Source organism: Hibiscus syriacus, unplaced genomic scaffold (assembly GCF_006381635.1).
Source record: "Hibiscus syriacus cultivar Baekdansim isolate YM2019G1 unplaced genomic scaffold, ASM638163v2 tig00110339_pilon, whole genome shotgun sequence".
Lineage (NCBI taxonomy): Eukaryota > Viridiplantae > Streptophyta > Magnoliopsida > Malvales > Malvaceae > Hibiscus > Hibiscus syriacus.
Window position 1 is genome coordinate 1587397 of NW_024062692.1, and position 60948 is coordinate 1648344.

At 34.6% G+C, this 60948-nt stretch overlaps 1 protein-coding gene and 1 pseudogene across 1 annotated transcript; both read left to right on the forward strand.

The window, feature by feature from the left end:
- Nucleotides 1-43784: 43784 nt before the first annotated feature.
- Nucleotides 43785-44885, forward strand: LOC120120557. The gene has a single exon (XM_039140173.1). It carries the CDS (start codon nucleotides 43785-43787, stop codon nucleotides 44883-44885), a length of 1101 nt encoding a protein of 366 aa, XP_038996104.1.
- Nucleotides 44886-56543: 11658 nt separating this feature from the next.
- Nucleotides 56544-59025, forward strand: LOC120120558 (annotated as a pseudogene).
- The last annotated feature ends 1923 nt before the right edge of the window (nucleotides 59026-60948 follow it).

The window sequence follows — 60948 nt, forward strand, 5'->3', positions numbered from 1 at the left end:
ATAATTTATTTGCCGAAACAAATTAATTTGCTAGGGCCAGTGGAACATAGAAAACGAAGACAATGAGGAACAAATTTTCCTTTCCAAGGCAAGATTTATCTTGCAAGTCTGACGTGGATATGACGAACTGCTGAAATCACCTGCCAGCTGTCTGATTGACCTTATGTGCAAGAAAGCCCCCAAGATTCTAACAACAACTAGCTACCTTTCCATTTATAGCTTGGACAAGAAAATATGGTTATTTAGGGAATATTTAATGATGTGAAACCCTAGGAAAATTACCTCAATAAATACCCAGTTACAACTGTCAAAAAGAGGAGGCAAAGGGGAGAATCATACGCAGAAAATACCCTAGGTTTGGAAAAAGGTGGTTGTGGTATCCTTTTACCACTGACTCCACTCATCCGTCCTTTGTGCCCTCCATAGCCAGGCTTCACCGGGGTGACGACCAGGCCCTCGAGAGAGGCTGGTGCGCTGGAGCAGTAATGGTGGTGGTATGATGTCACGACAGAGTTATGTTTTGGGAGTTTTTATTCCTCTTGTTCTTCATGTTTTATTTTTCTAAGGGCATGTACTTAACGAATATTTTTGGGATGATGTTTACCATACCATAAACTATTTTATTTGGTGTTGGGAATGTTTGGATTATAATTTATTTTACCATCAATGAATGATTAAGTATGTTTTTGTTAAGTGTTTTTTTGTTCACTGTTTTAACCTTTTTCCTTGACACTATAAGAGCTTCGAGAGATTGTCTGGTGCCTAGGCGAAATATTTCTAGACCTTGTAAGAGCTTTCGAGAGATTGTCATTTTTCTAGAAATTGATTCTTAGATTCGAGAGAATTAAGATAGATCTACGTGAGCAATGGAATAGATCGGGGATGGTGATGTTCTAACATGCCTACCTTAGAGATTAGGAGAGGGCTTCAATCGACTAAAAGGGATAGATGCTTGAGTATGATAGACAATGACTATAGTTCAAGCTAAGGGGTATTGCTACAACAATAGTCTGACAAACCAAGGGTTGTAGTTAACGCTGAGTAGTATTGCCATAGCAACCGTCTAAGAATACTCAGTAATCATGTCGGGAAGCCTAAGCATAGCATACCAAATCATTCTTAGCATGAAATAATTTCTCGCCATAGCAAAACTAACCCAAGTGCCCCATTAGAAGTCTGATTGTGTGAGGTTTCCAGTTTATTTATAGAGTTCTGATAACTTTAGCCTTGAAAACATTTATTTGTTTACCTTTGCATATTTTTCTTGTCTCGACGAAACTTATCTGTTCACTTCACATTACAATTTTTCTTACTTTGGCCATACTTTTTTCCATATCTTCATACCATTTACCATTGCATATTTTCTTGTTTATAACATTAGACTTTGATATTTAGGATTAGTTAGTGACACCCATTCCTAGTTGTAACAATCTTTTAAAGGCCCTCCAATCCCTGTGGAGACGATAACTCACTCACTACTATATTACTTTCATTGATTGTGTATACTTGCACAGATTTGCTTGCCTTAGTATATGCATTTACAAGCGATCAGTACTCAAGCTTGTAAAGTGAGATGGGGTGGTAAAACAGTTAACCAAAGAAAAGGAGAGAATCTAAGAAACTTCTGATGCCTTGGATCAAGATTTCAGAGACTTGGAAAAGAATATGAAGGTTAAAGGTCTACATCATATAATTAAGGCTTTGAAAGTGAAGTTAGATAAAGTAGAAAGAAGTACGAGAAGAAGAAAGGAAGAAAAGAAGTGAGCTATGCAAGATGCCCAGAGATTAAGGGAACAAAGGGATGAGGCTAATCAAGAGTTAGAACAACGGCGAGCGCAAATTGAGCAACTTGAATTACAACTTATTAGTTTAGAAGAGGCTTTTTCAGAATCCCTACAACAACAATGGCATTTTCCTTCGAAGAGAGAATTAGGCCTTGAAGGAAAAAAATAGCTTACTTTGAAGGAGTTGAGCTAATTTACTCATCAGCTCTATAAATGACTAGGAAAGAAAATAAAGCTTTGAAGAGTAATATTGTTGAGTTGGAGGCTACAGTGCAAAGATGCAATGAATTTATCCAACAACTCGAAGAAAGCTGACCTTTATCTAATTAATAGCTTAGGACTGCACTACGCCAAGCTAATGATACCATTCAGGTATAACATGAAGAGATGGAGAAGGTAGTGGATCAAGCTAGCAAGGGTGCTCAACAAGTCTTTGAGTTGTCTGAAGAAGTTGTTGCCTTGAGAGTTTTTGTGGTTCATGAATCTAAAGAAGAGCGACGCATTATTGAGATCATGGTAGAGCTCGAGAAGTTAGGAGATATGGCTAGATATTATATGTAGTTCTCTATTAGTGTATTTGCTTTCTGTAAGTGCTTAGGCATTATGTGTTGTTGAGAACTTTTGAATGATCTACTTATTCTAGAATCAATATATTTTGCATTAGTATTTCATGTTTTTCCAATATTTAAGTCTTAATGCATTGCATTTTAATATTCATTCATTGATTTAATGAAACACCAAAGTAACACAGTAAGATTTACAAATGCAGTTACCCTGGCCCTCAATAGTGGTAAAGACACCACACACCCCTATGATACTCATAAGTTAACCAAGAAAATAGAAGAGAGATTAGCCCGAATCAAGCAAGATCAATGAGACATATAAAAAGAAATAAGAGAGAGGCTGAGTAAAATTGAAGCATATATGGAAAGTTCACAGCTTGACTTACTGAAAAAGATAGAGGACATATTTGAGAAGTACTCAACCGCTAGTAAAGCTCCTTAACATGTGGCATCCGCCTAAGACCCCTTACACCCTCTAGGGTTCAGTCCAGAGCCATCACGTCCACCATGATTCACTCTAGACCCATAGAATCCTCTAGGCTTTACACCCATACATGTTTTCGTTCACTCTCCAGCTCCACATGAGACTCGACTTGGAGTCTATTTGGCTAACTAACAACACTACACAGAGCCTTCATTCCCAATGAACTATCCACCTGCGGCCAGAGAAAGACTTCTCGAATTAGGCGTAGAAGAGTTACCACCTGACTTTAATAAATTAGCCGTAAAAAAGAAAGTAAATAGTGAGCTCACACAACAGCTTGGAATCTAGATGAAAGGGTAAAGTCGGTAGACGTAATTGAGTCATTTTATAGAATGAACACTAGGGACCTAAGCTTAGTCCCTGACCTTATCCTCACGTCGAAGTTCATGGTACCAGACTTTGAAAAGTATGATGGGACTACCTATCCATCTGCCCACCTCACCATGTATTGTAGGAGGATGGCTGGCTATACCAAAAATGAGAAGCTGTTGATACATTATTTCCAGGATAGCTTATCTGGACCTGTTGCGAAGTGGTACATCCAACTAACAAAATCCTACATCAAATCATGGAGATATTTAGCCAAAGCTTTTTTAGAGTAGTACCACCATGTCACTTATTTGTTCCTGACCAGTGGACTATACAAAATATAGAAAAGCGACATAATGAAACTTTTAGGCAGTACACCTGAAGATGGCATGATATAGCCGGCCAGGTACAACCCTTACTACTAGAGAAGGAAGCCACTGTTATCTTCTTGAATACCTTGAAAGCTCGATATCGCGGACATATGTTATAAAATGCCACCAAGAATTTTGATGATCTGGCCATTTCGGATGAAATAATTGAAAATGCCATAAATAGTGGTAAGATCGAGGGTAGAAAAAGGTCTAAGAAGCCCTATTATAAGAAGAAAGAGAATAAAGTGAACCATACAAACATTTACCTAAAAAATGTCGCATCTAGTGTTACAATCACCCTACTTAGTGCAGAGAATATGAATACCAATGAGAATAGAGGGACAAGGAAAGAGGCTACGAGGATGACCTTTTCACCTGTGCCAATATTATATTTTGGAATATATACCTCGCTGTTGAAAGCAGAAGTGGTATGCCCTTATAAGTTGACTCCACTCCAGCTGCCTAACCCTCGTTGGTATGAAGACAATGCTCACTGCAAGTATCACTTAAAGATTGTCGGACATGATATTGAGAACTACATGACGTTCAAGAAGATTATGCAAAATATGATCAACACATGAGACTTATAATTCAAAACACCATCTGCAAGCACTCATCCCATGCCTAATCACGGGGGACAAAAAGTAAATATTATTGGCGAAGAGGACAATAGGAGGTTGAAGAAAGATATATCAGAAATCAACTCTCCTCTTAGTTGGGTGTTCAAACGACTGTGTAAAGCATGGATGATCAAGGTTAATCTCGAGCTGAGGCCTATTGGGTGTAAAGTTTATTGTGATTATCACCAAGAAGAGGGCAATGAAATTCAATGTTGCCATGAATTTTTAGAATTAATTCAGGAGATGATGAACAATGGTGAAATAGAATTCTTTGATACAGAGGAGTGTAAAAGAAAGATAGATATTTGCACGACATATGGCTCTAATAAGACGTAAGGAATAAGAAAACCCCTGATCATCACAGTCCAACCTATAAATGAGAACTCATCATCAATGACTCCTAAAGTTGTGATTACAACTCTGTCTCCTTTCCCATTTATAGACACACGACAAGTTCATTGGAATTATACTACAAATGTGTCCTTGTCAGGAGGGTTGAGACCCTCTGAGAGAATAGAGGATGAGAAGAAACCAATCACTGAATAGGTGAGTAAAAAATATTAAATTCAACGTTGTAGGGCAGCTTCACAAGTTGTATGCCAAAATCTCGATATTCGATTTGCTAATGAATTCAGAGGTACATCAGAATGCCTTGTTGAAAGTGTTAAACATGACATTTATCCCTGAGAATATATCGCCAGATAAGCTAGACCGAATCGTGTGACATATAACTGCAGACAATTACATCACATTTACTGACAAGATCCCAAAATATGGGATGAGATCCGTCAAAGCTTTAAATATCACTACTCACTGCCACGACCATGTTCTGCCAGGAGTTGTAACAGATAATGGGTCCATACTAAACGTGATGCTTTTGACTACGCTGCAGAGGTTGTGCGCAGATAGCTCACACATGAGAGCATACCACAATGTTGTTAGGGCATTTGATGGAACCTAAAAAGATGTTATGGGAAAAATAGAGATACCCTTGCTGATTGGACCTACTATCTATAACATTGACTTTGTTGTAATAGACATCCACCCAAACAAAAAATTCTTATTGCGTAGACCCTAGATCCATTCTACAGGAGCAGTCCCTTCGTCTCTACACCAGAAGGTGAAATTTGTGATTGATGGAAAGCTGGTCAGCATCGAGGCTGAAGAAGAAATCATCGCTTCAGTAACGACTGATACCCCATGCTATCTGATTGTACCAAGATGGCGGTGAGGCAAATTTTGAGAAGAGAGGTAAATATCAAAAAATGACTAGGTAGGAATCTACAAGGAGTAGTACGACCCGTAGCCACTGAATAGAAGAGAGATCATTTCAGACTCAGATTCAAGCCCACGCTCTAACAACGTGGTCAGGAACTGAGAATGAGGGTCGAAGCAAGAAAGGGCATAATGAAAGGTGAAGATATCCCTTGGGAACATATGTTTTTCCCTCATATAGAGAGTTCTTTCAAATTAGGAGTGGTTTATGATATGGAGAAACAACTGACTGATGCTATCAAGATAGGGAACTGATGAAAGAGCATAATATGTTGTGTGAGGCTTTAGAAGAATTATCTGTCGACATGATTACAAGGGACAATCAGCCTGGAAAGTTTTATATGGAATCCGTCTTTACTTCCCTAGCGAAGAACTCAACAACTGGACTGCAGAGGAACTCCTTGTTGTTTTTAGGTATAATCCAAGATAATGCTCAAGGATAACTTTTGTTCATACTTAAAGCATCACAAAAAACTTTTTATAGGAATCAATGTTACCATAACTGATTAATTAAAAATGTTTTTCTTATTTCTCAAATGAAAATCATTTTCATTCTTTGCATTTTTGCATTGTGTTCTTTGCACCATACTATTTATTCCATATTCTTTACATTCATATTCTAATACATATTAGACAAATTTTATATAGATGTCAAATGATATTAGCATGCATATTCCTAAATTCAGTCACAAGATAAATTTTGAGCGACCTTTGTGTCTGTAAGAAATCAATGAGTGCAAAGATGAGGCAGATTGTGATGTCCCTAATGAGTTATTAAGACTGGTGGAAAAGGAAGAGAAACAAATTATACCCCACAAGGAAGAAACAAAGTTGGTAAATTTGGGAACAATAGAAAAATGAGAGATAAAAATTGGCACTACTTTGTCTGCATGAATAAGGAAAGAATTGATAAGGTTTCTCCAAGAGTTCAGGGACCTCTTTTCTTGGTCATCCCAGGATATGCCTGGGTTAAGCACTGATATAGTAGTCCATAATCTACTAATTAGACCATAATACAAGCCAATTTAACAGAAACTTAGGAGAATAAGGCCAGAGATGTTATTAAAGATCAAAGAGGAAGTGAAGAAACAGATTGACGAGGGTTTCCTTCAAGAGAAAAAGTATCTTGAATGGGTAGCCAATATCGTCACTGTATCTAAGAAAAATGGGAAGGTTCGTATGTGCGTGGATTATCGAGACCTCAATACGGCTAACCCAAAAGATAATTTTTCTCTACCTCATATAGATACTCTGGTGGACAATACTACTGGGCATTCATGGTTTTCTTTTATAGATGGCTTCTTGGGATATAATTAGATCAAAATGAATCTGGAAGACATGGAGAAAACAATATTTGTAACCATTTGAGGCACTTTCCGCTATAAAGTGATGTTGTTCGGGTTTAAAAATGTTGGGGTAACCTATCAAAGAACCATGTTGATTCTTTTCGATGATATGATGCATAAAGAAATCGAAGTATACATGGATGATATGATTGCCAAAGCTCGAACAAAAGAATAACATATACAGAACCTAAGAACTCTTCCAAAGGATGAGAAAGTATCAATTAAAGATCAATTCAACCAAATACACATTTGGGGTAAAATTAGGGGAATTACTAGGCTTCATGGTGAGTCAGAAAGGAATCGAGATCGATCCAAAAAAAGTCAAAGCAATTCAAGATCTTTCAACACCTCGTACGTAGAAAGAAGTTTGAGAGTTCCTTGGAAGACTATACTATATATCTTGGTCCATTTCCTAACTGACCGATAAGTGTGATCTAGTGTTCAGATTGCTCAAGAAGAATAACCTTGAGGTTTTGAATGACGAATGCTAAGAGACTTTGGAGATTATCAAGAAATACATGTCCAATGCTCCAATCTTAGTAGCACCAGTGCCTGGTAGGCCGTTCATTATTTACTTAATAGTTTTTGAGAATTCAATGGAGTGTGTGTTGGGGTAACATGACGAGTCAGAAAGAAAGGAGAGATCCATTTATTACATGAGCAAGAAATTCACCGATTGCGAGACTCGATACCCACCGATTCAAAAGTTGTGTTGTGCTTTAGTTTGGCCAACCTGAAGGCTCAGGCAGTATATTTTATATCATACCATATTGATAATATCGAGGATGGATCCACTATAATTCCTTATGGAATCTCCTGCCTTGACTGGCAGACTGGCTATGTGGCAGATGTTGTTATTTGAGTTTGATATTATGTTTGTGAGCCAAAAGGAAATAAAATGGGGTGTCATAGCCGACTTTCTTACGAGTCATGCTTCGGAAGACTATAAGTTTCTGAACTTAAATTTCCTAGACAAGGATTTAATGTGCATCTCAACTGAAGAAGAAAGTACCATGGAAGACAAATCCTGGAAAATGTACTTTGATGGAGCTTCTAACGCTTTGGGGAAAGAAATTGGGGCAGTGTTGATTTCCCCAGAAAAAATCTATTATCCTTTCACAAGTAGATTGAATTTCTTTTCACTAACAACATAGCAGAATACGAAGGATGTGTTATGGGGTTAAAAGCATCCATTGAGAGAAAAGTCAAAACATTTAAAGTATATAGAGATTCCTCATTATTAGTGTACAAATTAAGGGGAGAATGGAGAGAAAAGGTCCAAAATTAATTGAAGATCAAAATTTGGTCATCAAACTATTAAAAGAATTTGAATATGTTACACTCAGCTATCTTTCATGATAGGATAATCAAATAGTTGATGCTCTGGCTACGTTGGCTGCGATGTTTAAGGAAAATAGGAAAGAAGACATGATACCAATCAAGATGCAAGTGTATGAAACCCCGGTATATTGCTATCTCCTAGAAGAAGAAGAATTGCAGTTGGATACTTCCTCGATGGAGATATCTTATACAGAAGGGGTGGTGATCAAGTTTTGTTAAGGTGCATGACCGCCAAAAAAGCAAAGAGCATTATGGAAGAGGTGCATGGTGGAACATGTGGAACACATGCAAATGATTTATCTATGGCAAGGAAAATCATGAGATATGGGTATTATTGAGCCACGATGCATACAGATTATGTCGATTATGTAAGAATATTCCATAAATTCCAGATATATGCAAATAAAATTCAGGCATCGCCTTCGACTCTACATGATATTATCTCACTTTAGCCATTTTCTATGTGGGGTATGGACGTCATTGGGGCAATCACAACAAAGGCTTCAAATGAGCATCACTTCATCTTAGTGGTAATTTTTATTTCACTAAGTAGGTAGAGGATTCTTCCTATTCTAGTATCACGAGATCAACAGTTTGCAATTTCATAAAGAGAGAGATAATCCGTCTATATGGGTTGCTAGAAAGGATCTTCACAGATAATGCTACCAATTTGAATAACAAGATGATTTATGAACTTTATGCGCAGTTTAAGATAAAACATGCCAACTTTGTAACCTACCACCCGAAAATGAATGGGGCAGTGTAAAAGGCAAACAAAAACATCAAAATGATCATTATGAAGACTTATGAAACCTACATAGATTGGAATGGGAAATTACTCTTTACCCCATATGGATATCGGACGACAATGCGAACATCGATAGGGGTAGACCCTTTCTCTTTGGTCTATTGAATAGAGGTAGTCGTACTTATTGAGGTTGAAATTTCATCACTTTGAGTTTTGAAAGAAGTAGAGTTAGATGAAGCAGAATGGGTTCAATCTCGGGTTGATCAACTGAATCTTACTGAAGAAAAGAGATTCAAAAATGTATATCATGGACAAATATACCATAAAAGGATGATGCAAGCAAATGATAAGAAAGTTCGCCCAAGAGAATTTCGAGACGGTGATCTAGTGCTTAAAAAGATATTGTCTATTCATAAAGATATTTGTGGGAAATGAGTGTCTACTTGGGAAGGGCCATAAGTTCTCAAAAATGGCTTTTTCGGAGGAACATTGATTTTAGCAGAGATGGACAAAAAAGTGTTGAGGAACCCATTAAATTTAGACTCTGTCAAGAAATAATACGCTTAGAAAAATAAGAGAGGGAAAAAAATGAAAATGAAAATAAGGGTTCAAGATGAAAATCTGTAAAGGGCATCTTGAAACCAAATAAAAGATTTGAGTTGAAAACCTGAAAGGGTGACTCAAATGCATTTTGATATTGGGGCATCTGACTAATAAACCCTCTCAAAATTCTAGTAGTTTGTGAGAGACTTCACATCTGCAGACAACTTTGCGACATTGAGATCTTCTAGACAGAGGATCATCTCGAGGTGTCAAATTAACTAATTCATGAACACTTGTGCTAGAATTCATTGGGACATATGCCTTTTGTTTCTAGAGTCTCTACTCAATTCTTTTGATGGCCATGACATTGTGTAAAAACTTACATTTTATCAATAAATTTCATGATTCATGTCTTCAAGCTTCAAACTAACATAACCCAATTTCTTCAGATCATTCATTTCTTCATGTCACAAACAGACTAACATAACCCAATTTCAAACGAACCCAATTTCAAACGAACCCAATCACTTCAAGCTTCAGATCATTCATTTCTTCATGTCACAAACAAACTAACATAACCCAATTTCAAATGAGTAATTTCTTGGTATTACTTTGAATTAAGCTAAAAAGTGTAGGGAATGCAAGGCAAGCCACCATGTCAATATTCACACTCATTGAAGCAAATGGTTGACAGAAGATGACGTGAGAGGTTTCAATATCCCAAATGACAAAATGATTAATGAAATGGCTATAGAACAGTTCGTTCCAAGGCATATCTCTGACCGCTCATTGGAAGAAACACACATAGAATGTTAAGAGATCAGTCTTGATTTTATAAGTGAAGAAAGCCAGGATCACGGATCAAGCAAAGACTAGGCAAAGACAAGGACTCGACAAAGATAGAAAAACAAAGATTTACAAGACCATAAAGCTCAAAACACGAAAATTATATCATGCATACATATTTATACATTTGCAAAAGTATGAGAATACACAGACATTTGAATATCTGACAAGAATTCAAAGAGTCAACAAATGTTTCATTTCAGTATTTTTTGTAAAATATGAGAAGAACTTAACCTCATCTATCACATAAGAAATTGGATCATCATCAACATTTCGTTGGATTCTATTACTTTCCGCGAATTATGACTACTATATATGATCACAAAAATATGTACAAGTATATACAATCGAACAAGTAATACATTGATGAGTTAGTATGGTATCTACAGGGATTGGAGGAAATTTATAAGCCTAATCACAACAATTTACTATTTCACTTAAGTATAGTTAGTGATGTTATTTACAAATTAGAATTTTGTGGCAAGATGCAATGGATGTTTTGGAAATGAAATAATGGTAATATGGTAGCAAGTGGAGATGTTGTTGCAAAGTGGATGGAGATGTCGTGGCAAATTATATTTTGTTCAGTGTAATCAAATGAGAATGGAAAGGCAAAACAAAATGTAAACACTAGACTTGAATAAAATGACTTGACAATCTTCACACAACAAACTAATATGGGAAAGAATTATAGGAGTCACTAAGGAAATTTAAGTCTACTTCTCAGGATGATCTTACTTCTATGCCTTATCTGCCTGACAGAGTTTACTAAAGGTTCCCTATGTTATCTCTAGTCAAGGGACTCGACAGGTTTCAAATGCCATGGCAAACCTATCAGCGTTAGCAAATACAGGGATCCTATATGTCCAGATAACAGGATATGTCACGACAATACCTTTTAGCAGCAACAGTAGCATCTAACCTCTCAATCAAGCACTACTTTTTTTAGTCGACTAAAATCCTAGCCTTATCTCTAAGGTTGGATTAGGCCTAGTTACTACCTATAACCCCTTGCTTATGTGGATCTTCCCTAGTTTCTCTCGAACACTAAGGATATGCTACTTAGTCATTCTCTCGAACACTAAGCAATCTCCTAAGGAATGGATACTCTCATAGCTCCTACAATCTTAAGGCATTAAACATCATAAACAAAACAAATAAAAACATACAAAAACAACCATCCATTAAACTAAAACTTAAATATCCATAAGGAACTCTCACCAAATAAGACTAGTTCATGGTGGGGTTTGAATATTCCAAGCAACAAGGCATGAAATTAATCCGTTCCATACAACCCAACTAAGATAAATGAATGTAAACAATAAAGGGATGGAGGAAAAGCCTTCAATGCGTGCTGCCAGAGCTCCCCTCGACCACCACGAACTGCCCTAGCTTGCAACTCCCTCGAGCTTGCTAATGGAGGAATGCCACGACAAAAACGATTGATGGAAAAATGAGAAACCTTTTTCTTCCAGCCACATCCTCACTCTTTTCTTCAAATTCAAGTCCCATAATTTGGTGGCTTCATCTCATATTTATAGTGAGGAATAAACCTAGGGTTTTGTGTTAAAATTACCATAGTACCCTAAAGTTCATTCTTTTTATATGAGAGAGGGTATAGAGGTGGTAGTAGCCACCTCTTATGTGGCTGACAGTAGAAATCACATGTAGACAATGACAGTTGGCTCTTAATAAAAATATTTTTTTTTATCTTTTCTGCCCAGAAATATCGTCTGAGTTGTCGCAGCATTTACATTTTGTTCAACAGTCTCATCATGTTATGACAATTCCTTTTTGCTTATCCTTTCTCCCAAATCCAATACATCATCAAACAAAACACATTCCCCATAACGCAGCACCGTTTACAAAATAAAATGTCGCGACAAAACATATTTCCACCACATACAACTATATGCAACTATATGCATCTATATGATCCTATATGAGCCCTTAGACAGTCAATAACTTAAGTGAAAATGCCCTAAATATGGACTTTTTACGGAGTTATCAATTACATAAGGGGTTGAATCAACACCAATACCATACTTCATTCTATCACGTAAGGAGTTGGATCAGCATCACCTTAGGTCATCCATCACAGAAGGAGTTGGATCGATATTCCTGATAAGAGAAGTTTGTAATAAGAAGAACTTGCTCAATAATTGCTTGATTTCATCACATAAGGAGTTGGAACAACACCCACCTTGGCTCACCTATCACATCAGGAGTTGGATCAGCGTCACCTTAAATCATCCATCACAAAAGGAGTTAGATTGATATTCCCGATAGGAGAAGTTCGTAATGAAAAAAATTGCTCAACATTTGCTTGATTTCATCCTATAAAGAGTTGGAACAACACCGACCTTAGCTTATCCATCACAAAAAAAGTTGGATCAACGACACCATATGTTACATATCACATAAGGAGTTGGGCTAACATTTTTTAGAGAATAAATTCCTAATGAGAAGAACACGTTCAATCGTGTCTTATCCATCACAGAAGGAGGTGGATTGACATCTCCAGCAAAGATTATGTAACGAGAAGAACTCGCAGCTCGACAAGCAATGATCATGTTGAAAAACGATTCTTTGTGTTTTTACTCTATTCCAGTTCCACTGCAATGAGCAAATAGGGCAACTATAATCACCATTTTTCAACCGTTATATTATTATTATTATTATTGTTATTGTTTATTATTATTATTATTATTATTATTATTATTATTTATTATTATTATTATTATGCAACACCCTCAACCCATATATGACCCGGATACGAATCTGAGGTGTCACATTAACTTTTCAAATCATTGACTATCAAAAAGTAGTTGAAAACTTAAACATTTATTTTTTTAAATGGTGGAACCCGGATTAAAAAAGGAAATATAGAAAATTCAAATTCAAATTAAAAATAAAATTTACTAATTTACATAAATATAATAAAGTAAGTTTGCAAAATATGATCATAGCATATACAATTTAAACCTTTAATTACATGCCAACAACATTTAATACAACAAAATCACATACTGTTTAAATCGACTCTGATCGAATCTTCAGTAGAGATATGATGTCTTGACCTGACCTAGCTTTGCACTTCTGTCTTCTTTAAATCTACGTGTGAAAACACTCACACGCTAAGTCTTTGACTTAGTGAGACATACAATTTATAAATAAAACATTAAAACAATTAAGCTTACTCTTACCTTTTATAAAATAAAATCATAGAGTAAAGAAACTATATCACATTTCATTAACAGAAACATATATTATCATGCAATGTTCATTCATATTATTTCTTTTAATAGCCCATGGTACATCATTGAGAATTTAAGGTATTTGAGTGCATTGAGGTTGTGTACTAATACAGTCACCATTGCTCATATAAATTACACCGAAGTGTTGATTAAAATATGCACCAAAGTGCCACGTAGAAATTGTCCCGAATGACCACATAGATATGTCCCGAAGGACCGCGTAGAAAAGTCCCGAATGACCACGTAGAATTGTTCCAAAGGACAACGTAGAACCCTCAACTTTTGGCATGCCAATTATACCTTTAGCTCTCATATCACATACTTTTGGGCTTTACCGTTTATTCATTTCACATAGCTTATGTCACATATTCATATCATCACATAGATCAATATCACGTAATATGGAATATAAACAATGCATGTTCATGTATTAACAGAATCAAAACTATGCTTACATTCATATAAACATGTATTCATAACATTTATGAACTTTCAAAACATTGGAAATAGACTCATCGCAAGTCTTCTTTCCATAAAACAATATATATATTAGCATGCACTCACCTTAGCCTCACTTAGTCAAAGCAAAACCCTTATCACTCTTAGTCGATCTTATAATGTTGAATCATCCAGAACTTGCCTTCGTTCGATATCTACAAAATAATACGATCGAGATGAATATTGGAGTTCATATTACTTTTAATCAATTCACAATAATTTAAACTAAACAAAACACTTAATTCATAATTTCAATTTGAATAGTATCGGTACCCTAGGCCTAGTACCGATACTTCCTTACTAGTATCAATACTATACTTCAGTATTGATACCCATTCTACATTCTAGAATTCGACTTCTAAAAATGGTACTGATACTTGTCCATTAGTCTCGATACCCTTGGTATCGATGCTACTCTTTCGGTATCGATATTGTTTTAAGGATTCATAAAATTTTTTCCTTATGGAATCGATATTGTTCTTCCAGTATCGATACCCAAACTCATATTTCACTCATATTTGCTTTGAAGTATCGGTACTATTCATCTAGTATCGATATTCTTGCCCAGAAATTACCCATTTCAACTCGAAAATTTACCAAAACTCTTCTAAACCCCACTTTTTTAACTTCTTTCATTTCATTAAACTCAACTACATTTATCAAGACTAACTTATATCACTTTAACCTACTTAAACATCCAAAATCCCTCATAATCACTAGAAACTAAAAATCATACCAATTTATCAGCATGCCCCAAATCCTATTCCAATACCCTAGTTTTCTTTTTTCAGCTCATAACAAGTCAAATTTCACTTCAAAATCTATTTACTAACTTTTTCTCATCAATTCACTCAAAAACCCTTTTTATTCAATCACCCATAACTTGTAAATCTTTTAGTTTCTACTTCTCTTTAAGATTTCTCAAGTTTTCCTAATACCCCAAGCATCAAAACCAAATCAAAATTACAAGAAATGATGAAGAAAGAGAGAATTATAGACTTCTCATATAACTCTTTCTTATTTCCACGTGTATTTAATACATCCATAATGAATTTTTAATTCATTTCCTTGCCTAAAGACCAATATGTCCTTCCATCTTTCAATCTTTGCTAATTAACCTACACCAATAATTTATAATTAACTCCCTGAACTTTTGATTTATCAAAATTGATCACAAAGTTTTAAAATCTTACACTTCGGTCAATAACTCGATTTTTCGGATGTTAGAAATCTCCCCTTAAGAAAATTAGTCATCGAATTTTCACTGCACAAAGAGATGGTGAAATTGTCTACGCATATCTTCTTCATATTCCCATGTTGCTTCTTTTACTTTGTGATTCCTCCACAAAACTTTGACTGATGGGATCGCCTTATTCCTTAATTGTTTAACTTCATATGCCAAGATCTGCACCGGTTTTTCCTTGTAAGTCAAGTCAGGTTGAACATCTATCTCTTCCAGCGCAATGATATGAGATGGATCATATCGATATCTTCTAAGCATGGAAAACATCATAAATTTTCTCCATTTCTGGTGGCAAAGCTAACTGATATGCTACTGGTCCCACTCTCTTAACAACCTCGTAAGGGCCAATAAATATGGGGCTAAACTTTCCTTTCCATCCAAAACATAATACTTTCTTCTAAGGAGAAACTTTCAAAAATACTTTATCTCTAACGTCGAACTCAATCTCTTTTCTCTTTAAATCTACATATGGCTTCTATCTATCGGCTTCCACTTTAAGATTATATTGAATGACTTGAACTTTCTCTTCTACTTCTTTAATCAAATCAAGACCAAGAACTTCCCGATCCTTGAGCTCGTACCACTTCAATGGTGTACGACATTTTCTCCCATTTAAAGCTTCATAGGGAGTCATCTTAATGATTGACTGGTAACTATTATTATAAGAAAATTCAGCAAGAGAAAAATACTTCTCCCAAGATCCTTTGAACTCGATAACACATGCCCTTAACATATCTTTCAGGATTTGGATAGTTCGCTCAGACTGTCAATCCGTCTGAGGGTGAAAATTGTATTATATGTAACACCCGCAACCCGTACCCGACCCGGATACGAGTCTGAGGTGTCACATTGACTTCTCAAAACATTTACTTTTACTAAATACCCAAGATTCAATTTGATATTTCTAATAAAACCATTTACTTTCTATGATATAAAACATAAGGTTTTACAAAACTGATTAGAGCGTATCTAATACAAATCTTTTAACTACATGCCAACTAGATTCTATATAACAAAATACATGTTATTCATTTATGTTCTGATCTGACCTTCAGTAAGGAGAAACTAACCTGTCTTGCTCCTCTTAGCTTCTCTTCCTACTTTCCTGAACCTACGTGTGAAACACTCACACGTTAAGTCATAGACTTAGTGAGACATATAAATAAATATGTAAATTATCAAATGCATGTACATATCATGTAATACAACATCATACTTGTATACATACTTTTTCAGGTAACAATTACATACACACATGCATGTCATCATTTATATTTTCTCATACTCTTATATGATTATCCTTTCTATCTCTTATCTCTTGTTCATATGATCTATTATTTTCATATTCTATATCTTATAACATGTTCTTACATCATCATATGAGTCATTGATATTCATTCATATATATATATATATATTAACATATATTCATGTACATCACATAACAAATGCTATAACCCATAGCACACATTCTTTCATGTAACACATACACACATTCACATATATCCTCATATAAAACATGTAACACATTTCTCATTACAGCTCACATTTTATTGTTGTCCTTTTTGGTTAGCCCATACACACTACTGAGAACTTAATGTATGTGAATACATAGAGGTTGTGCATTATGCTGTCACCACAACTCGTATAATTCCCACTAGGGGCGCGTAGAATTTGTCCCAAAGGACCAAATAGATGTCCCGAAGGACCACATATAATACATATGTCCCGAAGAACCACTATGTCCCGAAGGCCACATATAACACATATGTCCCGAAAGACCACTATGTCCCGAAGGATCGCGTAGACCCTCGACTCTTGGCATGCCAACTATACCTATAGCTCTCATAACACATGGCATGGGCATTATCTTTTACCTCATTACACATTCACATATTCATATCACATAGTTCTTTCATATAGCTCTCTATCACATTTCATATGATCACATAGTCACGTAGTTTACTTTCACGTAGCATTTTCCATGAAATTCACATTATTCATCCTTTTCATACATGGTCACATCACATATTTCTCTATCCCATTTCATATAGTTCACATATACCTTTTTCTCATATGCATATAACATATTATTTCTTATCTTTTAACTTATATTACATATGCATGAAATCTTATGACTTATTATCAATATATCATAGATCACTATCATACAACACATATCTCATAACATGTAATGCAACAAGGCATATTCACCTAGATCACAAACATAGAGATGCAATTACATTTAAAAATATGCATAGACTCGAATTTCTCTGATCATCATATCACTACATTCTCACATCTGGGTACTTATATTACCTAATATCAGAATTAGACTTCTCGCAAGTCATAATTCCTTAACATAACTACACTTCATATCATGTACTGACCTGATCACCAATAACACTACCAAGCTCTTTCTCTTTCTTGCGTATCTTACTCTTACGACCTATCCGAATTTTGCTTTCGATCGATGTCTACACAATCATGTATTAATACTTATCAGTATCCAATTGATATACTATAATCTATCATTTCTTCGACTTAAATAAAGATTTATTCCATTTCCCATTGAAGTGCATCGGTACATTCCACAGTGTATCGATGCATCCCTTAACATGTGCATCGATGCACTACCCCATGCATCGATACACAATTTACATTCGATGTTTGTATTTTAATGGGGTGCATCGATGCACTTCTTATGCATCGATGAACTAATTGCATTCGATGTTAATTTGTTTGAGAGTGCATCGATACACATTGAAGATGCATCGATGCACACTACCCAAAAATTATATCTTGAGCACGAAATTCACTCTCTTTTCAGCTCAAATCTTCATCTTTCGCCTCATTTAATATTCCTAACTTTCATACACATACTTGCACTCATTTCTACTCAATAATCACTTCTTTAACCTCCATATCCTCTCCTCCTTATGAAATTCAAGAATCATACCCAAATTTTAACATGTTACAAATTCAATTCTAACACTTCATACATGTTAATTAGATTGATGACAATTCAAATTCACTCTTAAACCTCATTAAAGAACCCTCTTTCAAGATTTCACTTATTCCTCTCTTTTCTTTAATTCTCTCTATTCTCTTCATCTTATTGTTTCAAAACAATTTCAGCTCTCCTTAAGCTTAATTATCACTTAATAATCAAAACTCAACCTTAAATTTAACCAGAAACTCAAAAATCAGAAAACTCACCTTTAGCTCTTGGTTTTCACGCGTGAAGGAAGAAGAAAGATGAAGAGAACTCTAGAAACCACTTTGTTTCCTCTTCTCTTTCACGTGTTTAATATATAACCATCTTTAATTATTTTCCTTGCAAATGACCCTTTTCCCTTCAATTCATCTAATAATTACTAACGTCTTTCAAGTAATATTTCCAAATAATCATTGAACTATTCCATTCTTCTACTTTAGTCACCAAATTCTGAAACTTTATGATTTAGTCACTAACCCATAGTTTAGGATGTTACACTAAAGTTCAATTGAGTCCCTAAAGCTCCATGTAAATATTTCTAAAATCTTGAAGTGAATCGATGATCTCGATCAAAAACTATCGAAACAGGCACACCATGCAGTCGAATAATTTCATTGATATACAATTCAGCATATTTGTCTATGTAGAATTCAACTCGGATAGGAATGAAATGTGCTGACTTGGTTAATCGATCAACTATCACCCAAATTGAATCTTTTTTATTAGAAGTAAAGGTAACCCCATTACGAAATCCATCGTAATATTATCTTATTTCCACTGAGGAATAGATATTATTTGCAGTAATCTATAAGGAACTTGATGCTCAGCTTTGACTTGCAACATATCAAACACTTAGACACAAATTTCGTGATATTTCTTTTTATTCCTGACCACCAATAACGACTTTTAAGATCCATATACATCTTGTTTCCGCCTGGGTGCATAGTCAATAGACTACAATGAGCTTTTGACAACAAATCATTCTTTAACTTCTTATCGTCTGGAATAACAAGCCTCCCTCGACAATACAAATTACCATTGACTTAACTTCAAAATCTTTACTCCATTCATTTTTCACTTGCTCCATTCGTTTCAAGCATTTATCATCTTTACCTTGTAAATCTTTAATTCAATCCATTAACATCGGTTTAAGCTTTAACTCTACACACAATGCACCATCTCCATTTAATGACAATCTCGCATCTACAGCTCGCAAAGCTGAAAACATATTTCGGCTCAAAGCATCAGTTACCATATTTGCTTTCCTGAGATGAAAATCAATTATCATATCATAATCTTTAAGAAGCTCAATCCATCTTCGCTGTCTCAAGTTTAACTATTTTTGAGTCATCAGATACTTCAAATTCTTATGATCTGTCTCAAGCTCAATCCATATCTTTATAGCGAACACTACTACAGCCAACTCCAAATCATGTATCGGATAGTTCACCTTGTGCGGTTTCAATTTCCTCAATGCATATACCACCACTTTATCTTCTTACATTAACACACATCCCAAGCCATTATGGGACGTGTGACTATAAACCATAAATCCTTTCTAGATTCTGGTTGGACCAATACAGGAGTTTCAACACTTTAAAACTCTTTTGACATTCAGGGGTCCAAAAAAAATATACATCTTTCCTGATACATCTTTCCTTCAAAACTTAGTCAAAGGCAAAGATAACATCGAAAAGTTCTTGACGAACCTTCGATAATAACCTGCAAGTCCAAGGAAACTCTGAAATTCTGACACATTCTTTGGAATTTCTCAATCTAAAATAGCTTTTATCTTCTAAGGATCTACCCGAATACCCTCTGTCGATACTACATGTCCAAGGAATGTCACTTCAGTTAGCCAAAATTCACACTTAGATAATTTAGCATAAAATTTCTTATCTCGTAGAGTTTGTAGAAATAATCTAAGTTGTGCATCATGCTCCTCATTGGACTTTGAATACACCAGGATATCGTCAATGAAGACAACCATAAACCAATCAAGATAAGGCTGAAACACTCTATTCATGAGGTCAATAAATGCAGTAGGTGCATTAGTCAACCAAACAACATAACAATGAATTTAAAATGACCATATCTCGTCTAAAACTCATATTTGGAATGTCTCTTTCTTGAATCTTCAATTGATGATACCCAGAACGCAAATCAATCTTAGAGAATACCAAAGCTCCCTTTAACTGATCAAATAAATCATCGATTCTTGGGAGAGGATAATTATTCTTGATTGTTACAATGTTGAGTTATCGATAATCAATGCAGAGACACATCAAGCCATCATTCTTCTTTAGAAATAACACTGAAGCTCCCCAAGGTGACACACTAGGTCTGATGAATCCTTTGTCCAATAGTTCCTTCGGGGCCATTCGGTAAGGAGCTATTGTATTTGGGGCTATTACAGGCATTACCTTAATTTGAAACTCAATTTCTCTATCAGGAGGCAATCCTGAAAAATCAGTTAGAAAAACATCAGGAAATTCTCGAACCGTCGGAATATCCTCTAGTTCTCTCTCCTTGACTCGAGTGTCAATTACATTGGAAATAAAAGCTTGGCATCCGTGTAACAATAACTTCTTAGCCGACATCACCGAAATAACATTAGCTAATGAGTTACATCTTTAACTAACCACAATCACTTCCGATCCATCAGGACTTATAAAACTTACTATCTTCAGTCTACATTCGACATTGGCATGATAATGATACAGCTATTCCATTCCCAAAATTACTTCAAACTCATCAAATGGTAATTCCATCAGATTAGCAGGGCATTCAATTCCCTGAATCCTTATAGGACACCCTCGATACAACTGATTAACCCGAGCACATACCCTAATGGGTTAGTCACTATCATATCGTTACTTATTGCTTCTAATTGGATTTTCAATTCTTTCACCAATATTCTACTAATATATGAATTGGTTGATCTCGGATCTATCAAAACCAAAACTAATTTACCAAATAATTGAAAAGTACCTGCAATGATCTCTGGATCATCGTGATCTTCATTAGTCTTTATGTTGTAAAATTGGGTAGTTGAACGTATCTCATGTTGAGTGGACTCAGATTGATTTCTTCCTCTATCTCTTCCTCTACTTCTCTGAGGCACCGTAGCAGATTGCTCGGTTTGTGAAGCCTCTCCAGTCATCAACGGACAATCTCGAATAAAATTTTCAGTGTCCCTACATCTAAATCAGACTCCGAAAACCACTCGACATACTCTGAAATGATTCTTCCCACAATGTTGAAACTACCTCGATTGACCTTGATTTGATCTTCCAGCTCCATATCCTACTGATTGAGTCTGTCTGGCTCTCATCGTATTTGATCCTCTAGCAGAAGATGCAGCTGATTCAGATCTAGTCTGAGGTTAAAAATCGGAACCTTTGCCTCTCTTTGATAGGTCTGAACTCGAAGAAGCGTCAGTTCTCTTAGTTATCTGAACTTTTTGTTCCCTACACCTCTCATTTAAAGCCCTCTTTGGAGCTTTAGTATGATTGCCCACTTCTTGAAACGAGGATAAATTTAAAACTATTAACATCTCTTTCAGTCTATGACGCAAGCCTTCAACAAATAAATAGCATGCATCCTTTTCATTTGGATCTAACTCAGTAGCAAATCTGATCAGCTTATTGAACTCGCACTCATACTCATACACGGTGTGATTTCCTTGCTTCAAGCTCATGAATTCTTGCTTCATTTGCCTAATAAATTGATCACCAATGTACTTGTTTTTAAACTCTTCTAGAAACAACGACCACGTCACTTTGTCACTTGTTGTCCACCACACCATAGCTTGCCCGCATAGCAACGAAACTGCTCCATCTAACCTCTCTACTTCATAGCAGTGGAGACTGTTGGGATCGTCGGTGTACCCCATGGCGCAGCATAAACAAAACTCGACGGTCTCACCAGTGATCCAAGTACGAAAAACTGAAATCGGGAGGAAGAGATATGAATACTTACATCGGGTTCCTTGAAAAACAACAAGGATAACAATGAATACTGGTGGTGTAGATCGGTTCGAATCTTAAGCCTCCACGAAATCACATCTCAGCCTCTACTCAGTTCACCCAATTGAGAGCAATCTTTGTTTTCCCCAAAACTCTTTTGAGAGAAAACGGCTGAAAGTTTTTAAGTGTGTGTTGTTCAATGGCTGCTAGACCTAACACACTCTTTTATAGCCAAGTTACCCTAATCATATTAGGGTTTTATTATTTCAAATTAATTAAATCTATATTTAATTCATTGGAATTTAATAATCCTCTTATATCTAAGTTACCCTAATCATATTAGGGATTTTATTATTTCAAATTAATTAAATCTATATTTAATTAATTGAAATTAAATATTCGGGATTATTAAAACACATATTTTATTAACTCTAGATATATATTTTAGTAACGTACAACAATTGTACATCTTTGCTCGTTTCAATCCTAGGGTGTGACCTTGTAGGTTCTTGTAACGTTAGCAGTAATTATTAAAACAATTCTAATATTACATACAATGAGTGACATCTAGCAATATATCATTGTCACCTAAGTTACAAGAAAATATGATTCGACATATCATCTTGGTGATTACTCTTTTATGTATTACATCCTTATGTCCTTTATATCTAGAATAGGCACAAGTCTTAGAATAGTCACACTTGTATAGCCCATCTATTATTTCTTGATATCTAGAGTAGACTTTAATTAACAAATAGTTTATGATATCTCATATCAACTTATTCGAGCATGGCCATGTGTTTCTAGTCTTACTCAATCAAGTGGCCTGTGATATATTTCCTATTATGTAGGAAGGACAAATCATATCTTAATCATACACACCCACTACATATATTGAGATATATTCAATAACAGTCTTTATAGAGCAACCAATTACGGAGCTTGTTTAGCTGCATCAAAACATACAACAATATATGTTGGGATAGTATTGATCTCAAGTCTGAGGATCATACATATAGTCATCACCATGAGCAATGTTATGACTGTCACATAATAATCCAAGTCATATGCTCATGGTCGGTCAATCCAATACATTGTTCTCTAACAATATAATCATGTATCAATTCTGACATCTCTATGTCAATGACAACTCATTGTCATCAATCAATAACATGTTAGTCTTAAGTGTATTATTATTGTTCATGCCCATAATAAAACTTGACTAGGGATCTTTTAATAATAACAATTATTTCATTATATGGACTTTATTATCTTTCAGTTTATGTTAAACACATATATATATAAATGAAAATAATAGCGGCAATGCCTTTATTCAATAAAATCAGTAAATAAAAGTATTATTACAATCATCATATGATTGGTCTTTGGGCATACTCTAACAATCTTCCACTAGCACTAAGACCAATCACCCACATATCTAATATCGAGTGACTCAATGTGACGATCATGCCTCTGCTGTGTAAGAGGCTTCGTCAAGGTATCAGTAATATTGTCATCCATGTGTACTCTACATATTTTCACATTTCCTCGATCAATGATCTCTCGAATGAGATGAAAGCGCCTAAGAATATGTTTGGATCATTGATGAGATCTTGGTTCCTTTGCTTGTGCAATGGCTCCATTATTGTCACAATGGAGTTCTACAGCATCTGATATGCTGGGAACAACCCCTAATTCCGATATGAACTTCTTGATCCAAACAGCCTCTTTTGCTACTTCACTGGCTGCAATGTATTCAGCCTCTGTTATAGAATCAGCTACTGTGTCTTGCTTCGAACTTTTCCATCTCACAGCACCTCCATTAAGACAAAACACAAAACTCGATTGTGATCGTGAGTCATCCTTGTCAGTTTGGAAGCTGGCATCAGTATAACCTTTTATACTAAGCTCTTCCTCCCCTCCATAGACAAGAAATTTATTCTTAGTTCTTCTTAAGTACTTAAGGATATTTTTAACCGTAACCCAGTGATTTTCACCAGGTTTACTTGATACCGACTCATCATGCTTAGAGAATATGATACATATGGTCGAGTACATATCATGACATACATTATAGAACCAATAGCCGAAGCATATGGAATCTAATTCATCCGTTCTCTTTCTAGTGGAGTTGAAGGACACATTTCCTTAGAAAGAGAAATGTCATGTCTCATAGGCAAAAATCCTTTCTTGGATTCTTCTATACTGAACCTTTTCAACACTTTGTCTATATATGTACTTTGACTCAGACCTAGAAGTCGTCTTGATCTATCTCTATAGATCTTAACTCCTAAGATATACACTGCCTCATCCAAATCTTTCATAGAAAAACAACTACTTAACCAAGTCTTAACAGACTGTAAAGTGGGTATATCATTTCCTATGATGAGTATGTCGTCTACATACAAGATTAGGAAAGAAACAATGCTCCCACTAGACTTCTTATAAACACAAGGCTCATCTTCATTTCTGATAAAACCAAACTCTTTGATTGCATCATTGAAACGAAGATTCCAGCTTCGAGAAGCTTGCTTTAGTCCATAAATAGACTTCTATAGCTTATAAACATTTTCAGTATTTCCTGGAAAGACAAAACCTTCTGGTTGTGTCATATACACATCCTCTTCAAGTTTTCCATTAAGGAAGGCAGTTTTGACGTCCATTTTCCAGATTTCATAATCATGGAATGCAGCTATTGCGAGCAGGATCCGGATGGACTTAAACATAGCTAGAGGGGAGAATGTTTCATCATAGTCTACACCATGAACTTGTCAAAAACCTTTAGCGACTAATCACCCGTTGTATGTTTGTACATTACCATCTATGTCAATTTTCTTCTTGAAAACCCATTTACACCCTATAGGTTTGAGCCCTTCAGGTAGTTCAACCAAAGTCCATACTTGGTTTACTGACATGAAATACATCTCAGATCTCATGGCTTCAAGCCATTTCTCAGATTCTGGGCTAGGCACTGCCTCTTGATAAGTCCTGGGCTCATTTTGATCCATAAGAAGAACATCTCCAAGTGGCGTAACGAGAAATCCAAATCTCTCAGGTGCACGATGTTCTCTTGTGGATCTACGCAGTGATTGTGTTTCTAAATCTGTTAAATGCTCCTCAACAACTTGTGAAACATGCTCAACTTCAGGTTCATTTATTTGTTGTTCTTGAACTTCTCCAAGTTCAATATTTCTACCCTTCCCTTTCTTTGAGAGAAATTCTCTTTCGAGAAAAACTCCTGTTCGAGCAACAAACACTTTGTTCTCGTTAGGGTTGATGAAATAGTATCCCTTAGTTTCTTTAGGATATCCAACAAATATACACTTATGAGATTTAGGTTCGAGCTTTGCAGACATCTGTTGTTTTATATAAGCTTCACAACCCTAAATCTTTATAAAAGGCATACTAGGACATTTCCCATTCCATATCTCATATGGTGTCTTTTGAACCGATTTAGATGGAACACGATTTAGTGTGAAAGCGGTTGTTTCAAGTGCATGTCCCCAAAAAGAAGTTGTAAGGTCACTATGACTCATCATCGATCGAACCATGTCTAACAGTGTTCGATTCCTTCTTTCAAAAACTACATTCCACTGTGATGTACTAGGTGGTGTAAGCTGTGAGACAATCCCACATACTTTTAGGAGTTCATCAAACTCTATGCTTAAGTATTCTCCACATTGATCTGATCGAAGTGCATTAATACTCTTTCCTAGTTGATTTTGTACTTCATTTTTAAATTCCTTAAACTTTTCAAGGGCTTCAGATTTATGGCGCATAAGATAAATATACCCATACCGACTGAAGTCATCATTAAAAGTAATGAAGTAATGGAATCAACCTCTGGCTTGTGTATTCATTGGTCCACATACATCACTATATGTTAACCCCAATAAATCACTTTCTCGCTCACCTTTACTATTAAAAGGAGCTTTAGTCATTTTTCCTAACAAGCAAGATTCACATACATCATATTGTTCGAAAACAAATGAATCTAAGAATCCATCTTTATGGTGTTTTGATATGTGTTTCTCACTTATATGGCCTAAACGACAATGCCAAAGATAAGTTTGATTCGAGTCATTTGTTTTTGATCTCTTAGTATTTATGTTATAAATGGTGTTATCTTGATCCAAAATATAGAGACCATTAACCAATTGTGTCGAACCATAAAAAAAACTATCGAGATAAAAAGAACAACAATTATTCTTAATAATAATCTCAAAGCAAATCTTGTCTAAACAAGAAATAGAAATAATGTTCTTAGTCAAACTAGGCACATAATAACAATCCTCTAAATTTAAATCAAGTCCACTAGGCAAAGATAAAACATATGTCCCTATAGATAATGCAGCAACTCTTGCTCCATTTCCCACTCGTAGGTCCATGTCTCCTTTAGCCAGATTCCTTCTTTTTTGCAGTCCCTGTACAGAAATACAAATATGAGAACCACAACCGGTATCTAATACCCAAGAAGTAGATGTTGAAAAGTTAACATCAATAACATAAATACCTGAAACAAACATTCTGTTTGCTTTTGCCTTCTTGACCTCTTCAAGGTAAACAGTGCAGTTTCTCTTCCAGTGTCCGGTCTTATCGCAATGGAAACATTTTCCTTCTTTGCTAACTCCCCATTTGGGTTTCAATGCATTTTTCCCTTTTGTTTTGGTCTTACCATTTCCCTTAGACTTTGCCACTACCTTTTTCTTTCCCTTTCCTTTGTCCTTGTAGACCATCAGAATGGGCTTAAGTCCAACCTTTTTCATGTTACTTTCAGCAGTTCATAACATGCCAAGTAACTGTGGCAAAGTTTTGTTAATTTCATTCATGTTGAAATTAAGGAAAAATTGGCTAAAGCTATCTGGCAACGATTGCAGGATAACATCGGTAGCCAATTCATTTTTGAGAGGAAATCCCAGCTTTTCCAACGTTTGGATGTAGCCCATCATCTTGATGACATGAGCTCCTACAGGAGTTCCCTATGCCATTTTGTATTGAAATAGAGTTTTAGAGGTCTCATATCTCTCTTGACGTGCTTGCCCTTCATATATTTCTTTGAGTTTTGAATCATCTCATATGCAACCATGTCCTCATGTTGCTTCTAAAGCTCAGGAGTCATGGTGGCAAGCATTAGACATCCAACATCTAACATATCATCCATATGTTTCTTGAATTTGTATTTGTTAACTTTTGAAGCATTAGCTACCGGTTCATCAGGAACAGGTTCCTCAATGACATATTCCTTCCTTTTCTGTTTGAGAACAATTCTCAAATTATGAAACCAGTCAAGGAAGTTTATGTCATTAAGTTTATCCTTCTCAAGGAGTGATCGCAATGATAAAGTGTTGTTTTCCATTAAATCTACAACAATAGAAATATTAAAGTAAGTAAATTTACCGAATTTAAAATTTATAAATATGACTTTATTTACAAATTACTCCCACTATTTTATTCAAAATTAAAAACCCTCTTTGTTTTAATTTCAGAAAAATTCAACGAAAATTTTTCTAGTGGGTGAGGATCCATAATAAATCAATTTCCTGAATCAGCTTTGGCTTTTCTTTTAGGATAGTGATTATTTAGGTAAGTAACACTTGACTAGCTACATCTAATGTAACTCCTCATTTTGGTGAACAACTTTTGTTCAAGTCATCTCATGACTTATCCAAATATTTAACCTCTAGGTTTCTAATCCTATTAGAATAACCTAGCTAAGTTATTACCAATATTTCAACCGGTGAATATCACTTGCTTATTCTTCGCGTTTAACCAAGATAGATTTATGTTCCAATGCTTTGGCAAATCCCACACAATATCGATCAAAGCCTTAACGAGGGTAAATATTAGACGGTTAAGTTAACTTAGATTATAAAGAGGGATTTGTGTAATTATCTCATCGTTGTTCGTTTTAATATTAGGCCCTTATTGATCTCATCAATATATATTCTTATTATATCATTTGATGCATTGCATACATAACAAATATAGCAATAAATAAGATGCAATGGTTATAGCCCAAACCAATGACTAAGGTAGCCCATCCCAAGCTAATGATAGAACCGAGAACCCTAAAGCCTAAGATTACTCTCTAGGCATCTCGCCATTCTTCTGCTCCTTATGAATCTTCATAGATTTACAATTTTAAAAGAAACTCGTTTTACATACGAGGGAGTAAGATGAGAAGAGAAATACAATAGAGATATAAAAAGGCACGGCTCGCAGACCGTATTTCAAAATAAACCATTGTGAATTGAACAAGGGCTATAACCATGCATATCAAACACCGTGCAAAACAAACATATCATATATATATATACATGTTGTTAGCCTTTTTTAAAAATATTAATATGGGCCTTCAATTTGTACTGTTGATAAGGGGTCAAGGGGCGAAGCCCCTTGCGGGGTCTAGGAGCGGAGCCCCTAGCGCGCTTAGGCCGTACCGCGACGGCCGGTAGGATTTTTTGAAAAACAGTACTTATGTTTCCATGGAAAAACTTCACGATTTGATAGCAATTATCAACAGAATCGTTCTTTTGGGATTTTCAATCCCAAAGGTTTTCTGCATTGGAACAACCATTGTTCCACTGCTAAACGCGATCTGCTATCGCACTCCCATAGATCATCCAGCAACAAATCGATTGAAAAACATATTAACAAATTAACATATTAATCGTTGTAGGTATCGATTCGATCAATGATATCAACATATTTACCGAAATCGATAAAACTAGAACATGCATCTCATACATATCGCATCAACCAAAAATTTAACCCAAAATCAGATTGTACAAGTGGCTCTGATGCCACTGTTGGGACCGTCGGTGCACCCCATGGTGCAGCGGAAACAAAACTCGACAGTCTCACCAGCGATCCAAGTACGAAAAACTGAAATTGGGAGAAAAAGATGCGAATACTTACAGTGGGTTCCTTGAAAAACAGCAAGGACAACAGTGAATACTGGTGGTGTAGATCGGTTCGAATCTTAAGCCTCCACGAAATCACGTCTCGGCCTCTACTCAGTTCACCCGATTGAGAGCAATCTTTGTTTTCCCCAAAACTCTTTTGAGAGAAAACGGCTGAAAGTTTTTAAGTGTGTGTTGTTCAATAGCTGCTAGACCTAACACACTCTTTTATAGCCAAGTTACCCTAATCATATTAGGGTTTTATTATTTCAAATTAATTAAATCTATATTTAATTAATTGAAATTTAATAATCCTCTTATATCCAAGTTACCCTAATCATATTAGGGATTTTATTATTTCAAATTAATTAAATCTATATTTAATTAATTGAAATTAAATATTTGGGATTATTAAAACATATATTTAATTAACTCTAGATATATATTTTAGTAACGTACAACAATTGTACATCTTTGCTCGTTTCAATCCTAGGGTGTGACCTTGTAGGTTCTTGTAATGTTAGCAGTAATTATTAGAACAATTCTAATATTACATACAATGAGTGACATCTAGCAATATATCATTTTCACCTAAGTTACAAGAAAATATGATTCGACATATCATCTTGGTGATTACTCTTTTATGTATTACATCCTTATGTCTTTTATATCTAGAATATGCACAAGTCTTGGAATAGTCACACTTGTATAGACCATCTATTATTTCTTGATATCTAGCGTAGACTTTAATTAACAAATAGTTTATGATATCTCATATCAACTTATTCGAGCATGGCCATGCGTTTCTAGTCTTACTCAATCAAGTGGCCTGTGATATATTTCCTATTATGTAGGAAGGACAAATCCTATCTTAATCATACACACCCACTACATATATTGAGATATATTCAATAACAGTCTCTATAGAGCAACCAGTTACGGAGCTTGTTTAGCTGCATCAAAACATACAACAATATATGTTGGGATAGTATTGATCTCAAGTCTGAGGATCATACATATAGTCATCACCATGAGCAATGTTATGACTGTCACATAATAATCCAAGACATATGCGCATGGTCGGTCAATCCAATACATTGTTCTCTAACAATATAATCATGTATCAATTCTGACATCTCTATTTCAGTGAAAACTCATTGTCATCAATCAATAACATGTTAGTCTTAAGCGTATTATTATTGTCCATGCCCTTAATAATACTTGAATAGGGATCTTTTAATAATAACAATTATGTCATTATATGGACTTTATTATCTTTCAGTTTATGTTCAACACATATATAAATGAAAATAATAGCGGTAATGCCTTTATTCAATAAAATCAGTAAATAAAAGTATTATTACAATCATCATATGATTGGTCTTTGGGCATACTCTAACAGAGACCTTCTAACATAACCTTTATGTCATTAAGCCAAAGGTTCACAACAACAGGACCTTCCCTAGCTTCACTCTTGAACTCGGGGGCTCCTAACCCTTTCAATTTTTTGCTACATTCATTCTAGGAGTTGAAGGAGCAGGCGGTTAGAAACGCATCAAAATAGCGTCCAACGTCTTGAAAAACACTCCCTGATCTTGTACAGGCACTCCATGAGGTGTCTGCTCTTCACCTTGCCTGGCCAGGGTATATGAATTGTTACTATCATCATGTCCTTCATCTCCCGCTTCACTGTGAGAACCCTCATGATCAGACATCTAATAAGATAATAATATTTAAATCTATTAGCTAAGACAACATATTCAGTACATTATCATATCATAAATTTTCACTTTTTTGTTGGCATGTATACATTTTAGAACACACTTGACTTCAGTTTAAGCCTAGAATCGGCTAAATCATAGCTCTGATACCATTAAATGTAAGACCCCTAACCCATATCTGACCCGGATACAAATCCGAGGTGTCACATTGACTTTTCAAATCATTAACTATCAAAAAGTAGTTGAAAACTTAAACATTTGTTTTTAAAAATGATGGAACACGGATTTAAAAAGGAAATATAGAAAATTCAAATTCAAATTTAAAATAAAAAAATTACTAATTTACATAAATACAATAAAGTAAGTTTACAAAATCTGATCAGAGCATATTCGATTTAAATCTTTAATTATATGTCAACAACATTTAATACAACAAAATAATATAATGTTTAAATCGATTCTGATCTGATCTTCAGTAGAGATATGATGTCTTGACCTTACCTAGCTTTTTTTCGTCTTCTTTGAACCTACGTGTGAAGACACACACACGTTAAGTCTTTGACTTAGTGAGACATACAATTAATAAATAAAACATTAAAACAATTAAACTTACTCTTAGCTTTTATAAAATAAAATCATAGAGTAAAGAAACTATATAACATTTCATTAACAGAAACATATATTATCATGCACTGTTCATTCATATTATTATTTTTAATAGCCCATGGTACATCATTGAGAACTTAAGGTATGTGAGAGCATTAAGTTTGTGCACTAATGCAGTCACCACTGCTCATATAAATTGCACCAAAGTGCTGATTATAATATACACCGAAGCGCCACGAAGAAATTGTCCCGAATAAACACATAAATATGTCCCAAAGAACCACGTAGAAAAGTCCCAAAGGACCACGTATTATTGTCCCGAATGACCACGTAGAACCCTCGACTCTTGGCATGCCAATTATACCTTTAGCTCTCATATCACATACTTTTAGGTTTTACCATTTATTCATCTCACATAGCTTATGTCACATATTCATATCATCACATAGATCAATATCACGTAATATGGAATATAAACAGTGCATGTTCATGTATTAGCAGAATCAAAACTATGCTTACATTCATATAAACATGTATTTATAACATTTAAGAACTTTTGAAACATTGTTTAAATCAAAACATTGGAAATAGACTCATCGCAAGTCTTCTTTCCATAAAACAATAAATATATTAGTATGCACTCACCTTAGCCTCACTTAGTCAAAGAAAAACCCTTATCACTCTTAGTCGATCTTATAATGTTGAATCATCCGGAACTTGCCTTCGTTCGATATCTACACAATAATACGATCGAGATGAATATTGGAGTTCATATTACTTTTAATCAATCCACAATAATTTAAACTAAACAAAACACTTAATTCACAATTTCAATTTGAATAGTATCGGTACCCTAGGCTTAGTACTGATACTTCCTTACTAGTATCGATACTATACTTCAGTATTGATACCCATTCTACATTCTAGAATTCGACTTCTAAAAATGGCACCGATACTTGTCCATTAGTCTCGATACCCTTGGTATTGATCCTACTCTTTCGATATCGATACTGTTTTAAAGATTCATACAATTTTTACCTTATGGTATTGATACTGTTCTTCCAGTATCGATACTCAAACTCATATTTCACTCATATTTGCTTTGAAGTATCGATACTGTTCATCTAGTACCGATATCCTTGCCCATAAATTACCCATTTCAACTCGAAAATTTACCAAAACTCATTTAAACTCCACTTTTTTAACTTCTTTCATTCCATTAAAGTCAACTACATTTATCAAGACTAACTTATAACACTTTAACCTACTTAAACATCTAAAATTCCACATAATAACTTGAAACTAAAAATCAAATCAATTTATCAACATGCCCCAAATCTTATTCCAACACCATATATTTTTTATTTCAGCTCATAACAAGTCAAATTTCACTTCAAAATCCATTTACTAACTCTTTCTCATCAATTCACTCAAAAACCCTTTTTATTCAATCACTCATAACTTGTAAATCTTTTAGTTTCTACTTCTCTTTAAGCTTTCTCAAGCTTTCCTAATACCCCAAGCATCAAAACCAAATCAAAATTACAAGAAATAGCTGAATGAAAGATTTCTTACCTTAGTCAAGCAATCATGGTGGAGAGGAGGAAGAAAGGATGAAGAAAGAGAGAATTCTAGACTTCTCATTTAACTTTTTTCTTTTTTCCATGTGTATTTAATACATCCATAATGAATTTTTAATTCATTTTCTTGCGTAAAGACCAATATGCCCTTCCATATTTCAATCTTTGTTAATCAACCTACACCAATAATTTCCAATTAACTCCCTAAACTTTTCAATTTATCAAATTGATCACAAAGTTTAAAATCTTACACTATGGTCACTAACCCAGTTTTTAGGATGTTACATATTATTATTATTATTATTATTATTATTATTATTATTATTATTATTATTATTATTATTATTATTATTATTATTATTATTATTATTATTATTATTTATTACAAACCTGGACCTAGGCACAAACTAAATTTGAAACCCTAACCCAATACCTAAACTAACCTAATCTAAACCTAACCCTAATATACCTTTTCATCTTGAGCCATCGCTAAATCTGATTTCCATCGTCGTCGATCGAGTTCGTCTCACGTCCAACCGCGCCGATTATCACTACCGTCAAGCCTACTTGAACCAGATACGGGGTATTCAAAATGCAATCCACCACATGCAGAGGGAAACAGTAAATATCAAAGTAGCAAGTAGAGATTAAGATTTGTTTTTTATTTGTATCTCTGTAAAATCTTGGGTATAAAACCTGAAAATCAACATGTAAAAAGGGGATTTCTTCTTCCTTGATTTTTGGAATGCAATGCAAAAGCAAAAAAAAACTCAATGTAAAAAACACCCTTTTTTTCCAGCAAGTTTTCAATACAAGAAAATATATAAGAAAGGAAGTCGAAGAATTTACCTGAGAGGGGTAGTCAAAACTGAAGAGTCGATTCGTTATCACGGTGGTCAGAGTAGGGAAACCGAGGTGTTGAGGTTTTTTTAGAGCGTTTAGGGGTTATTTTTGTTGTTATAGGTTTTGATTTTTGTTTAGATGAGTTGATGGGGGTGTCTAGGGTGTTTTGGGTTCGGTTGGTGGTCATCCGACCACCATTGAGGGCGGCCAACAGCGTCAATAGTCTTTAAACTATTCGGTGTGTTTCAGTTTAGTCCTTAATTGATTTTTTGTTAAATTAACCATAATATTATTTGGTAATTTGTAAATAGGTAGTTAATCTTTAATATTAATTTTGTATAGTTTTAGTTTTTTAATACATGTTTTTTTATGTTTTTAGGGATTAATATCTTAGTTCAAGTTCTTTAGTTTAGTTAATAATTAGGGTCTTAACCTTAGCCTTTTCACACTTTGGTCCTTGAACTTTTAATTATTAATTGATCATAACTAATTAGGATTTTTAATAAGAGCCTCTATTTTAGGTAGAACTACACTTAGCCTTTAAATTAGGAAATAATCTAAATTGGCTTCCGCATTTAAGATGCTCGCATGACCATTTCGATTATTTGACTAAATAATTGGTAAAAATAATTAGGGTTAATATTATAGACTATATTTTTAGGTCTAAACCTTTAGGCTCTCTAAGCTTCATAATTTGGCACTTTAGGTTAGAGGAAGCCTCAATTAATTACCTAGTATAATTAGGTTGATAGAATTGATTATTTGATTGCATTCCGATTTCACAACTAAGAAAATGTTGAATTACCAAGGAATCAATGGTATATCTCCCATAAGTATGCTCAGGGGGTGACTACTAGTGATTTCCAAAGTAGATCGACACTCTTTTCAAGACCGTATCATGATTTCTTAAAATCATGGTAATAATTGGTTATTAGGCACAATAATCGATCTCCCGCATTCATGCTAGGGGCAAACACTATTGGCTTAAATAAACGAACATCCTTTTCAACTGTCCATCCATAGTGAATTCTAAATTAAATAAACCTTTGAACTCAAAATTTCCAATTTTAAATATAGGGTAATCAACTAGGTACCGATTTTGGGTCGTTGTGGGGGTGTTAATCCTTCCCCACGAGTAACTGATTCATGAACCTGTTTTTGGTTTTCGTAGATTCTAAACTTGGTATTTTGATATAAAAAAATTGTTTTATTAAAAGTACCCTTTTTATGGTGTTCCGATCGCACCTTAAAATGATTGGTGGCAACTCCCAACATTTCACAAATCTTTTCAAAGAAAAACCCCAAGTCGTACTTGTTTTTTTCCACCCAGGCCAAAAATGGTGACGAAACAAAAGTTATAATTTTAAGAGTCTCGACCGTAACAGATGTTAAAAATGTTTGATAAGTGATACATATCGCATTCATGTAATCTTGAAAATTTTATTTAAAAAAAACTTTAAAATATTATTATATTTGAAAAATATTAATTTCTCTAAAATTACAAAAAAATATCCCTAAAATACTTAACTCTAACCTTACTATCTCTCTTGTCGCCAACGACCACTGTTGTGTTCGTTGCCCTTAGCATCTTCCTTGTCATCTGTCATCTCCTTGGTCGTCAGGCTGCCTGGGTGTTCTGATTTTTTAAAGTTTGGTTCATCGGGTTCTTCAGAGATATCAAGTTTCTGGGTTTTAGATCGTCTCAATTCATCTTGTTGTTTGGTGGAGGTTCGATTTACAATAAATGCAGTCGGGGTGGGCATAAGGATTGGAATTAATATTTTTAAAGTTTTGATGTTTCTCTAAGATTTGAGAAAATTTTGGATTTTTTATTAAAAATATAGTTTTTTTTATTTTTTATTATAAATACAATTTTCAAAATGATATAAATGTGATATGTTTCACTAGAATAAATGTGGTAAATGATTAGTCTTATTAAAGAGCTCAATAATCAGAATAAGTATAGTAAACAATCAAATTAGACATTATACAAATCAAAGAGACAAAGGGTTGAATAGGGGTTGGTTCAAGTGATAAGTCGCTTGATATCACTTAAGCAAAGTCTCGAGTTCGGGTCCTTGTGTATGCATAAAATTCCTGCTGGGAGACTTATCCTCCAAAGTCAGATGTGCGACATGGATCGGTCTCGATTAATCAAAGAAAAGCCTTGGAACAAGAGACCAAAAAAATTAAACATGATACAAAAATTATTAAAAAGTTGACATTATACACTATGAGATTAAAAGGTTGAGATTTAAGATAAAATCCAAATATCTATTAACACAAAAATTAATTATCTAAATAAACTGATAATTTTTAATAAAAGCTTGTTTTGTTAAAAAAATATTTTTAATAAAACATTTTAATTTATTAATGTAAAACAAAAATATGTTTTAATAATTATGTTTCTGCTTTATATATCAACATTTAATTGCTATTTTGGTAAGTAATTTGTCACACTTTAATTTAGGGACTAAAATTTTCTTAAAATTAATTTTGGAGACTAAATTTAAATTTTAATTAAATCCAGGGATTAAAATGAAATTTTGATTAAATTCGAATCCAAATTCAAAAAATAACTAAAATTGAAGGACCACTTATGCAATTATACCATTTTTCCTAAATGTGGGTTTAAAAGCCCAAAACCAGAAACTTTATATTTCTGGAAAGTGTAAATCGTTCTTCTCTCTCTTCAACCTTTCCTCTTTTAATAGGAAATCTTTAATCAACGTTTCGTCGCCGACTGTTGCTCCATTTTTTACACCTCCCACACCATCGTGTTCCTTGTTTCATCCCGAGTCCACCAGTGTCCGCCTTGTCTCCGTTGTCGTCGATGTGTGAAGGGGTGAGGAAAGTCAGGTTTCTAACGTTGCGAAATCAAGCTCTCCATTGTTCACCGCTATGAACCGAGCTTGATAAGTGTCTTAAAACCCCTTAAAATGCATATAGGAATTTTTACAAAAACTTTTCCAAGCCTCATAAGACTAGCACGTGCCCCCACGCACCGCCGTTGCAAGTGGGGAAGGTTCACGCCTGGTCGGCTTCTAGAAACGGGATGAACCGACCCGCTTGCCCGACCTGTCTGCCCGATCCGACCCGCCTGACTCGCTCAGCTCAACCCGTCTAACCCAAGCCCAAGCAGGTCGAACTGAATCGGCCCAGTCCAAACTGGGTTAACAGTTGATCGATCGTTGATCGTTGACTGATGATCTCTGTTGACTTTTTTTGAAAACCTCTATCTTGATATTTTTAGACGTCTTGAGTCCACTTTTGCGGTCCGTTTTGCCAAATCGAGCCCGTTAATCCGAAAATGTTTAGTATTTTTAGCATTTTTGCTTATTTATTTCCTATTTGGTTATGGAATTGATCCGAGTATATATTTTTATGAATGTACTCGTGTTTCCCCCAATCGATGGTCGATTAGATCCGGTGTTTCTCGTCCGTTAGACCCTCACGATCTGTGTTCTTCGAGAGTTACTCGTAGGTTTCAGTAAATTGTTTAAATAGAGATTATTATTATTCATATTAGGATTCTGATATAAATTTTTCGATTCGTAGGATCTAGCGCTATCGCTGATCGTGATCGGCGTACCCAATAATAGGCTTCCTTATTATACTACTCAGACCGATGCATGTGTATTTCCTAATGGTGTTACATTACTGTTTTAAACTACATATATGAAATGTTTTAGATTTCTGATGATATTGAATATTTTTACGACATGATACATGATTTTCTAAATCTTGTTTATCTAATATCTGATTTATTGTATATTTCTAATATGGTATCTGGTTACTGTATTTCTGTATCTAATTTCTGAATATGGAATGTTTTCATGTTTTAATGGATTAAACTATCGTTTTCACTCGAATATATACATGTTTATTACTTTCATTGGGGTTATTATTGGAGGAAGTATCTCAGGCCTTGTCTATGACTTGTAAGACCTTACCGCATGCTCCTCTGGTTTGTGCACAGGGTAAGTCCTTACCGCATGTCCTTATGCTATATGTATAAGGCCCTTACCGGGTGTGCAGGTGGGTGTATGGTTCTGAGGAACCTACACATTCTGATGATCAAATGGGGTAGTGTTCATATGTTTAAAACATGTTTGATGAACTGATCTTTTACTGAAGTATTTTATATGTATGTTTTTATACACCGCAAGGAGCACACTGGTTGTTTTAGCTCATTATGTAAATTTTAACTTTTTCAGATAGTAGCAGACAGTAGACTAGCAGACTTGGCATCAATAGGATCGATTACTTCTCATTTTTATACCATTGTATATCCCTATATACCCTTTTTGCTATACTTTGGTAACACGTGTTTTTGCTATTATTTTTTATATATAAGTATTACCAGTATTTTGTTTTGTATATGTTTTATACGGTTTTTCTGATATATGTGTATATATGTTTATTGTATGAATATCACTGATGTTAGTTTCATATTATACTAACATATAAATTTAAACGTTATTTTAAATATGAAAAGAGCTTTAAAATATGATGTGACTGTTTAGATTTGATTATAATGTCCCGTTCGATTATAAGACTTACATAATTGATTTAAGAGAATGGATTGCATAAATAACTTTTGAAATGATGTTATGTGTTTGAAAAATATAGAAGACGGCATTGAAGAGATTCATGCAGTCATTGCATATGAAGTCGTTGGACCCCACAAACTGACTTAAGTTACTAGCAAATTGCATGGTACGGAATAAAAAAATACACACACACATGCAAGGCCATATCCAATAACCTAAGGAAACCAAGATGACTCAGAGGAAACGTGGAAGCACCCTACGAGACTGTCAGATATGGGAACGTACCACCATAGGTCAAGATAGTGGGAGGACAATGAATAAAGATAAACAGAGGTAGAGGTGTAAATGAAAATAATATTTGGTAAATTGTTTGTATAATTTCTGTAAAATTTTTTTTTTGTTAAGTTAAATAAATGAGTATAAATAAAGTTTTTTTTGTTTATTTAATAAAAGAAAGAACACAAATAAATATGTATTCGATTCATTTATGTTCACGAACAAGTTCGTTTATAAGATCGTTTATAAACTTGTTTATGAGCTCCTTTATCGACTTGTTCATTTATGTTTATAAACAAACTTGTTTATCTTGTTCTCATTTTATTTTTTACATTTTAAATATTGGTGAAGGTAGAGACTAAAATGTACATATAGTAAAAGCATAATTTTAATATTTTTCTTTAGCTTGCAAATAAAATGATAAAACTAAAAATTGAACATATAAAAGAAAAATAAATTGACTTTAAACAAATATGTCCGTAAATGCTAAATAAACATGTTCATGAACATTAAATGAATATGTTCGTGAACATATAAATGAACATGTTCTTAAACATTAAATAAGCACGTTCGCGAACAATAAATAAACAAACACGAATACTTTAAAAATAAATAAATAAATACGAACATTATATTAAAAATTAAATTAAACAAATCGAATATAAATATCTTTAAAAATAAATAAATGAACATAAACATAATTTTATTCGTTCTAGTTAAATTTATTTACACCCCCAATCGGAGGGAAGAAGAAAAATAGGGCTGTTTTGGTTTTATTATTTAATAAATAAATAATTATTGGTGGTAGAAGAAACGTCAGATTTGCACGGGATGGGACACGTTGCTGCAATATGAGGCCTCCGCCGCTTCGCCGACCAATATCTCTTGTCCATTCTTAATATCTCTGAAACGCCTCTTTTCTCTGATTGGTGACAATTTGGTACTTTTTCTCAAGTCATATATCTGAACCCAAATTTTTATTTCAACTCGTAAAACTTGACGTTGAATTAATGTATCTTTATCTTTCTGTTGCTAATATTGTTTCTTTCCCCCTGCATTTGCATCTATGGTTTAAAGTAACGCTTCCATATGTTTCTTATGTGCACATGAAGTAAACTATGTAAGTGATTAGAGTAATAATTAGTGGTGAAATAGAAATATTTTTAAGAGTAAATATATAATTAATAATAAAAAAATTTCGTATGAAATAGACACTAATACAATTTTAAAGTGAACGTCACTAATAAATTGAACAACTAATATAGAAAAATTCAAATTCTAAAGTCAACACATGTCCACTCTAGAGAAATCATGCATCCTCCACTAGGAATGGTTGTTATCCCTATAAATCTTAGGTTTGAGTATCAGAGATTGTTGTCGTAACGGTCCTTCAGATAGTTCGGAATCGAACCTTGACTTAAAGTGAATGGTTTTACCTTTTGGGTTAGGTAAGATCGAATACCTAAATTTTAACTTTTATTAGGTTTACATCTTACTAGAGATTCACTTAGAAAGGCTCGGAAGTCGATTACATATAGGAAAGGTAAGAACCCCCTCATCGTCCTTTCGATACCAATATTGTTACAAGTTGTCTTAATAGAAAAAAATTAAAATTTATCAAACGTTTGTCGATAATAACACATATGGAGGCTCTTTGGGCGTACGTTAGCAGGCTTAATGCTCTCTCATATTTTATTCTTTTCTTCTCATCTTTGTTCGTTTCTCATTCTTTGGGGATTTTCTGTCTCTGTTGCTATCATGGAATCGGGTTCTGTGAGTCTGGATTGGAAGGATCTGTTCCAAACTCTTGATTTCTTTCCCCCTGAGCTAAAGAATGGTGTGGCTACCGTTAAGCCTCCGCTTGAGGTGGTTGATGAAGGTATTGCAGACTGGAATCATGCCCTGGTAGGTCAATTTTTTGAATCGGCTCCCAGTTTTGGATCTCTGCAGCGTATAATTGAATCGATTTGGGGGAATTCTTCTCAGGTTAAGGTTTGTATTACCGACCCTAATCTCTTTATTTTTTCATTCTTAGATGTTGGTTTAAGGGATTGGGTCCTGGATTATGGACATTGGCATATTCAGAATAAGCCATTGTTCTTGAGGGGCTGGTCTCCTGGTATGCAGAAGCTCATTTTGACCTCTCCTTTGTCCCGATTTGGGTACAGCTTTATAACGTCCCATTAGAACTCTATTCCCAAAAGGGACTTAGTTATCTTGCTAGTGCCTTAGGTAACCCATTGTACATGGGCATCATTACAGCTTCAAGAGAGAGACTCGAATATGCTAAGGAGTACGTGGAAATTGAAGCTTGTGTCATCATCCCATAATCCATTCAGGTTATCTTAAAGAATGGTTCCTCTGTTAATGTTAGAGTTCATGTTCCTTGGTTGCCCAAATTCTGTGCTAAGTGTAAAACATTTGGGTACCATGTCAATTTGTGTATTGATGTTAGGCAGCCCCATCAGAAATCAAAAGAGCTGCAAGTTTGGAGGAGGAATGATAGTAAGGGCACAGAGTCTGATAGTAAGGGTAGCTTGCCTGTTACTGTTATTGCTGATTCAGGGACAATAGGGACTGCTAATGCACCTATTGAGATTATTCAAAGCTCAGTCTTGCCTCCTGATTTTGTATGCAACTCTAAAGAATTACTTGTGGGTAATGCTGTGGAGACAACAGTGCATGCCCTACAAAAGAACAGTGAGCCTAATTTGATGGGTGTTAGTAAGGATACTGCTAGTTTTCCACCAACTGCTACTGAGACTCAGAAGTTATCAGATGCTACTGTGACATTGAAGTTGTCAGACTCTGAACCTAGTGTACATGAGAGGGTACCTACTGATAGTGTTCTTCATATACAGAGCACTGTCTAATCTAGAGATTTCTCAACCTTACAGGATTCCTTGAAGAAAAAGCAAAAGGGAAGGAAAAAAAAAAGAGGTTGCTAGTTCATCAAGTAAAATAAAAGTTGTGGCTGAGGGCACCAGGAAAGCCCGTGTGGCTTCTTTGGGGGTTGCCATGTTGCTTAATGAAATAAAAACCAAAAAGAAATATCACCTTGAGAAAGTCAGAAGTTCTTTAGTGAATTTGAGCACAGGCATTAGTACTCAACTTGCTCCCTTTTGATGATTGTCAGTTTCTTGAACGTTAGGTGGATTAATAACCCCCTTAAACAACTGAAGTGTTAAAGAGGTTATTTTCTTATGAGGTTGATATCTTCTGTTTGATGGAGTCTTGCATTCGTAGTGTGAACTCTGCTAATTTTTCTTCTGCTCTGTCTGAAGATTGGTATTTTGCTGAAAATTTTGAATACACTGAAGGAGGTAGATTATGGGTCTTTTGGATGAAGCACCTCTCTTTCTCAGTTTTGAGATGTTGTGACCAGGCCATATCTATCACTGGGTCTATTGATGGGCATGTGACTACTATTACTGATGTTTATGGCAGTAACAGTGGTGTTGCTAGGAGAAGACTCTAGGAACACTTGGGTATAATTGAGAAGAATATTGGTCACTCCTCTTGGCTGATTGGGGGGGACTTTAACATCATTGCCAAGGCTAAGGAGAGTTCTAATTTTGACATCATGGGGATTCACTGTACCCCTGATATGAAGGATTTTCAAGACTGTTTGGAAGACCTTTTCAAAGCTCATGGACCACCCTTTCCTTGGCCCTTTATTCACTTGGTCCAATAAACAAGAAAGCTCCTTTCTGGCTCAAAAGTTGGACAGAATCCTTATTAATGATCAATGGCTGGTGGATTTCTCTTATTCGTTTGTTGAATTCAAGGCCAATGGGGTATCTGACCATTGTCTTGGTATGTTGTGGACTCACAAAGGAATGGTGGCCAAGAATCCTCGACCATTCAAATTTTTTAATATTTGGTCTGGTCATGAAAAATTCCTTGATATTTTTAGGGATTCTTGGCAGAGCCAATGTGGTGGGGATGCTATGAGCTGTTTGTTCAGCAAGTTGAAAAGACTTAAGCCTATTCTTAAGAAGTTTAATTCGAAATTTTTTGCTGATATCTCTGGTAGAGTCAAAAACAAGAGGGTAGAATTGGAGCAGATTCAGATCTTCAATCTGGCTCACATTAACCAGAGGAGAATTGAGGAAGAAAGGAAGATTCATGCTGATTTAGTTGACTTGGAAGTTGCTGAAGTTATTTTCTATAGGCAGAAAGCCAAGGTTCATTGGCTAAAGGAGAGAGACTTGAATATAAAGTTTTTTCATCTAAGGGTTCTCTCCAATAAGAAAAAGAATTATATTATGGCCATTAAGAGTAAGGATGGGCAGTGCTATGACTATTTTGAAGGAATGTCCACTGAGCCAGTGGGTTATTTTACTAACCTCATTGGTTCTCCTGATTCTCTTGTTAAAGGGTGTTCAGCTGTAGCTTTGAAGGATCTACTGAACTACTCTTTTCCAGAAGGTGCAGACACCTTACTTACAAAGGAGGTGAGTGATTTGGAGATTAAAGAAGCTCTTTTTAAGCAAGATAAGGACAAAAGTCCAGGCCCTAATGGTTATACTTATGGCTTCTTTAAATCTGCTTGGAGCATTGTTGGTAGGGACTTTATTTCTGCTGTAAGGTATTTTTTCCACTCTTCGTACTTGTAGACTGCTTAATGCTAAAATCTTAGTTCTGGTCCCAAAGTCCTTAAATGCATGTATGGCAAAGGAGTTTAGGCCTATATCTTGTTGTTCAGTAGTTTACAAAACCATCACCAGAATTATGGTTAATAGGCTTACGCCCTACTTCCCTGGCATGATTTCCTATAACCAGTCAGCCTTTGTCAAGGGTAGGAGCATTGTTGATAACACCCTTTTAGCCCAGGAGATTGTGAAAGGATATTCTAGGAAAGGACTTTCTCCCAGATGTATTGTTAAAATCGATCTGTAGAAGGCTTTTGATTCCATTAAATGGGACTTTCTACTGATTGTATTTGAGGCTATGGGTTTTCTTGATGTTTTTTATCACTAGATCAGGGTTTGTATTACTACCCTAATATATAATGTTTGCTTGAATGGTAGTTTGGTGGGGTATTTCAAGGGGGCAAGGGGGATTAGACAAGGTGATCCCTTGTCTCCTTAACTTTTTGTTATGGTGATGAATGTTCTTTCTGCTATGCTGAACAAAGCTGCTAAGCATGGAATTTTTAAATTCCACCCTAAATGTAGAAGAATCTCCCTAACTTACCTTAGTTTTACTTATGATCTCCTTGTGTTCTGTCATGGTTCCCTTGAATCTGTTCTTGGTGTCCAATGCACCCTTGAGAGGTTTTATGATCTGTCAGGCCTTAAGCTTAATACTTTGAAGACTGAACTTTTCGCATGTGGGTTAAGTGGGAGTACCCTTGATCAGATACAATCTGTTACTGGATTTAGAGTGGCTCAGTTACCTGTTAGATATCTTGGAGTGCCCCTGGTCACTCAGAAACTCACTAGTAAGGATTGTGCTGCTCTTTTGGGGAGAATTAAGGACAAGCTCTCTCAATGGTCTAGACAGAAGCTTAGCTTTAGGGGTAGACTTCAGTTGATCAAGACAGTGTTGCACATTATTTTCAATTATTGGAGCAGACAGCTCATTCTCCCCAAGGGGATTGTCAGGGACATTGAAAGGTTATGCATGCGATTTTTCTGGAAGGGCAATGACTCTCCTACCAGAGGAGCTCGTGTTGGATGGAATCAGATATGTTCATTAAAGTCTGAGGGTGGTCTGGGCCTTAGAGATCTATCCTTGTGGAGTAAAGCATGTTGCTTGCTGCTAATTAAAAATATTCTGGCCAATGAAGGTTCTATTTGGATAGCTTGGATTAAAGAATACTGCTTTAAAAATGTGAGTTTTTGGGAAGCGATATGTAAAGACCATTTTAGTTTGATTATTAAAAAACTGTTGAATCTCCGTGAGGTGGCTAGAACTTTGTTCCTTCCTAGTACTGATTGGCGTCTAATTAGCAGTAAATGGATATGGGGAAATATCAGAATCAGCAGAGAGAATGTTAATTGGCACAAAATCATTTGGTTCCCTGCTCATATCCCGAAATGTTCTCTCATTTCGTGGATGGACATCCCCAATAGACTGCCTACTAAGGATAGGTTGATTCGTTTTGGTTTGGAAATGGATAATAGTTGTATTATGTGTGGCAATGGGCTGGAAACACGTGACCACCTATTTGCTAATTGTTCCTTTGTATTATATCTGGGATGAGCGTAACCACAGGATTTTTAGGAGGTACTCGAATTCAGTAGAAGGGATTGTTACATTGATCAAAGAAATTGTTCAATACAAATTGTATAGACACTCTACACATAGAAGAGATGATGTAAATAGGCACTTGTATATGAGTTGGGGACTGATATAATGTTTATTGTTGTTTGTAGCAGTTTTTGCTGCTTTCTTTGTATGAATATAAGTTACTTATCTAAAAAATATTAAAATTTGAGTCTAAATTTAAAGAAAAAATCCAAATTACTTAACTTTGTGTATTTCATATTGTAAAATAAAATAAATTAGGGTTTTGAAAAAAGTAAAAAAAATAATTTGGATCAAATTTACAAAAATAAGATAAAAGAGTCACGTGCACTAAGATAACTCAAATCATACCCGAAAAGGTAAATTAATACTGAAATTGAATAAAAAATGAAAATTTTAAATGACGTACATAATTAATCACCCATTAACCACCAATTGAAGCAAGCTAGCCAAAGGTTAGCCTTTGCAATTTGGGAATTGTAGGGGGAGATAGGGAAAGGAGAAGGGATGATGTAGGGGATTGTTTTTATTAATAGAATTTATACAAAACTATTTTTAAAGTTAATTTTAAATGTGCAAATAACTGTTTGCTAGAGAAAACCCCTAAAACTTTAAAATTCTTAATTTCAAATCTCATTATCAGCCATCACCGATCATCATCGCTGACATCGTCGTCGTTCGCCCCCCCACCCTAGCAACCTCAATTTTACCACCATGAACCCTAAATCATCCTAACTTGTTTTTTCTTAAACTATAACCCCAAAGTCATAAATTATGCACAATGAATGAGTGATTTGTCTTACCCTAAACCATAACCCCAAATACATGAATCATGCACAGTGGATGGGTGATTTGTTTTGCCCTCTTTATTTTGCAGCAAGGCGTGATTATTTGCAGCACCCACTCCACAGCTTGATGCTTAGCGGGGCGTGAGTGACGATAATATTTAGGGTGATTTGGGGACGAAAAATTTAGAGATTTTGGAGATTTGGATTATGACAAAGGAATGATCGGCGAAAGGCGACAACAACAGTGGCGATAATGATGGGTGGTGATGCTCGACAGTGGCAATGACGACAACAATGATAGTGACCGAAGTGGCTGGTAATATTGTTCGAAAGTAATTATTTTAAGATTTAGGGAATTTTTTCTAATTTCAAAAAAAATTAGGGTTTATATATATATAATATGATTTTATTTTTTTTAAAAATAAAATTTATAAACGTGACACATGTAACTTAACGGCCGAATTTAACGGCCGTTACAGTTTATGCACCTAAAAGTATAACGTTAGAAACGTTAGACACCTATTTTTAATACCTAAAGTTAACTTTAAATATTTTATGGACACTTACTTTTATATTAAGCTTTTTTTAATATTTTAAATGATATTTTTAATTTTTAATTAAAAAACTAAATACGACATATGTCATTCAACGGATTTTTTTAACGACTGTTATTGTCGATGCATTTAAAATTGTAATGTTTGTAATATTACATACTTAAATTGACCGGAAAATAGTTTAGGTACCTAAATGAGAAAAAAATATTTCGGACACTTACTTTTATATTAAGTCTATATTTAATATAATATTATTATTCCATTTTCATTCAAATTAAGTAATTATTTAAAACTTTTAAAATATAAAAATTCCAAAATTTAATCAAAGGAGCAATATAGAAAAAATTTCATATTTTGTTCAAAATCCTAACAGACGGAGTCGATTAAACGCGCCTTTAAAGTTAATCGATAAAATTTTACCACCGACCGACTAAATTATCTATAGGATAAAAACGTACCTAAAAGATGTTATTAACTCTAATCACATCACACAAATTAATTTACTTCAATAGTTAAAAGAATCGTTAATGTTTTTAAATATCATGAGTTTGAGTATTAATGGTTAAAAGAATCGTTATTGTTCTTAAAAGTTATAGATTTGAGCGCCTTTAAAAGTCAAATAGTTAAAAATATTTAGAACATATATTACATTGTAATCATTTTAGCCTTAATAGAAAAAAAAATGTGATTAACTCCACAATTCGACATGCTTTTGAACATAACATAAATGAATGTAATTTCGATGAATAATAAAAATTTAATATTACTTTATAATTAACTTTTAAATTTAGTATATATAAGTAAAAGAATATTCAAATTAAATATAAACCAATGACTAGTTTAATGGGTACTTCTGCTGTGCGACGCCTAAAAAACGACTAAAAATGGCGTGATCGGTTAAAGAAGTGATCGGTTAAAATTTAGATCGGCTATGTTATATCATTTAACCGGAAATATTATCAAGCACAATAACATATTAGGTAGCGCTTATATAATGTAATAGGTAGCGCTTATATAATAAAATAGATATTTAACCGGAAATATTATCAAGTACAATAACATATTAGGTAGCGCTTATATAATGTAATAGATAGCGCTTATATTGACTTATTTTATCATAAAACCGGTAAATTTCAACCGGTTACATTGTAAATTGACTTATTACATTATAATTATCGATTTCGATGTTTTTGGGATCGATACAATTTTAAATGTATCGACACTTTATACGTGCACCTATTTGTGCTTTCATTTTGGAAAAAAAATATCGACACATATTTAAAGAGTGTCGATACATAATGTAGACATATTTACTAATTAACTGGTATATTTTTACCGGTTACATTGTAACCTGTTAATAATTATCGGTTTTATTGTATTGGGATCGATACTTTTTATAAATGTATCGACAATTTATGCATACACCTCGTCTGGACAAGTGTATCGACACAAATTTAAAAAGTGTCGATACTTTATGTTGACCTATTTTCTCATATTTTTAGCTGTTATATTGTTATCGATCGATACATTTTTATAAAGTGTCGACACTTTTTAGGCGCTATAACTTCTTCTCTTTTAAATTCAGAAAGTGCCGATACTTATATTAAATTATCGACACTTTTAACATATCCGGTAGCGTTTTACCAGTTTTGTCATTTTGAGACCGGTTTTGTCATATTTTTACATGTTATATTGTTATGGATCGATACATTTTTTAAAGTATCGATACTTTATAGGCGCTATAACTTCTTCTCTTTTAAATTCCAAAAGTATCGATACTTATATTAAAGTATCGACACTTTCAACATATCTGGTAGTTATTTAACCTGTTTTGTCATTTTGAGATCGGTTTTGTCATATTTTTAGCTGTTATATTGTTATAGATCGATAAATTTTCATAAAGTGTCGACACTTTTTAGGCGCTATAACTTCTTCTCTTTTAAATTCAGAAAGTGTTGATACTTATGTTAAATTAGCGACACTTTCAACATATCCGGTAGCGTTTTACCGGTTTTGTCATTTTGAGACCGGTTTTGTTATATTTTTACCTGTAATATTGTTATGGATCGATACATTTTTTTAAAGTATCGACACTTTTTAGGTGCTATAACTTATTCTCTTTTTATTTCCAAAAGTGTTAATACTAATATTAAAGTATCGACACTGTCAACATATCCGGTAGTTATTTACCTTTTTTTGTCATTTTGAGACCGGTTTTGTCATATTTTTAGCTGTTATATTGTTATAGATCGATACATTTTCATAAAGTGTCGACACTTTTTAGGCGCTATAACTTCTTCTCTTTTAAATTCAGAAAGTGTCGATACTTATATTAAATTATCGACACTTTCAACATATCCGGTAGCGCTTATATAATGTAATAGGTAGCGCTTATATAATAAAATAGGCATTTAACTGGAAATATTATCAAGTACAATAACATATTAGGTAGCGCTTATATAATGTAATAGGTAGCGCTTATATTGACCTATTTTCTCATAAAACCGGTAAATTTCAACCGGTTACATTGTAATTGACCTATTACATTATAATTATCGGTTTCGATGTTTTTGGGATCGATACAATTTTAAATGTATCGACATTTTATGCGTGCACCTGTTTGTGCTTTCATTTTGGAAAAAAAGTATCGACACATATTTAAAGAGTGTCGACACATAATGTAGATATATTTGCTAATTAACCGGTATATTTTTACCGGTTACATTGTAACCTGTTAATAATTATCGGTTTCATTTTATTGGGATCGATACTTTTTATAAATGTATCGACAGTTTATGCGTACACCTCGTCTGGAAAAGTGTATCGACATAAATTTAAAAAGTGTCGATACTTTATGTTGACCTATTCGTCATTAACCCGGTATATTTCTACCGGTTACATTGTAAATGTATCGACACTTTATGCGTGACTGTCGTTTGGCCATTCATTCTAGACAATAAGTATCGACACAAATTATAATAGTATCGATATGTTATGTTGACCTGTTTTATAATTAACCGATATATATATACTGGTTACATTGTTAATTTACTTATTACATTATAATTATTTGTTTCAATGTTTTTGGGATCGATACTTTTGGAAAATGTATCGACACATATGTTTACATATGTATCGAAACAAATCTTTGTGTTTACTAATTTTGTCATTAAAAAAGTATATTTTAACCACCTACATTGTAATTTTACCTATTACTTTAAAGTTATTGAATGTTGTAGTTATTGTACATACCTGAATATGTCCTGCAAATTTAATGTTGTACCCACCCTTCAACTACCACTACCAATACCACATCCTATTGAAAGCACCAATGAAAACATGTTGTTCAATGAACCTTTACTTACATCTCCATCAACTCCTGTTGGGACCACTGAAATTGCACAACAAAATTTTTGCCATGGATCATACTGATGCAGACAATCATAAGCCAACCGATGAATGCCATGAAGTACATAATGTTGATGAATCTGACATATTGGTTGGTAAGCTCTTCTCTTCACGTGATCAAGCTTGGTACTTTTTCAAGGGATTCGCACGGGAACATGGGTTTAGTGCACGTCGGGGAACAACACGGCTTGACATGGAAGGGAATGTGAAGACACAAGAATTTTGTTGTTCGAAAGAAGGGTTTCGAGAATCAAAAGTCAATACCGTTGATCATCAACGTGCTCATACGCCAATCACAGAACAGGATGCAAGGCTAGAGTCATAGTTACAACAATAAATACAAACGATCAGTGGGTTATAAGTAAGTCTTATCATAAACATAATCATGCATTGTGTACACCTGCTATGACACCATTTATGCGTTCTAATAGAGCTGTAAGTAAGGTTGATATCGATGAGGCAACAACATTGAAAGAGGTCAGTGTTGGCACGTCACAAGTTATAAACTATTTAACGGAGCAGGCATGGGGCTGTCATAATGTTGGATTTACACATAAAGACCTCTACAATGCACTTCAAAGAGGTAAAGCAAAGGAAATCGTCGATGGGGATGTGAATGCGCTTATTGGTTACTTTGATTATAAGAAACATGATGATCCCGGGTTTTTTGTGACATACTCGGTAGACGAATCAGGGGCGTTGCATAATCTTATTTGGTCGGATTCTACATCGAGATCAGATTACATATACTTCTGTGATGTAATTGAGTTCGACACAACGTACAGAGATAAATTGTATGGTCGACCAATTATGCCTATTTTCGGTGTCAATCATCACCATAACACAATTGTGTTTGCTACTGCCATAATCACTGACGAGACGTCTCAATCTTTCGAGTGGGTGCTACATAATTTTTTAAAAGCCATGATGAACAAATCGCCTATTTCAGTTGTCACCGACGGGGATAGGGCAATGCAGAGGGTTATCAAATCTGTTATCCCTAATGCTAAGCATAGATTATGTTCTTGGCATCTTTCTCGCAATGCACAAGCTGACATTGGTGACCCAAAATTTACAGCAGCATTCTCAAAATGCATGGCTTCCTGGTGGACAACCAAAAAATTTGATATTCAATGGCGTTCAATTGTTTCAGAATTCAACGTCGAAAATCATCCATGGGTGATTGAGAAGGGAAATACTCGGCACTTATGGGCATAAGCATATCTAACCGATTATTTCTTTGCTAATATTCGCTCAACACAAAGGTGCGAGTCTATGAATCCTTCACTCGTAATTGCATTGAAACACAAGAAGACTTATTTAGATGTTGTTCGTGCAATTGAAGATGGAATTAGTAGAATGCGTCTGAACGAGTTGAAAGCATATTACTTAAGTTCCTAGATGAAGCCCTTCCAGATCACAAAACTGGTTGAATTTGAAAGTCATGCTTCTGAGATTTTTACGCGCGAATCTTTTCATGTGTTCCAAGAAGAACTTCAATGGGAGACATTGTACCGGATTCAATAAGAGATTCAGTCCTTATCATATGAATGTCAATATTTTATTTGAAAAAATACAAAGAAAAAAAATAAGACATTTGAAATTAGTTTTGATTCAAAGTAGGTGGACTAAGGATGCGAAGGCTTCTGCACCCAGTTTTATTGATTTGAATGTGCCTCCAGAAATAATGCAAATGACAAGGTTTTCTTCTCTACGTGCAACAGCAAGTATGTTATGCTACGCTGCATCAAAGACAGACGCGTCTTTCAAAATCGTAATAGATGAGATTAAAAGACTAACAGAAGAATTTGAGAACTCGTTTGGTTTGAATGATTCAGTCGATCAGAGCAGTGTATTAAATAACATTCGCGACCCTCAACGGAAACAACGTAAGCGAAAAGAAGTAACAAAGAACAAGGTCGAGAAGAAAATTAGGCGATGTGGGTTCTGCAACGGTGAGGGACATAACAAACTAACATGTCCTCAAGTCAAGCTGGGTTTGAATACAAGCACGTAGTCTACTTCAACTGATTTTTTTGAAGACGGAATGGAATGGTTATTCAGTCCAGCACATGATGTTAGAGACATTTGGAATAATGCAGAGAACGATCTCCATATATCATAAGTATCAACATGACTCCTATTGTGTATAAGAAACATGTACAACAACCTATTGTTATTGCTAACTTTTCTCATCTCATACATAATTACATTCACATTCAAATTGTCAGTACGTTAAGTATTGTAAACCACAACATTCAATCTACGACTTTTAACAATTTAACCGCAAACTTACTTTTAATTCCACTTACAAAATCACCAGTTGCCCCTCTAGAACCGATCGTTTCCATCCATCATCAACTTCAGATTATCCAGGTTAATCATGTTGACTGCATAGCCAATAAAACCTGGGGGTCCAAATGGTCAGCTAGGAATTGGTAAGGCAAGCTTCCTTTGGGGTTTAGGGACTGAATCCCTCCAATGTAAGGAGCTCATGTTTGAAGATTACAACTATATTCGTATAAAATAAAAAACAATTCTTCAAAAACTGAATACAACTATTTAATGTAATGTTCAATCATGTACTCCTTACTTTATAGGGATTCAATCCCTAAACCCTCAAAGAAAGCTTGTCTTACCATTTGGACCCTGAAAGGGTATTTTATTGGCTATGCAATCAACATGATTATGAGATTCCTTCATCATTTTGTATTCAGCCATAATGTAGATATTTGAATTTTGTAATCAATTAAAAGTTCTTAAAAACTTGAATCCAATTACCATTTCAAGAACAATTACATGAATACATTGATACTTACTGGTCGCTTTTGATTTTCTTCAATGTTGATACACTGGGGCTCCCTCCATTTGAAGGTCATCACCGTCGGAGTGGAAGAGTTCTATGCCTTTAGGGTTTTTCGATTTGAGTTTTGTATAAAAATAATGAAGAGAAAAAAACACGCGTAATTTTAAAAAGTGTCGACACGAATTTAAAAAGTGTCGACACATTATGTTGACCTATTTTCTATTTACACCGGTAAATTTCAACAGGTTACATTGTAAATTGACCTATTACATTATAATTTTTTGTCTCGATGTATTTGGGGTCGATACTTTTTATAAATATATCGAAACTTTATGCGTGGACATCGGTTGGCATTAATTATGGACATAAGTATCGACACAAATGTAAAAAGTATCGATACATTATATAGACCTATTTGCTCATAAAATCGGTAAATTGAAATCGGTTACAGTGTAAAGTAACCTATTACATTATAATTTTCGATCTCTATGTATTTGGGGTTGATACTTTTAATAAATGTATCTACACTTTAAGCGTGCACATAGTTTGGGAATTCATTATGCATAAAAAGTATCGACACAAATAAATAAAGTGTCGATACATTATTTAGACCTATTTTCTCATAAAACATGTAAATTTAAACCTGTTACATTGTAAATTTACCTATTACATTATAATTATCGGTTTCGATGTTTTTGGGATCGACACTTGTTATAAATGTATCGATACTTTGTTGTGCACTTGGTTTTTAAAATACACTCTGGACAAAAAGTATCGACACTTGTTAGATTTGTGTCGATACTTTATGTATACATGTTTTCTCATAAACCGGTATATGTAGACCGGTTACATTCTTAATTTACCTATTACATTATAACTATGGGTTTCGATGTTTTTGAGATCGACACTTGTTATAAATGTATCGATACTTTGTTGTGCACTTGATTTTTAAAATGCACTCTGGACAAAAAGTATCGACACTTATTTCATTTGTGTCGATACTTTATGTATACTTGTTTTCTCATAAACCAGTATATTTAGACCGGTTACATTGTTAATTTACCTATTACATTATAATTATGGGTTTCGATATTTTTGGGATCGACACTTATTATAAATGTATCGACACTTTGTTGTGCACTTGGTTTTTAAAATACACGCTGGACAAAAAGTATCGACACTTATTGTATTTGTGTCGATACTTTATGTATACCTGTTTTCTCAAAAACCGGTATATTTAGGTCGGTTATATTGTTATTTTACCTATTACATTATATCTATGTGTTTCGATATTTTTAGTATCGACACTTGTTATAAATGTATTGACACTTTTTAGTGCACTTGGTTTATAAAATACACGCTGAACAAAAAATATCGACACTTATTGTATTTGTGTCGATACTTTATGTATATCTGTTTTCTCAAAAACTGGTATATTTAGACCGGTTACATTGTTATTTTACCTATTACATTATATCTATGTATTTCGATGTTTTTAGTATCGACACTTGTTATAAATGTATCGACACTTGTTATAAATGTATCGACATTTTTTTCGTGCACTTGGTTTGGAAATACATTATGAACAATATGTATCGACGCGAATGAATAAAAAAAATTCATTATGCACATTATCACTAGTGTTGATATTTGAAAAAGGTAAGTTGTTGATATTTGAAAAAGGTAAGTTGTTACCTTAGAAATGGAATTTAATGTTTTCTCCCGATGCATCCATTGAGTAAGTTGTTTTTGGATGGATGGAATTTCGGTTTAGGGTTAATATTTATAGTGGAGCTTAAATTTACATTTAAATTCAAACTCAAATTTAAATTTAAATTCAAACTCTAATTATAAATAAAATGAAAATGAAATGCCATGTTAAATTTAACTTATTCTCTTTTAAATTCAGAGAGTGTCGATACTTATATTAAATTATCGACACTTTCAATATATCCGGTAGCGTTTTACCGATTTTGTCATTTTGAGACCGGTTTTCTCATATTTTTACATGTTATATTGTTATATATTGATACATTTTTCATTTGTATCGACACAAACCGACAAGTTAAGTTTTTCGGTTGCCAAATGTTTTAATATTTCTTCATGATTTAGACCTACTATATTATTATTACTCAACATTTCCGATAGCGCTAAACCAAATTTGTTAAATATATTATAATGTATCCAGTAACACCGTATATTAACCGTATATTAGCCCGTCTTTCCTGAGACAATCCCCTAGTTTAGTATAACTTTTGAAAAGTAACTTATAAAAGTGTTGTAGAAACACACTTTTAAAAGTACTATATAAAAAATACAATTTAAAATTTAACTGTTTAGAATTATTATTAAAAGGTGAATTTAAAAAGATAAAGTTTTCATTATAGATATTATGTTGTAAATTAATAAAATAAAAGAATATAATTATAATAAAAATATATTTTATAATAAGCACAAGGTTCTTAACCTTGAGGTCGTGGGATCGAGTCCCATGGAGGGTATTTCATAATTTGGAGGTCTCCTACGGAAGCTGCTCCCAACGTGTTGGGAGCAGCCTACTATCTTACATCCCCTTACCCCATTACATATGTGAACAAGGGACAACCATTAATATTTTAATATAAAAACCATGAATTTTATTTATATTTAAGTAATTAAAATAAATTATTAAGTAATAAATTATTTTTTAAGAATGTTAGTATTAAATTATTAAAATAAAATGTAAAAACATAATTGAGTGGAGTTTGTGCACTAGTAAGGATAAAATCATAATTTGCTTCCAAACGCAAAGTTGAAAATAAAAAAATTAGAAATCATAGTTGTTGTAATTGGTTTGAAATCACCATTTCCACCATAATTGTTTTTCATTTTTTACCCATTTAATATTAACTTTACGGTCAAAATGACTTTTTAACTAAAAGTACTTTTAGAAAACATTAGGAAACATACTCTAAATTAAAAAAATACATCATGAATAATTAAAGACTTCTATTAAAATATATTTTTAAAGTATATTGTTTTATCTGATTATTTAAAATAATTTATAGTCAAAACAATTATTTAAAGTATTTATTTTTATCTAAGTTTTTAAAATATTTTTTATCAAAATAAATAATTATATATATATATATATATATATATATATTTAATTTAGACACCTAAAAGTTAACCTATGATATAAATTAAAAATAATTCAAATATTTAGATAAAAATAACATATATTTTAAATATTTTAAGTATTTACATATTTTTTAAATTAAATCATAACTTAAAATGGAGATGATTAAAAGTAACAAAAATTGAAAATTGGAATGAAATAGAGTAAAGTAGAGGGTATCAACTCTGTCTTCAATTTTGGACTTGAAGAGTGAGGCACTGTTCGTAGGCACTATTAAAGAGGAACGTATGATTTTATATTAAAATATAAATTTTCGATAGAAATAAAAAATATTTAAAAGGTATAATAATTTTAAATTTTTAAGAGTATTTCTTTAGCATATATGTACTCCAATTCCTTTATTTAAAGATAGGAGGCGATCATCTCTTAAAATTTTTAATTTATTTTATATTTTTTTATTCAAAATATATTTGCATATCTTAAAATTTTATAAGTTTCTTCGTATGTAAAATTTTATAAATTTATCTCTCTTAAATTTTACGTCCCCTCCATAGTCTATAAAGAATAAAGCAGTTTCAACCATCTTAAAAGCAAAACAAAGTTTCAGAAAATATGTAGCAAGTTCAAAGTTCCAGCACACGAGTGCTTCAACTTTCAGAGGTTCTACACATGTGGGTGTCTTCATCAACACAAGCCCCGTTTGGCCATTATCTTTTCCTTTCTTGCTTCTACATGATATATCTGTTCTGGTTTCTGTAAAATTATTCTTTCTTGTAAACAATTGTTTATTGTTTTCAATGGAAGCAGATGGTTTATGTTGCCTGTTGAGGCTTCCTTAATTAGTTACTCCATTTGCACTTATCTTTACACAGAAAGAACCAAAAACCCTTTTTTTATTATATTTTTTAAATAAAAAAGAAACAGGGGAGATATTTGATTATGAAAGGTGTAAAACAACAGCAGCAACAAGAGATGGTTGGTGAAGATTTGCATGCAGGCGGTGGAAACGAAGGGAACCGTTCAGGGTTTGATGGTCTTGTTGAAGAAGGAGAGATCTGGCTTGATAATCGGCAGCAGCAAGATGATGAGTTACTTGATGTTAACGATGCTTCGATTTTCTTTGCCGATTTCCCTCCTCTACCTGATTTCCCTTGCATGTCGCCGTTGTCAGCTCCGGCACCAGTGAAGGCCATTGCATGTTCCTCCTCAGCATCGTCTACGTCTTCGGCGGCTTCTTGGGCGGTTTTGAAGTAGGATGCTGATGAAGATATGGAGAGAAAGAATCATGGTTATCACCGCCACCACCAGCACCAGCTCCATGGTCAGCATGATCCGGCTGCGTTATCTTCCACTGCCTCCATGGAGATACCTCTGCAGCTAGATCAGAACGCCGTGGATGACCTCGTGGACGTTATGGAGACCTTCGGGTACAAGGATCTTCTCGATAACAACGATTTCTTTGATCCGTCTTCGGTATTTCACCACGACGATACTGGTCTAGAAGAGTTCCAACAAGATCATCAACAACAGCAGCAGCTAGAGCAAGGAGGAGGAATTATACACAGAGAAAAAAAAGGCCGCCATACCCAAGAACATAAAGCTTCAGATGATCTTGCCATGGTGTTCTTGGAGTGGCTCAAGTCCAACAAAGAGAGTCTCAGCAGAGGACCTGAGGAAAGTTAAAATCAAGAAAGCCACCATAAAGTCTGCCGCCAGGCGTCTGGGTGTAGGCAAAGAGGCCATGAAGCAGCTGTTGAAGCTTATTCTTGAATGGGTCCAAACCAATCATCTTCAAAGAAGGAGCTTCAAAGAAACAACTCATAATCTCTCTCGCCAATACTCTAACCCTAGCCCAAACACAAACCTCAACTGCAATTCCATCTTACCATCGGAATCAAACTCTTGTTTTTCTCAGCCAGCATGGATTCCACAACCAGCTTACGTTACCGATCCGGCCGCGCCAACGTTACCAGGTTTCGCACCGGCACCGGTAGTTGGGTATATGGGTGACCCTTTTGCAATTGGAGCACCTAATGTTACTAGCCACCACCATCACCCTTACCACCCACCAACAGATTATCAAATGCTGGACTCGGCTCAAACATGGTCATCTTCACAATTTTCTTTGGCTTCTCAATACAACTCATTTGCAGACAATAATCTCCATCAAGCTCCACTTCAGCAGCCATCTGCTTTTCCTTATGTGAATCAATATCCGTGTCAATATGTACCGGGCCATAATAATGATCAAAGGTTTGTAAGGTTAGGGTCATGCGCTACTAAAGAGGCAAGAAAGAAGAGGATGGCTAGGCAGAGAAGGTTTGCACCACACCACAGGAATCACAGTCATAATCAACGGAAACAGCTCCAGAATCAGAGTGTTGATCAACATGAAAGACTTGTTGTGAACGATAACTGTGTGGCTGCAGCCCAAGCCAACCCCATAAATTGGGTTTATTGGCCGTCGGTTGCTGGCGCTCTAGCTTCGAACCCTCCTGTTCTTCCCGGTGATATCTCTATGGTGCACCATGTGGAACGACCGGCGGCCATGCAAGGGCAGACTTGTCAACAGCGGCAAGTGGCACCACCGGACAGACGACAAGTCGGTTTTTGATCTCTGATCGTTTTTATTCATTATTATAATCAGATTCCTCGACGTAAATGTAGAAACGTAGTGAATGATGATTGGTGTGTTTTAGGGATGGAAACCAGAGAAGAATTTACGGTTCCTTTTACAAAAAGTTTTGAAGCAGAACGTTGTGGGAAATCTCGGAAGAATAGTGCTGCCAAAGGTACAGGATGGTAATTTGAGTAATTTTTCTTATAGAAATAATTAATTTCATCATTTATTTTGTTCTTCTTAAATCGAAACCAGAAAGAAGTAGAAACACGTCTTCCTGAGTTAGAAGCGAGAGATGGAATCTCCATAGCCATGGAAGACATTGGAACATGGGCTATAGGTATTATAAAATTTAGCTGTTTTTGCTACTCTTGTTTTTCCATTACTCTTCATCTTCATGGAGTTTCAGATTCTGGCCAAACAATAAAAGCAGGGTGTATCTTCTGGAAAACACAGGTTCATGCACCACAATATTAGACTCTTGATTCCTCATCATATATAATGTACTAACGCTCAAGTAAAATCCAGGGGATTTCGTGAGAACAAATGGACTCCAAGAAGGAGATTTCATAGTCATATATTCAGATGTAAAATGTGGCAAATATGTAAGTTAATTTTCATTTTTCACCACTTTCTTTCATCGTATTGAAAATAAACTTAAAATGGATCTCATCTCAGATGATACGAGGAGTAAAAGTCCGGCAGCCAGGCACCAAATAGGAGAATTAAAGAGCAGGAAAATCCCAGAAAAACCAGCATGCAAATTCTCCGGCCGTTGCCACACAAGCAGTGTGGCAATAGAGGAAGAAGAAACAAAACAAACAGGGTGCATTTGCAAGCCATTGCCATGATTCCTTGTTGCATGGACAAGTGGACGATCAAAGATCTCTTCTTTTTTTTTTCGATTGGATTCTCAGTTACCACATTGGTTTCTCCGGCAACTGCATGTTTGATTACTACAACAGATAATTATCGTATCTGAGTATGTGTTTTAACTTCATATTCTACCATTGTAGAGTGTGTTTACAGAAAATACTACTGCTTTCTACTATTATCGGTCAAGTGTGATCCGAAGGTGTTTGATGATTAGTTATCAGCTACTAATTTCATATTTCTGCAAGTAATTTCTTTGGTGATGGACATCAAACATACAATGAAAAATGGTATAAAATCATGTCTAAGTCTATGTTGTTGAAATATCCCAACATGAAGGTTTTGGAAAAAATAAAATCAAAAAATTCTTTTAATACATGCTTAATCTTCTAAAATAACCTAACAATTATTAATAATGTAGACGTGGGAAGTATTTAATGTTTTCGGTTAGAAAAGAGCGTTTGATAAATTGTTCGTTAACCGTTTGTTTATTGTGAGGACAAGTGAGTCTACGTCATATCCCGGCCTCTTGAAGCATCTTGGTGAATGGTCAAAATTCACCACCCCAATCACTTTGTATTTCTTTTATTTTATGACCAAAGCGCACTCGAACCGAACGGCAAAATAGCTGAAATGCATAAAATGCTTGCGATTTATCCTTTAGCAAATAAATCTAAGTATATATGGTGCACGCATCAACACATGACAAATAATATCAAAATCCATTAGACACAACATGAGGAGGTCCTATAAGTTAATAAAAATTAAATGAAATGGATCATCATATATAGTTTGAGATGAAGAAAATGACAAAGCATGACTTTTCACATCATAACATGCAACACAAGTTTCATCATCATTAACAAAAGAGGTACCAACATTAAAATCACGACACACTTTTAGTAATGTATCCCAAGTCGGGTGACCAAATCGATTATTCCACAAGCGAAAATTAACAACTCCACGAGCAACATTACATTCAGCATAAATTTTATTGTGAAATGTAGAATCAAACTCATAAAGACCATCCTTCTCACGATCTTCAAGTACAACCGCTTTCGTGTCTTTATCCCAAATCACGTATCTACGAGCATGAAATTCAAGAAACATTTTATTATCTTTAGCCAGTTTAGAGATAACAACTAAATTCTTTAATATTTAAGGAACATGTGGAGCAAGTTATTTAAGTGCAAGGTACGATTAGAAGTAACCAAACTTAATTGACCAATACGAGATAGATATATCATTACCATTAGCAATCACAATCTTACCCTGGCTAGTGTAGTCTTCTCCTTGAACAGCATTACCCGCTTCACTCTTCACATGATGAGTGGGTCTAGAGTCAATAAACCATTTCCCAGATAACTTCGAAGTTCCATGAGTCCCTGTATAGTGCTGCTAGCCATAGCCATTGCTCCTGAAGTAGTGTCATCCCTCAACCCATGACAACTACATGAATATCTCGAAGTATAAGCACACATATTAGCAGATGGAGCACCAACCGAAGCCTTACTGCCACCGGAAACTCCTCGAAATGTTTGATCAAACCTATACCAACATATATCCACCAAATGACCAAGCTTTTCGCACAGTTGACATTGAAATCGAGTGCGACCACGACCGCCCTGATGATGAACAGGCGACCCAGGTGATTGACCATAGGATTTCACCACTCCCTGCTCCGATGAATTAGTAACGTGAAGACGAGCAAGATTGGCACTAACGGATAAGTTGTCAGCCTCCTCAAACCCACGTTGTTGGATTTCTGCATCCACCAAGAGCGACACAACCCCATCGAGAGTAAAGGGTTCCTGACTATTAGTAATAACAGTAATGAATAGGCGATATTCA

Coding starts and splice junctions, on each gene's coding strand:
- LOC120120557 (XM_039140173.1), top strand. CDS start 43,785: ATGAATGTTCTTTCTGCTATGCTGAACAAAGCTGCTAAGCATGGAATT.